Source organism: Strigops habroptila, chromosome 7 (assembly GCF_004027225.2).
Source record: "Strigops habroptila isolate Jane chromosome 7, bStrHab1.2.pri, whole genome shotgun sequence".
NCBI lineage: Eukaryota > Metazoa > Chordata > Aves > Psittaciformes > Psittacidae > Strigops > Strigops habroptila.
Window position 1 is genome coordinate 11263168 of NC_044283.2, and position 51772 is coordinate 11314939.

Here is a 51772-nt window from a genome sequence, read left to right on the forward strand (position 1 = left end):
CTGTTTCAGTTTATAGTGCACTCTCGTCTGAAGGAAAAAATCACAGATTTTTAAAGCTTTATCTCTAGAAACTTCACCCTTTCTAACGGTTATTTTCTGAAGAAAACAGAAAACTGCTTTCCACTGGAGAGGAAGGCAGGTGGGACGTCAGTATATATAGAGTCTGTGACTCTTAAGAAAAACTAGGTAACGGTCCCTGAAAGGTCTTGCCTGGACAGTATTGCAGTTGCTTTCCATTTTCACATGTTTTCCTCCATAATAAGGCTGAAAGGCACTGAGAAGATTTCTCCCTGGCTGCTTGCTGGCACTGTGCTGTAGAATGAATACAATCACTACAGCAGCAAGATTGGCCACAGCTCTCATGCTGATACTAATGTGATTCCTGGTATAATTTCCATACCCCCTCTAAGCTGATGCTATAAATAACAATCAGTGCAGCCTTACATGGCTAAGTCTTGATAAAGTTTCTGATGGTGCCAAAAGATCCTATTTCTCTGCATGCCAGATGCTTTTAATAAAGTGACTTCCATTTTATGGAACTGTGTTTGCATTACCCTCATCCCCCTGAGCTGCTTACAGTGGTGCTTACAGTTGGGTCAACTTTTTCCCCTGTCTTGCCCTTTTGCCTCTGTATAAGACATAGGATCATTATTTCCTGGAGCCACCCACAAAGAAGAAAGGATGAGTATCGACAACCTATTCCTGAGAGCGTTTCACATTGATTGAAGACTTTGTTCCATTCAGAGTTCACTTCCACTGCTTTTAGAGAAAGCTCTCTAAAAATGGCCAATAACCCAGGACTGTGCTAGTTCCCAAGCACCTGAGGAGCACCCCGTTGAAACCGTCTTTACATACGTTCATTAAGACCCATGGACCAAACCTAGGTCACTCTGCTGACTAAGCTAAGATCATGCTTGCTGCTATGCCCCTGTTCAGAGATGACAATTTTTAAGTCCTCTTTCTCACGGAAGAACAGTTTTTGCCATTTTCCCTGACAGTGACTTAGTTAAGCCAATTTATTAGGAGATGAGAGATGTTATTTTGAACTCCCTTAACCAGTTAATGGAATCAAAGCCTGATTCCACATTTCCTGGGCAAAGTGGCAGAGTCACAGGTAGGCTGTATTGAAGCAGTATATTCTCTCCTAAACATGTTTTTATTGTTTGGTTGGTTTTGTGTTTGCTTTTAAAGAAAGAGGAAACCAGAAAATGCCATAGCATAGCACTCCTTCAAGAACACCTAAATGAGCAAGCTATGGAGCAAAGACTCCGACATTCTGCATAGATTTTGGCTTAACTACAATACTCATTACAACTGCTTTGGCAGGATAGATGCAGAGACGCAGCTGCAGGTATGCACATCTTTGTAGTTTGGATGTTTCCCAGCTTCGATGGCACTTAAGGAGATACATTTCCACCCTGCAATACTGGACTCAGTACCTAAACTCAGTTAAGACTTGAGATAGATAGCTTCTCAGTACCTAGTGCTCTTAATCTAATCTAATCAGGTCTTTGCTTTTCCCCTTGAGACAGGAACCACACAGCACTCACAGGACACTGAGTAAGAAATTGCATCTTTTTCCCATTCTTGCTTCCAGTGCAATTAGCTAACGTATTTATTGTAATTCATGAAAGGGATCTGTTGAGAGCTTAAAGGTCAACTGGTCTGAATGGAACTAAATCCATCTCCTATGTGCAAAGGAAGAAATAAAAGACATGGAAAAAAACAATCAACCAAAAAAAGAACCCAGTTCTTTCCATAATATTCGTGTTCCAGTAAAGAACGAAAGTGAAGCAATTGCTGTCCCTCCTTGCTCTTAACGAGTACGCACTTTGCTGACTGCAGCACATCTGCTCTATGGAGTAGACTGATGGATACTGCCCGTAGCCCACGCTGGGGTAAGGTCTTCAACAGAAGATCAAGGAAGCTGAGATGGAGATAAAGGTTTACTTTCAAACCGTAAGACTGATCTCAGAACTGCTCAGTCCATGACTGCTTATGTTCACTGACTTCTATCTCTGTGGCTCCACTGTTGCACTCTGGTCTATGTTACAAAAACTCACAGATGAAGTCTTTTACTATTGATGAGGGAGAAGTAGGAAAAAAGTGTATTCCCACACTCTTGCTTGTGCATTAAGCCATATGCCAGGCACGTAAAAAATCTCAGTCTAAATTCTCGAAGCTTTTGGGAAATCTATCAAACCACAAACCCAGGCTAAGTCAGAGTGAGTGTGTGAGTCAATGCACTTATTTAGAGTTCAGTAGTAGCTGAGCTCTGACTCCAGGCTGTGCACGCACAGGGTGAAGTCAGTTGTTGCTCTGAAGAGGTTCCAGTCCGCAGTAGGGAAGGAGGCCCAACTCACTGCAGTACATGCTGCAGTTAGATGTCTAGTTTTCAAAAGGGGGATTTGAATTCATTTATGCCCCAGAAAGGAAAATCCTAATAATAGTCTTATCAGAACTATGTCTACTTTATTTAGAAGTGGAAAGTGGGGTGGTAAAGGTTATTTTCTGAGATCTGATAACTCTTTACTAAAGGATAGAATTTTATTACATGCTATTGAGGATTGGATTAAGGCTATTCTATGTGAGTCTTCTTAATCTTCCATTATTGGTCATATTACCTTCTGCATCACCATAAATGGATTTAGAAAAGTAACTGCAAAAAGAGCTGATCTAATTGCAGAAGTACAGCCTCAAGATTCAAGGCAACAATAAGATGCTATGGGTTATATTTTCAGTTTTCAGCTAAAGATGTAAGAAGCCTCATTTTAAAAAACATTCTTATAAAAGGGCACAACTAATTGGGAGATTATCCCAGGGGAACAAAACATCTGTTGTAAAGAAACAGTTTCCACAATTTGTAGAGTTAAAAAGATATATCTATTTCTTATTCAAATCCTATTTGAACAACGAGATACTGTTGCAAGATATGTCACAAGAATAATTTCATTGGGTACCAAAAATGTGTCTCCAGGCTACCACAGACCACGGGCAATCTCAGAAGTTCAATTTTTCGATCAGTGTACCCAGCTCCACAACAAATATAATGAAACTGTCTTTAGTATTGATTCAAACAACAAAAATTTATCCTGCTTCAGCATTAGTACTGAAAATACAGTTTTGTTAGTTCTGTATCTACACATCTGGGTCAGACAGACAAATTCTCACAGTATTAGAGATTAGGACCAGATATTGCTATTGTATCTTATTCTAATTATACTTTGGATCTGGTATTTTGAATAGAAAGGTAATGATTTTAGTTATTGAGATACCCCTTCATTAGCTTAGGAAAACAGTAAGAAGATGACATATAGGCTATTTCTGTGGAACATGTGTTCTGTTCAGGTCATTTTTCAGGCAATCACAGTTACTTGTGCCTTTATTATTTCTCACTTTAACAGCAGCAATGGCTATCCAGTCTAAAATTCTTGATAATTTGGGAAATTTTAGTGCAAAATACTGTAGCCCATCTCTTCAGTGACAACTTCGACACAACTCTGGCTCATCCTATACTTTAATGAATCTCAAGTTCACAATCTCTTTTCTCCAAATGGTAAATATCAGAGCTAAGTGTATTTAAAATTCAGGATACACCTAAGCTGTTCTGGAATTCATCCTGATCAGGGTAAAACTCCTCTAATTTGAGGACAACATTTTCTTAGAGGTTAAACTTACTCTGTTTTATTCCGCTAAAAACTACAGACCATTACATAACTATATTACTTTTACCAACTGTATGCACTCCCTGAGAAGAGTATCAGAGAGCAACACCTTGTGACTGCCTACTCATGTTTTTATTTATTACCACATTAAGGCCTGGACAGGACGGGACAAGACAAGACATAAAAAAGACTAGAATAGGATAATATAGGACAAGACAGGACTAGGCTGCCCTCCATTTGGTTTGATGTATTTGCAATTTGATTCTTGCCATGTTTCAAAAGGATCTGAACACTTTTAGCTTTGTTTCTTCAAAAGGAGTCGACATAGTAATTTATTCAGATCCTAAAACTAGCTATAGATTTTCCAGCTGGTCACTTGGCTTAAACCTAGGTCCCTCCTTCACATAAAATTATGGCTGTTTCATGACAAATGCAAAAGGACTTTGTTGTTCTTAGTCCAGTTCCTAGGAGTTTGTAATTGTAATCACAAAGACTAGTACCTTGTCTGTATTTGCAACAAAGATGGAAGTCATTGACCACTGTCTGGATTTACTCTTTGCCTTTTTCATATTGCTTCTCAGTGTCACCACTGAAGATAGAATTCATCATTATTTATCAGATAATGTGGGGGTTTTTCCACAAAAAGTTTATTTTGTGGAAATTACTGTTTTCCATGCAATAATGAAGATTTCTTATTTAGCTTCACTTCATGCTAAGTTAATGAATAGATCTGGCCTCACTACATCCCCCCCTCTGATTTACAGTATTGTATATTGGTAACAACAGTGTAGGAACTCTTGTTAAAATGTTAGAATGTCTCAGATTTCTCTGTTCATAAATCCTCCTTTTCTTTGCCTGTCATTTCCCCAAGCTTATCAAATGCTACTATCTGGAAAAGACAGTTTGGCAAAAACCAATGGATAGGAATGGAAAGACAGGGATCACGAAGCTAGAAGCTATTTAATTTGGCAACCTAAACTAAGTGGTGAAACCCATAACGTACAGCTCTAGTATGATCCTTAATGGGTCTTTTGAATGCTTTAGTAGCAGAAAGGCTGTATGCTTTCTTGCATCTTGATGAATCCAAGAAAATGCAATAAATCTTGTCTTCCATTTTCCTCCTCAAAATTGGCTTGCTCAGAAATCTTGCCAGTATTAAAATAGCTGCGTGATGAGTTTATTCTGTATAATGTGGATAAATTACTTGCCTTATATTAAAGTCACCTGCTGCTATGTTATTCCATGCATAAAAATAGAGAATACCAGCCAGTGTATGCATATTCTGCTTTCTAACAGATTTACGAGGAGGCTGATAGGTGACCCGTATTTAGCCACTTCTAGCGCACCTTAAAACCCTCAGCTGGTTTTCATTGCTCAAACACCACAACAGCTCCCAGATGTTTCAGACTTTCCAGAATCAAACATATTGTTAAGGTGCAAAGATGTTTATGGGGATTTTTCTTGTTCCTGGTTGTTCAAATGCTGAGTTACTTTGCAGCTGGCTGATAAAGAAGGCTGTTTTCCAAAAAACCTCACCTCTTCAGACAAATATCTGCTGTAGTTGTGCAGATAAGATCTGTCAACACAGGCACGTTTTTTGCTCGGTAACACATTACTTCACAGCAGAGTCAGTCAGGCCAGCTAGCTACTGACCACGGGCTGACTGCTCCCTGGTTTAACACAATTTGGGAGATACACCACCTTTCAAACACTGGATACAGCTTATAGATGTGAGTAACACCACAGACTTCAAGAACCTGGCCTTAATTCTTGCTACCTCTTTATTCTTTTGTTGTCTTGGATGACAAAGTAATGACAAATTAATGACAAATGACAAAACTAATCAAATTAACGAACCTATATGTCTAAGCATTAATGCAAGTATCTTTCCTAAATTGCTTCAAGCTTTTCATACCATATAATTAGCAGAGCAGCAGGTTACATTTGACTAAGTATTTCCCATTGGAAGCAAACTTTATTTGGGATTTTTTTCCCCCTAAAACCTATATAAATAGGGAGCATCCTGGCCCTTTAACATCTCCCATTTTTAACTCAAGCACTGGACATTTCATCTCAGAAAGTTACAAGAAAGTGGAAGATCTTCTGGCAAGGCTGAATTTATCTTGTTTGACATATTAGCTTTGATTTTTTCCTGTGATACAAAGTATGGCATTAGATTACAAAGGTTAAAAAAGAAATGTTCTAAGGGATACTTTAATTTCACTTTTACTATTTTGTTTTTAAATTCTAAGAACCTTAATATCCTATGAGCATTTTCTATTTGAGACTTGACTTTATTTGAGACAAAGAAAACATATATAAAAGAAGAAAAAACACCAAAGAAAATCACAACAAAATTGATTCTTTCTGATAAAGGGGGAACATCATAGAGTATGAATTTGAGCCAGGAAAGCAAAACATCTTGGAAAATGGATGATGACCTATCAAGATTGAAAAAAAAAAAATATAAAAATTGAAATTTAAACTTTCAGCTGAAAACCATTCTAAATTAAACATTAGCATGCTTAGAGACATCACCCTGAGTAATTGGGCACATTGTCTTTACCCTGCTGAGACACTGAATTCAGATATCTATAAAAGCGCATATTCATAGTCATGAACTAAGGTTTCAGTGGAGAGAGTGAATATCAGAGGAGAGGCAATGTCCATTTAGACATCTATCTTCTTGCAGACCACACAGGCTCATAGAGTCTCATGGTATTTTGATCACATAGAGACAGCATTTGCAATTTGATAGTATAATCTTATTTGTCCGAGATTTCAGAGTGCTTCATGTTAGGCATTGCTGCCAGTTACATCTAATGCACACAGGAAATGAAGCAGAGGAGGAGGTGAACAACTAGTCCAGCATCAATCACAGTCTGGAACAGATTTGAACTGCAAACCCCCTACTTTTCAAATAAGTTGCAGAAAACATTTTATCTGCATGAAAGTCAGATCTTATTTACCACCTCCTCCCCCGCCCTCTTACTGCCACGCGACTCTCATTCCTGTGGTCTGCACAAAATGCAATCAAATTCATCCTTTTTTTCCAGACATTTATCATTTCTAATTTCAGTTCATTTTATCAGCTGCAAAGTTATTAGTCTGACTTAAAAATCCCACCAAAATCTACCCTTCAATGCTTATTTATATGTTCATCAATTAGAAGCCCTTAAAAATGTCAGAGATATTCCAGTCTCACTTGGAGCTATTCATGGAGCATCACCACAGTTCTAAAGTTTGCAGAAAGTTAACATGAACTGTTAGACAGTTTAGACAGTTTTTAGAACAGCTACAACATCTGAACCTGATGATAACTAAAAGAATAAAGAGAACAAAAAGGAAGAAGACGAGCATAAAAAGCCTAGCTCTGGACACAGCTAACTTCATCCTGAGCTACTCTTAAACTGGAAAGTATTTCATTATTATCATATGAATTGACTGCCACATTTAGTATTATCTCACTTGATAATACCTCTGTACTAATCACAGAAAAAAATATCTATTAGACGATGTTTTCTGCACTAGTGCCAATACTTCCACCAGTGTTTTTAACTGATTATGGGTAAGGACAGCTCTTTTAAAGTTCCCAGGGTCATATTTTTTAATGCCTGCTAGCCACAGAATTAATATTTCATCCTTGCATTTGCTGGTGAATACTTCTACAATTTTTATATTCTTATTTATATTTATTTCCCTTTCTTATATGTTATATTTTTATACCCTGCATATGTGAATGCAAAATGAATACATGTGAATGCATTGTGTGTGTTTTATAGCACGTATAACCTGGAGTTAATTAGGTGTGTGTGCTATGTCTTCTCCACTCATAAGATCAGGGCTACCATGGATCAAGGCTGCTACCAATGGCAGATGAAATATGTGTTGGACTGTCAAGTTGTGATAACTCGCTTGCAGAGATTTGGAGGGATGTTTCAATATCCACATCATGAGAATTCCGGCATGGACCAGACTTCCATGTTCACCAATGTATTAATCATTTGCTTAACTTCAAGCATATGTTTTCCTTCACAGATTTTAAGATCAGGCTCTAGGTTTCCACGGTGCACTTGTGCTGGACCCATAGACAGTTATTTGTTAAGCAGACCCAGCTCCAGTGACTGGAACTCTGAACAGTAGATGAGTATTCATTTAATAGATAATTAATCTACCTGTTTTCTCTTTCAGGTTTTTGGTTGCATTACACTGTCAGTCATTCTCCTGTTTTGAATGAGCCAACGTGGTGTTTACCAAGGCTCTTGAGTCTTAGCATGGAAAATGAGCAGAATTATTTTGATTCATTGTTGTAACAGATTGTAAACCTCTCCTCTGTTTTTAGAAACATTTACCATAGCAGCTGAAAAATGATTTTTCAAAATACTATTGCTATTGCCATGGGATTAGATCTTGGGTTTAACCCAAAACACCCTCTATGCTGCTAAACCCCCATTTCTAATCCTCCTAATCTCTGTCCATACGCATACCAAAAAAGAATGTTAAATAGCACGCTGATTGGCTTTTTCTTTACTTTTTTTAGGGGGGAATTTCAATCTAAACCAAGCCTACCCTGTGTACTACATTACAATCAATATGACTTTCTATTTGTTGATGTTGGCACAAATAGATGTGGAGAACTATCAGAATGAGCTGAAGTATTTTTGGTACTAACAGCAGAAAGACTTCCGCTACACATTGTTAAGTGTAAGCTTTAATTTCATGTAGCTCTTCCCTATTTTCTATAAACTTAAAAGCTGGACATGAAGCAGATTCTGAAAATGGTGAGATTTTAATTTAAGATGCTTACTACAGAGTGAAACCACATTTTTTCCCATGGTAGTAATATATAGCTGCCATTAAAAATATGACAAATTGGGCACAATGTAAAAATATGCTTGTGATGGTTGTCTTTAGCTTGCCAGATGTTGGTAAGATTTCTTTACCTACTACTCATACAGAATGTGGAATTTGGATATATCATCTACTTAATAACAAATATCTGTGTTTTGTAATGTGTGAAATAAAAATGCCACCTCTCACCCTGCCTTCCACACAGGTTCTCCATGTGCTCTGTGATGTAAATTAGTTTGTTTCTGGCTGAGCTGCTGCTGTGTTTTTAAGGAGAGAAATGACTATCAAAATGTGTGACTGTGACTGGAAGTGTCGAGATGAACTTGTGGGAAACCTTTGCTCCAAGACAGATGTTTACTTTCTGACTCTTTCTCCCCTAAATCAGGACACAAACAGTGCTGTGGTGTCAGACACTGCCACACGCATATAAATTTTGTCTTATGGTCAGTCTGTAGGAAATATAGTACCCATGAGCCACACACAGCGAGTCATGTAATCTATAAGGTATTCATGGCATACCACCTACATCTTCTGGACCTCAAATGTCCTGGCAATGGGACTGTATAAAGGCACAGACAACTAAATAAACCTCTGCATGATCCAACGTCTCCTAATCCCAGGAAGAGCTAGCTGATGCTTCAGGCCTCGGTTGCTTTTCTCTTTTTCCTTCTCCCTCCGTGCTAAGAAAGCAGGATGGTGCATAGCTAAATTTTCACTCTTTGATTTCTCATTTCTTTTTTATTTTCTGTGGGGACAAAAAAAAAAAAGGAGCACAGAGGCTTGATTTCATAGAGGGTGCATCTCTGACCATAAACCCATGCTGCGCATGCAAAATGAAAATGTGTTAAGAGCTCTTTTCATTCAAAATCTAAGATCTTTTTTAACTGCACATCTCCTTGCTACCTCACTGACCTTCTGAAGCTCAAGCGTCTCTTTGCATTTACCCCCCAAACTTCATTGACCTAAACAGGATGGCAGCTGTAGCAAATTTTCACTTTAGACCAGGAATATAGGTGGCATTAAACAGGACTCAGATTTTTATGAAGGAAAAAAAGCTCTATATTTTATGCTGATTTATCATCTCCAGAAGTATGTTCTCAAACCTGGTGAGATGGAGGTGGATAAGGAAGGTCTTTGCTATCAGCAAGTGGGGCGAGATAACTTCTCCCCAGCTGCCATAAGTAGTAGCAATTGCTGCAAACTCTCACAGCTTTCACAGTTACATATAAAGGCAAATGCATGCCTGACCTGCACCAGCCAGCAGTTACAGAAATCCACCCAAAGTTCATGGCAGAGCTTTGCTAGCTGATGGGCTAACTTTCAGTTATCTTTTACAGAGCTCCTATGCCTTAGTCTTTCATTTCAGAACTTGACTTTGTGCCACTAGCGTTGACAGCATTTAGCAATTGACTCTGTTGGGTTGAATTTCTTTAGTACTATGCAAAATAAACGTTGTGTTATGAAAATGCTGCCCATTTAAAAAATAATCTCCCACAAGGCTCACATTTCCCTTGAGAAAATACTAATTTTATTTAATTACCTACCATGTTTGGGGGTAAAACAGTTTGCAAAGTATGTTTTGCAAATATTGTTCCAAGTTAAGGCAAATTGGTAATGCCTACCAGTGCAAAACGTGTAAAGATTGCTGGTTTTCTTTTCAACAGAAGTATCACATTGCTTCAGCAGTATAACTGAGCTGTAGAAAAGCTTGCTTTATTCTGAAAGGGGGTGGTGATTTACAGAAGTTTGCCAGGCTGCTTTCAGAGGCTTCTCTTTTTCAATTTGCCACAATTTACTCATGTGTCTTTCTGCAGCTGCTGCTACAGATGTGAAGCAAAAAAACCCCCAACAAAAACCCAAAGCAGCTCCTTCAACTTTCATAACATATTCGATTTCTGTTTGTGGGTGTTTAGCCTCATACCAATAGTAATAAAGATATCGATCAGCAAGAAATCAGATAACTTTTCCTTTAAAAATCTCAGAAGCAGTCAGAAAATTGACTGCAACAAGCCCAGCAAAAACACAGACCATATGTACAGACCTTTGGGGAAAAAAAATGTGAAACGATGGTATGTATTTATCATTGCACTTCTCATCACTTCTCAGATTCTGCCCACTGATTTCTCCTCTTCATATAACATCTGACATCCCAAACCACTGAGAAGCTGTAAAGGGCTTATCGAAACTCCCTTAACCTGCCACAAAATTTTCTCTGCTTTCTCCTAAATGGAGGATTTCATTGTGAGATTTATGAGCCAGAATAGCAATATTTAATCCCAGATGAGTAACATATTTCAGACGTTGAAGTCTTTCTGTAGAGGCAGAACTGGCAGCTTTATGCCCCTAATGTAAGCAATAGCTAGTTTTCCAGTGAGATCTACAGCTTGGAGGAGGTGACCTGCATGACTTGCAGTGGGGAACAGAGAACTGGTGTCTCATCACAAAGACTACCAACATGAAGAACTTTTCAAACTCAGACACTTTTATGTACATAAAAAAGGTACTTGAGAGCATTTCTAGTGGTTTAGGTGTATTTTCCTATGTTGTTTGCATATGGATTTCTAACGGGAAAGGAACAGCTTTAGAGGTGAAATGGCTAAAAAGGCAAGTGCAATTAATGCATTTCAAACTCTGATCAGATGACTTTGGTATGTGGCTGTGGTAGGCATGTCATGGTGTTGTGAGCTTAACACCTGAGTGAGGCAAAATCTACCATTTTGCTACCTTCGATTGGAAAACTTAACCCATGTTCTTGTAGCTAAACCTAGAAATACCATGAAATGCCATGTATTAATACATTCAGAAAGTTCATTTCCTCCATTGCCCCAAAACTTGATGGATTACTTCTGCTGGACATGAGAAAAAGTTGAGGGTTTTTTTTACTCATTCAAAATCAGGATTGAAATTTAGCTAGTAATCAAAGGCAAAACTTTCATGATTCTGAAACCAGCTTGAGATCGTAGGGTTGGAAATCATCTCACCTAACTTGGGCTTTGTGCAGCACAGACATGTACATCAGTTCTGGTCATCTAAGGCCCTCTCTACAGGAAGGAGGCTTTATAGTACGTATTTTTAGGGTACAGCTCTTGGACTTCTTTTGAACCTCTACTTTCTGAGAAGAGGAAAGCTACTGTTTCTTTCCTTTGATGCTAAGGGAGATCTAGCCAGGTAGCTCAGATGAAACCAGCAGTATATGTGACACCAACCCTGAGGTGGACTTCCTCCCACAGAAGGGGGACAGACCAGTTGGCACTACTGCTGTAAGGCTGCACATCTTCTTGACCAACCAAGATGTTAGAAAGTCATCTTCAAAAGCATTAGCACTATATTCTGGAGCTTCACTGTCTCTTTTGGCATTTAGGATCTTACTGAGAAGATAGTTGAAGGCTTCTTTTTTCTTGTTGTGTGTTGGGCGAGTTGTTAGGGTTTGGGTTTGTTTTATTTCCCAAGCAGCGAATCATCATGCCCAGCTATTTATAGTTACAGAGGTAGAAGATCATTTCTTAGTGGAACACAACTTCAGATGGAGGCAATCGAGAAGTCATTGAACTTAGCAGCTGCGCAGCTGCGTCACCAAACCCCTCATGCTGCCCAATTATTTTGCTTGGCGACTGCTTCCTCTAAGAACTTGTTTTTTCCTGACTATGCCTCAGTTGGCTGTTTGGAAAGGCTTGGCCAGTGTTTGTTGAAGAAAGAAAAAGCACGCACTTGCTTCTGTTATTCTCCAGAGATCTTTACGGGGAAAATGCTGTTTAACATTGACATTCTCAGAGTCTCTGGGGGAGCCTTTAGACAGAAAAGGAGGGGAAGAGGAAGGGCAGATGGGGGGGGACCTGCTCTGTCTGACCTTTCTCCCCGGAGGACAAAAATCAAAAGAGAAAAAATAAATATATTTTTCCTCTTTTTTTTTGTTTGTTACTGTTGCAGCCTGAAGTTTCACTCCTGTGTCCATGATCTCTGCTCCCCAAGCATTAGTTCACTGCTAGTGAATATACTGTTGTGCATATTTTATTAGGAATATGCAATATTACATTGCCTCTTGTGTTTGCTAGAAGATAGAGAATTGGACCAGCCAGCAAGATCTTCTGAGCAACTCTGCCTTAACTGGTGGTTCTTCTTTCTGCCTCAGTTTACAGCCCATGGCATCACCAGGAAAGTTCTTCTACAGCAAAGCCCCACACAGGCACTGGGAAGGTCTGGATAAAAGACCAAATCTACTATGTGCAGAACACCAAAGTTGCAAAAATAATCTGCTACTGTGGGAAGAGGGATCAGAATAAACACAGACCTGGATACGTTCCCCAGGCACGTCCAGTTAAATGAAGACTACAGAAACCCAAGTAAATAAGGGGAATAAAATAAAATAAACATGCTACACCCCCTTTCCCTTCCCTTTTTAAGTCTTCCTCCTACTTCAAAGCAACCCTCAGACTTTAATGCTGTATGTGGGTACAGAAAGCATACCCATACTATCCATACTGACCTCCTCTGGGGGAAGTGCTTAACCTTGCATGTCTTTGAAGAGCAGTGTCTGGATGGTGGTGCCTAAACAGAGGCAGCATCACCTTCTTTATCCTGCAGTGTCTTGTGGTTAAGTAAACTTTTCATCAACCCACTGCCCTCGTATTATGCAGCACTCCAGACTTCAGAGCTTGGGAAGAAAAAAAAGAAAAACCCCCTTTCTTCCAGATTTCTGCTAAACCAACAAAGCCTCAAGCAAGAAACAAGCAGTCAAAACAAAATCAAAAGAGCGTGAGACCGCTGTCTGGGGTATATGGTGGTATGGAATAGCTGGTGCAAAACCAGTGAAGAGCAAACAGAGCAGCTGCTGCAGAGGGCAAAATGCACAAGTGCCAAACAAGCCCTGTAGAAGGAGCCACGTGGAAGAACTTTGCAGAGAATAGCTGGTGCAGCAGCAGTCATGAGAGATGTACAGAAAGGAGGGACTACTGGTTGGTATTTGTTGTGCAGAGTAGCTCACGCAGAACACAGAACAGCAATCGGAGAACAGGTTATGCAGAAGAGCTGCTGTGCGCTGATTTTCTGTGTGATCACTGAAGCTTCTCAGTAATGCAGATTTCTGCTGCCTTTTCAAACCTTTTCAGGCCAAAATTCCTGAAGCTGCAGCACGCATGACTGCTGGACCATGAGAGTGCTCTGTGTTGCTTTTACAGACAGGCGAGCCCCAAGACTCAGGCACTTCTCTAGTCATGTCCAAACCTTAACAGAGCTAAAGGAACCTCTATAAAGGAATTCCCTTGTTTTAACTTGCTTGCAAATAAAAAGTGTCTCTTTTTCCAGTAACACCAGATTTTTTTAACTGATATCAGAGGTACAAGTGTGATGGAGCAGTTGTGTAGCGGGGGAGCAGATAGCCACAAATAATTAGCCATAGGAGCAGCTACGTGGTGCATGGGGAAGATGACAAGGTGTGTGCCACACTGACTACAGTCTAAAGGCTTTCTCTCCATTACTGGTTCCTCTTGCGGAGAGCCATTTGTGTTTTAGGATGTTACCCATCCCAAGCTGCTGGGAGAGTACAGACATAAATATAGGATGCCATCCCTGCAGAAAGGGGTCTTCGAGTACCTGGCAGCTGGTACAAGTACAGCAGTCTGGCCCAGTGTCATGCTCATCTAACTACATAAAAGAAACTAATAGGCACACCTTCTTTTCTTCTAAAACAATATTTCCTAAGAATATAATTGTTTTCTGGTTATTCTGTGCTGTTTCCCTGTCTTGTTTTCTGCTTCACTTGTACCTTGTCTTCCTAACAGCCACCATCTCTGTTTATGAATGGTATTTTATTATTCATAGTGTTATCTCATTCCCATTTTCTACTAAATGTTGAGCCTGAAAAGCTGTCTTTAACTTGCTCAGCCCCACGGCAGGCACCAACAAGCAGGACAGGTGAGAAAAAGCTTCCCTGCAGGGGTTAGTTTGCTTGGCTGAGCTGTGCAGCACCCACTGCAGACCTTGCTGGGCTGCAGCACAGAAGCACCTTGGAATGCTCGTGTCTTTCATATTGTCATTGGCAATCTCTCTTTCCTGTTATTTTACTGATTAGGCCTTGCAGAATAATGAGGTGGCTTTAGAAATATTCATAGTAATACAAGAGTGGTCAGACTAATGAATAGCACAGAATGGTTTGTGTTGGAAGGAACCTAAATGATCATCTAGTTCCAACCCCCCTGCCATGGGTAGGGACACCTTCCACTAGACCAGGTTGCTCATAGCTCCATCCAACCCTGAACACTTCTAGGGCTGGGGCACCCACAACTTCTCTGGACAACCTGTTCCAGTGCCTCACCACCCACACAGTAAAGAATTTCTTCCTTACATCGAATTTAAATCTACCTTCTTCCAGTTTAAAGCCATTACCCCTTGTCCTATCACTACAAGCTCTTGTAAAAAGCCCTTCTCCAGCTTTCTTCTAGGCCCCCTTTAGAAACTAAAAGGCTACTCTGAGGTCTCCCCAGGGCCTTCTCTTCTCCAGGCTGAAGAACCCAAACTCTCCCAGCCTGTCTTCATACGAGAGGTGCTGCAGACCTCTGAGCATCTTCATGGTCTCCTCTGGACTCACTCTAATAGACACTCATTGCAGTCTGAATATCAAAAGCTTTCATTTTGTTGACCCAACCTTGTCTTGGAAAAGCTGTAGCTACCAGTTCAGTTTCTTTGAGAGATCAAAATCACACTTCTGTTCCTTCTTTTTTGCCTCCCCTGGGAGAGACACAGCCAGTAACCACTTATAATAGATAGGTCGACTGAATGTTTTGTTTTAAAGAGACACCTACTGACATTTTATTTTCTCTTTGCCAAGGAACAGAGATAGCAAGGTTGTGTTATAGACTGAATATTAACTGCTGGCATCAGTAGATGTTGACTCTATCTTAAGACAGAGCAATTAACCTCTGCAGCTCTGGCTGATGTCAGGGAGATGAGTAGCAATAATAAAGTCTACTGGTATTTCAGCAGCTAAGGGTCACAGAAGAGCTGAATTGACACAGACGCTCCTGTGGCCAAAGGAAATGACAATGCTCTCTTTCTAAAAGAACCTCATTTGACCTTTATTCCCTCAGAGTGAAATCTGCTCCAATGCAATGGCGCTTGCAGACTGTTACATGTGCGAGCTCCGCAGATTTTCAGAGAAAGCTGAGGAAAAACAGAACTGTTGGTAGAATGCAACAGTTCTTGATGAATAAGGAAACAGCCTTTCTCCCTTCCACACAGCATCACGATTAAGAGGCCAAGGCACTTGGCCTGTGCCAAGAGTTGTTTCAGTTTTATTGTTATTGTTTCAGTTTTAATACTGCTACATCTCTTACAGTATTCAGTATTGTTGTAGTAAGAGTTATTATGCATTTTATCTCAAAATCACTACTGTGTTATCTGGAAGCCAAAAAGCTTTTCTTACAATGAGAGAAGCTGATCACTCTGGGGGTCTTCTTACCAATCTGTTGGTCAAAAATCTGAAAAATTAGCAGAAAACTCATGGAAATATTTTGATTAATATTAGTCAATGGATGCAAACTCCTCACAAACTGTACGGTGTTAGTCCTAACTTGGTAGACACATACGGGTAGGCTTGACTTTAGCCATGACAGTATCCTGCATGCCACAGCTATCCTAAGTTCAGAACATGCTTATGCTTTTTGCAAGCCTGAGTGCTAAGGTATCTTAACAGAAAGGAGATGTAATACTCAATAGGTACAACTATCTTCTGTTGAGGGGTGAAAACAGCTCTTCTTTTACTGACAGCATGGGCGTCATGCCATTATTACAAGCAGTAATGTGATGGAAAGAAACAGTATTCACTTTTAGGAGGAATATACCTCATCCACCTTAAAACTGAATAGTTGCAGTCACAGCCAGCCAGCAAGTAATGAACAGATTGCTTTTTTCCACATCTGGCATGGTACAAACCCAAAGATGCAAGGCTGGTCACAAACAAGACAGCTGGTACAGCCAAAAAGCCTAAGTATGATGACAACCTAAAGGGAAAGTCCTAGCTGCCCCAAAGGTACACTCCGATGCAAAAAAGAGTTAACCAAAGACACAAGAACCAAGCCTAGAAAGCACATTTTGCTGTAGAATATTGTCCAGATGGAGATACTCTTTTGTCTTTTTGGGAATGGTAGCAATATTCACTAAAGAAGACAGCTGTGTTGTTTAGGGTACCTGGAAGATCTGGATTTAGCTCGTAGCAATTTAGGTTCCTGGTTTATTACATAGAAGTCTCACAGGCTCTAGCTGTAATCTAGGCTTAACAGTGCTTCCTTTCTGCTTCTTGTCACGTACAGGCAGAATTGAGGACAACAGGATTTCAACTAGATACTCTCTAAATGACATCAAAAGCAATTCATGAATATGAAAAAAAAAAGCCCAGTGTAAATAAATTACTTGTGTGAAAGCATTTCTAAACATAGCCTAAATAAAGGCAGAATAATTATGCCATAGGGCTGCAAAGAGTTCATAACATCAGGGTCCAATTTTCCATACGAAAATTTTCTCCTGGGAGAGTCTATTCCAGTCTGACGGAAGACGGAGGGAAGACATACTTGCTTAAAAAGAGGTTTACACCAACACATCATTAGTGTAAACTTTATTCTCCTTACAGTAGAAACATACAAAGTACAAGCCAAAAGTAGTATAACAATTTTACAGCAAAGCTTACCAGTAAAATGCAAAACTAACTTGTATCAAACTCTTAAAAAAAACTGTGCACTTTCTCAAACTTAACTTTGTTCAGCACATCGATTTGATTTATATATAATAAGGCATTAATTCTATAAGAATCATTTACTATATTCCAAAATCGCATGACCTAGGTGTAACACTCTATAGCCTGATACCATTTTTGCTCCTTTCCGATATTTACAGATTTAATCTACCTGCGTTAACATGTAGCATAGAAGCACTAACAACAAATACAAGCTTTGCCAATACTAGGTTCACATTGAAAAAGTGATGTAAAGAAAAAAGCTCAACTGTGCATTGCAATAGCTTGGTTTTGCTGCAGCCATGACTGGAGTTTAAGAATAGTTTCCCCTTTTGGCATTCTTCCTCACTTCCAGTAGTATTTTGGTCTTTCAAAAAAGATGGAGAACTGTTCTGAACCTGCAGAAAGTGGAAGTGGACCCCATTCCTATCAGCTCCCCAAAATTTATTTTCGTTCTTCTCCCCAGAACACAGTTCTTAAATTTCATTGGAGTTAAATCTATAAACGGCACAACTGAATTCATTCTAGCTACTATGTACAGAAATGGCTCAGGCAATTAAGTTAGTCCACCTTGTCATTAGTCAACAGGAAGTATAATTACTGTAGCTGTAAAGGAGGTATCTAGTGTTCCAGAATAAGTGAGTTTAATTACGGTGAGAGCTTCCTCAATTCTATTTACATAACAACTTCAGGCTCAATGTTAAATAGCAAGTCATCATTCCCTCTTCGAACTTCAAGTAGTAGAGGTGATTCATTCATCACAGCCTCTTGCAGGTCACTGGAAGTCATCAAAGGACGCCCATTGACTTTAACAATAATATCTCCATCTTGGATCCCTCCCCTGCAAAGGCAAGAAGAAAAAGGCAGTAAATATGCAGAGAAAAAGTACAAAGACTATTCACCACCTCTTTGGCTGATGTGATAAATTTTTACTTATTTTAGTTTCCAAATTCCACTCTTCTGACTGCTAAAGAATAATTGGTAGTACTTGCTAAAAGCAACATCTGGCTCATGTTAGCTCATTGAGGATCTTCTAAAACAGGAAGAACTGTTCAGCTTTCTCTTTGTCTTCCACAAAATTACAGCAAAGGAGAAATAGAAAAGACTTTCAGTCATTATTCCTAAAATAAATTTTTAGAAGTGTCTTATCTCACTTTTGTAGATGTGAGTAGAATCCTAGCATAAGTATTTTAACTTTTTTGGTTTTTTAATCTAGAGGCATGATTTTTCATTGTTTAAATACAAATCAAGACTGGTATGAGAAAGTACCTGAATATAAATACAAATATTACCTACTAGTATCTATTTGGAGATTTATTTATGGTGAAGAAAACAATGTGCTCTACATACCTATGAGAAGGTGAGTTTGGAACAACTTCGTGTACATAAATTCCACTTCTGACATCAGGAAAATCAGCATTATTGTGTTTCAGTTCTTCCACCAAGCTAAGAGAAAAACAGATTTATATAGCATTTGATTTCATTAAAAAAACAGTAGCATTCAAAAATTCTTATTTATTTATTTACATTTTTTTGTGACCAAAATTAAATGGCTTAACAGTTAATTGTTTGCCCCTTGTTCTTGTGATGAGAATGTAGGGGATCTGAATTTGGATTAAAACAAGTAGCATGGATTTTGAGAGTCAAAACTATCAAAACCTGTGCAAAGCATGCTGTATTTAATGGTCTCGGGTATCTGCAAGAATCTGACTTTTACTATTTGCAGCAGTAGCACAGGGCCACTGTAGAAGAGCACAGAACAGAAGCACTCTCTGTCCTAGGTGTTGCACAGGGGGAAAAGACACTCCTGCTCCAAAGAATTAGTGCTGGTGATGGGGAAGAAATTTGCTAACTATTATGCTTCTCTTATTTTGCAAGTCATTTTTAATTTGTCTTTGTCTAGAACAATATAGTTTTTAATAACTTCAGTCATCAGATAGATCAGAACTGTGAGAGTTTTCCAAGGAAACTTCAGCTTCCTCAAGTTTTCTCAAGAAACTGTTTCCGCATCCCTTCCTGAAGAAAGAAGACAGGAACCAGCTGCAAAATAGAGACTCTAAAAACATCCCCTCTTTACTGAGGAGATGACATCATTTTAGGTCTGTGTACAGTGTGGGTTAAAACCCATTTCTAGAAAGAAAGGGTTTTAAATTAATGATGGATTACTCTGCTGTCCACCATGAAAATGTGGCATCCCTCAGATGGAAAGCAAGCCCAAATGACTGCACACAGATTCACTTCACTTGATTTTGTACTCAGGAAGCTAACAATTAAATGACTAAAGTAAACACATCAAGAAAAGTAGTTGTTTCCTGAAAACAGGCCTGGAGATATCTTGCACTGCTTCATTAGATGCAGCAAAAGCAGTCAATTCTCACATCGTATTCACTTCACAATTATGCACAGAAACATTCTGAGTTTTTCTCCATCAGTGGTGGCTCGGTGATGCTAATGTCATTACCCTGATCCGTTCCAGCTGAGGATCTGACCCTTTGGGGAGGATTGCAAGAGTGCAACTCAATAAACAAAAATGGCTTTACTACAAGCCCAGCTGGAAACTGTATTGTTTAATTTTGCAGCCTACTGCCACATTGGAAACATGCCTACTGCTGGGAAGGAACATAGACATAAGAGCCCTCATTTATTATCCCAGAGTATATCTGGGTAACAGCAAGAAACAAAGCAATGCATGAGAGAAAAGAACAGTAAAGAACTAGAGGAAGGTGTCCACATTCTGGCTTGGTTAACATGGAGGCATGAAGCTTCAGTTCTACACTTTAGCAACTACTCTTTTTCCAGTTAATGGTTAGGCACTAAATCTCACATTATACAGCCTCCACTGGCTAAAACTGATAAAACTACCACCAAATCCTCAGGCAGTTAACCTATCATTGGCACTCACGGCACCTGAAAGCAGCAGCTTGTTTAAATGTCACCTAAAACCTAATATGACTCCAGGCATGCTTGTCAAGAACCAAAATCTTCCTTCCTAATTTCCCTAAGCTATCAACAGAGCATCCACCATTATCAGCATTTAGAGAATTTCCAGGACCCAGAACATGTATTTCACCACTCATTAAAATGTTTGCAGACTTCATAGAAGCTAATGCACACTTCTGGATCCTCTGGAGATTTGTAATGAAAACCGAATGAAGTTCTGAACAACTACTGACCACATCTTGTATGCATGATCTTACAAATTACCTTTCTGTAATACTTACGCAGGTGTTATTGTCAGCATTCTGATGCCAATGAAACGTTTCTTCCCATCTGAAAGTAACAGAGGATATTTATGAAACTTAGGCAAACACTGACAAAAATAACTACTTTGATGACCCAAAATACCTGTCAATTAAAACAAGATGTATCAGCTCTTAACAAAATTAAACAGAAACCATACACATCTACATTGAGGTAGATCTTTATTTTGGTTAGCCTTGGTGTATACAATGACAATTCCTCTCCCTGCAAGTGAGGGTAAGAGAGAAGCTCATTTACACTCTATAAGAGTTGTCCTTCAGGAAATTCAGGCAAATTTCTGTAATCTAGTATCACATGACTTCAGTAAATGAAAAAATTCGTGATGAATTACCATTTCATCTGAAGTTGGTCAAGACAATTTAATTATATGTTGTTCTTATTAAAATGTAGAAATGGGATTTAAAGAAATTAAAATTTCCACCAGGATAACCAAAAGACTCATACTGATTCTAATGCAAATGTCTTGTTATTTCTACCCCAAAGAATGAAAAAGCAAGCTTAGAAAACAAAAAACAAACCCACCCCAAATAAACCCAAACATAGACCTTTCTTCTCCTATGAAGAAAGGCTGAGGAGTTGGGGTTGTTCAGCCCAGAGAAAAGAAGGCTCCAGGGAAACCTTATTGCAGACTTTCAATTCTTAAAAGGGGCCTACAATAAAGATGGGGACAAGCTTTTAGTAGGTCCTATTGCAATAGGAGGAGGGGTAATGGTATTAAACTAAAAGAGGGTAGATTCAGACTAGATTTAAGGAACAAATTTTTTACAATGAAGGTGGTGAAACACTGGCATAGGTTGCCCAGGGAGGTGGTAGATGTCCCATCCCCAGACACATTCAAGGTCAGATTGGAAGTCTAGTGGAAGATGTCCCTGCTCATTGCAGGGGGGTTGGACTAGATGGCGGTTAAAAGATCCCTTCCAACCCAAATTACTCTATGATTAGCCAGACCTGTAGAATTTTAAATGGTGAAAAGTCACTCCTTTAGGGACAGCACATTTCTGTAGTGGCTTTTAGTAGTCATGATATTGCACAGCTGTCTTATGAAAAACGCAGTTTAAGGACTTCCTGAAGTGAGTGCTTCAGTAGTTAGCTATATCCGGTATGAAACAGTATTTCCCCTTACTTGTTCCAGTGTAACTACTCCACAATTTCTTTGAGCTTCTCCATGTTCTCATGTGAGGCAAAAGTTTGAAAAGAAGATGTACACAGTCTCCTCTAACTCTTGTTTTTTTCCCAAGAAAAATAGTCCCAAGTAAAGGAATTAGTCCTGAATCTTACACATGTCCACTATTCCCATTAGCATCAGTGAAAATGTTGACGACTAAACACTGGATTTACTACACTGTGAACAATCTGACATCTGTAACTGTCAGCCTTGCTTTTGCCTGAAACGTTCTGCCTCTCCTCTATTTCAATGTGAAACTAATGAGATCAGAATCAGCTATAGTAAGAGTGTCATGAAGTTGTCCATTTGCTCAAAACTGAAGTCTCAAAAGCTTTGGGCATGGCTGTGAACTAGCGCACTCATAGTGCCTCTCTACATGGCATAAATCTAAGCTTTCACTTTTTAAAAATACCCAAACATGAAAATTCTCCCACCTGAAAATACCCCCCTGCAACGTAGACAGTTAAAATTATGAAGTTGTCTTCATGAGACGCAGAGATGACAGACTCTGGTGACAGTTTGCTGTTTGCATTAAACAGTTTGCTGCCGGTCATCGCCTGTGCGATGCAGAAATATGCAGAAGCACAAAGCATGCCCTGGGCGCTGAGTTAGGAATCTTTACATGAAAGAAAAATGAAAATGAAAGAAGGGACAAAAGAAATTCATCTGGAAGAAAGAAAACAGCAAGGAGGAGACTAGGCAAGAATGAAAAACCACGGAAATGCCACTGGTTAAGAGGGAATTATTTCCCCAGTGGCTAATGATATATATATAAATAAGGATTTCTGGGGAAAAAATCCAGTAACCACAAACTTATTCACAACTAAAAGTCTCATTCTACCTTCATCTTTGGGCAGGTTGGGGCATTATTTCACTCCTGTTCACACATTAAAATTCAAAATGGCCTTCAGCCCTCTCTCCACAGTAAGTTTGCCACACTGCAAATAGCGGTTCATACTGTAATAGTGGCAGGCTATTTTATAAAGTCAAACTAATACTTATGAGCTATGGATTATTTTAGCAGCAGGATCTAGATTCCCCTCCTTCCCACCCTCTAGCCATTTCATATGTCAGAATACAGGCAAAAAACCTTTCAGGCCCTTTGTTTAGCAAAAGTCCATTTTATCCAATTTAACATAAGTCAAACATCTCGCACAAACCCCAAACTTTTCATCAACAGTGATTAAAGGGAAATATAGTTGGCCAATTTATTAGAACTATCAGCAGAACTCTTGCTGATAGTTCTAATGAACCAGTTGTAGTGTTTTATCATCCCCAAAGGATAGGCCTTTTGACGTTGGGGTTAAGTCACATTGGCAGAACAGCATGTGGCACCTGGAACTACCACTGTCACGTTACATCTGCTCTGTGCATAAAAGAAGTCTCAAAACCTGTCATTCTGGCAATTTGTGCAAACACAAGGCGGAAGAAAAAATTATTAGGAGAACTGGAATAAAGTGAGGTTATAAATCTAAGCAGCATGTCACCAGGGTGAAGTCCCAGTAGTAAAGAAGGTTAATATGTTGGAACAATCGGGTTGAACAAATGTGAAACCATTTTGGCTTAAAGCTGGAGCACAGCACAGCAGAGAGATACTCAAATCACATTTTTGAAAACACCATGCCAAATTAAACACTGATTCCAGTGGTACAAAGACAAGCAAACCAGCCTCAACCATTAGTTTAAACTTGAATCTGTTTTGTGTTAATAGAAAGTCATAAGCAGCTGACCCCGAGTCTCTAGAAGCAGTTCACTATTTATAGAGATTTCTGTTCCACAAGGAAAGCATTTGCTTTAGTGTTAAACTTTTCTGTTTTTTACTGAAACTTGTAACAGTAGAAATACTAACCAGAGAGAGAAACACAGACTGAAGGCACAAGTGTTTATGACTTATAAAACGTGGCAAAAAGAATTGTTAAGTCCAAATTAAGGGGTCAGGTACTCAGACTCTTATGGGCATGAGTAGCTGGCACAGGCGTATCCCCCTCGCAGTTGACTGCAGTGGGCTATGGTATCACCAAGATCTCCAAGGGAAGAAGCAAATCCTGCACTTTTTATTCAAGCAGCAGGCAAAACTCCTACTTCTCTGCTTGCTCCTTTTGCACTTAGATCATCTTGCAAATTATATAAGCAGTCCTAAAAACATTTAAGATATTCCACTGCCAACAGAAACCATGAAAACAGCTCAAGTCTACAATGCTGTACTATATGCAGTGTATCTTCCATATAAACTGCATAGCTGAATTTAATCAGTACTCTGAATCTATACCCAGAAGCCTCCTAAGCAGCCCTCATGACTACTGATATTAATTATCAGTAATAATCATACAAATACATAGGTAAGCATATAGTTTCAACACAATTAATAAAGCATTCTGGGGATGTAAATGAGGATTCATATAACTGACTTGCTGGAAATGGCCAATGCAGAACTCCCTCATTTCTCCCTGCCCATCTGAAACCAGGTTTATTCACTTTTCTGTTAACATTATATGAGAGGTCGGGCTGACCCCTTAGGTTGGACCTTCCCTTTAATATTTTGTCAAATTGCTAACTTACTGTCTTCCATTCTAGAGGATCCATATTTGAACACTTTCTAGTGTCACTGTTCTGCTCAAGTCTAAACTAGGAACAGATGGCAGAGCCAAGACTGAAATTGAGCAATTCCTATGGGATACTAACAAAGACACAGAACTAAAAAAAAATCAGTCAATGCTTAAGTATATACATGACTTCCAAAGGTAATGACAGAACACACAGATTGTTAAAACTGAGATATAGATGGAAACACTTGATGCACCAGTTTAGGAATTCCTAACTCTAAAAGGAGGTTAACATCATTACTGAGAAATACAAAATTAGCAAAAGCTTTCAGGACATTCAACAGAAAAATATCTCTATGCAGAGTGTGGTAAATCTTTGGTCAAAACTGTATTAGGTATGATTATGTATTACCCAGGCATTAGGTAATGTAGAATATTTAGTTAATAATATATGGGCAAATTCTTCATTCAAATGCCATCGTCTGCTTTTTTCCTCCTCTCAGCTCCTGTCCTGCAGTGGATCATACATTTGCAGTTATATATAATGGATGGGACTTCTATATAAAACTGACAGTTATCTGATCAACTGAGCCTTAAAAGACCAAAGTCGAGCTTATTAAGCAATGTTCACAGTATCTCCTATATGCCAGAGTGTAAGTGGAAAGAGCCATTTCCTAAGGGAATTTTATCATCTTCAGGCAATATGACACTTAGAGCAAAATGGTAATACATTTAAACTTATTTCCATGACCTAATTGTACCATAAGGGTGGATCCCACTGAAACTACTGAAACATAACTGGAGCAAAAGAAAACACGATAAAAACATCCCAAGAATTCTGCTTACATAAATTCCTTATGTCAAGAAATAATGTCTACACACCAAACCTGACAACTATTACTACAGGCCTAAAGAATGCAAACTAAGTCTCAAATATGGTGAAAATATCTCCTAGAAACTCCTTGTCTATGCATCAAGGGCTTTAAACTGCTGTTCTTCTGCTCACAGCAAAAGTACAGGAGGTACTTCAGGCAATCAAAAGCAAAATAAAATTTAAAAATACAAAAATGGTTTTTTTAGGGTTCCATAGGTAAAGTTATCTCTAGGCCCTCTAGCTGGGCTTAGTGGGTTCATCATTCCCTGAAGGCAAAGGTGCCAAAGGAGCAAGGTGGCTGGTTTCAGTGGTGGCATCTCCAGCCTTCACTGAGTGTCCAACCCCCATTACCAGGAACCCACTGGCAGATGGTGGGCTTTCTGCACAAGGCTTGCATTCGTGCCTCTACAGGCATACATCCCAGGAGAGCCATTGCTCCTCCCTGTTTTGGGATGAGCACTTTGGTTATGAAGGGTAACAGTGAAACAGAACTGCTTCTCTCAAAAGCCAAGAGTAACATGGGTGAATAAATGGTTTTTTTGACTTGTTGGCTGAAACGATATTATGTCAGCTGCTTTGAAATGTACTTTTCAGCACATAATTAACAACTTTTTTCATCAACATCACCTCCAGCCCCAATCAACAAGTGAAAACTATCTAATTTGGGGAATTCAGCAGAACACAGATGAGGGGACCCCTCAGAATCGTGAGGGTCTCAAATATACAAGCAGATGTGTAACTTTAAAACCTAAGACTAAGGGAAGTCTCTGAAATAACAGTATTTGAGAGAATACTGAGAGGACAATGGTGTTGGCATCAGCAACTGGATGAACTCAGGAGAAGACAAGATTAATACCAGAAAGATTCAAGAGAAGCAGCAGCCAACAGTCATGATAAAGACAAGGAGGGTGTGGACGGATAAATTGGCAAGCAAAAGAGAAAGGAAGGTTTGATCTGGTTGAAGCATTACTAGATCAGCTTTGGCTGCGCAGCATGTAGAAGGACACCTAGTACAGTGTGACGGATGCAAGGCAAGCATATAAAAAAAGTCCAGAGTACTGCAGTTGTCAGTATATTTAGATTTACATGCTCTTTGGTACAGAGGCCTTTCTTTTTTTCTGCCTCTCCCCCCTCCTCCCAACGTATTTCTTCAGGAATTAGTACACCGCTCTTCTTCCACCAGGGTCTGAGAGTCTATCACGATATCCAGTTATACAGCACTGACATAGATGACCATAGCAAAATAAAGATCATCCACTGATGATGTGCAGCACACACTACATTCCATCTGTGGACAACTGTTTTAAAAATTTCTTACCTTATTCTCCAGAGTACACCTTAATCTCCTTTTTGCTTGGACAATATGTGAAAGAGGAGGATAAGACTCCTTGAACAGGGCACCATGTGTTCTCACGATCATTTGAGACTGTAATGGCTCATCTGTGTCCTCACTATCCTCAGAAGTCCTTTTTCCCAGATTTATACAGATACTGTCTACTTTCTGGGGGCTTGAGTAATAAAATGTCTGTCCCACTTCTGTGAAGTTGTTTTCTATTTCCAAGTCTATGGTGTTCTATACTGTAAAATACTGCTGCTCCTTTCAGCAACAGGATCCCAGACTCATGTCTTTTGGCACTTTAATGAGAGATCAGGACAATAATTGCAAGATGTCACTGTTTCTTGCAGACCTTACCTTTACTTTGTTTGTCATGTGACTCTGTGAGAAACTGAGTGATACGGTCTGAAGGAATAGCAAAAGAAATCCCAGCTGTGACCTTCAAGGTGTTAATCCCAATCACTTCACCATCCTGTTGAGAGACAGCACCCTTTTAATTCGGTCCCAAGTGACAGGGTTCATCTCACTGTCTAGCATTTCATGTTAAAAGCTGGTGTAAGAAATTTTAGAGTGTTGTAATCACTCAAGAAATAAACATTAGTTGTAAGGGAGGATCTGGGCTCTGATTCACAATCCCTTTCATATTTAACTGTGCTAGCCAGAGAGATTACAGTACAGTTTGTTCATCCAAGGTCCATCCCACCACTCGGCAAGAGATTCCCTGTGCTAAGCAGGCAGTGGAGTCACTGTAATCACTACAGCCATAATTCTCCAACCTGCAAAATCAGTGCTGGTTTAAAACGATCTATTTTAAAATCAGTTGTTCAGATTAACAAGGTCCCATCTTTGCTGCGCATCCCAGGTTTCATAGGAAGAACAAGTATGACTGTTCTTACCAGATCCCATTTTTCTTACTGCTGTGTAAAATTTCCTCTGCTCTATGGGGAAATGTTTTCCAATGGTGTATTAACCTAATTTGCATAGCTTGTATTGGCTTCAGGGTATCTGCCTACCATTAGGTTGAATGAAAGCTGGTATGACCTATGAATCTTTTCAATATTCTTCCACTTACTTCAAACTAGCTCTTGAAACAGAAGAATCAAGTCACCTGGACTTACCAGGTTAACCAGAGGTCCTCCAGAGTTGCCGTACTGTAAAAGTGACATAAGGGAACAATAAATTGGTGCTTCACTGTAGGAAATGCAATTTTCATTTTACACTAATTTTTTTTTATAAGTAAATGAAAAAGAGCAGGTTATTTCCTAGGCAGCACTGAAGGACCCAATATTAACCACAGATGATTACCCTACCCATTCACACCTCTTATGATTGGATTTTTTTTCCTTTTCAGAAACAGGCCTTAAGTTAGGAGCAGCAACTTACCACTCCAAATAATTAGACTCTAAGTTTAAGAAGAAACCTTAATAGTTAAAACAAGTATTTATATTCTTCTAAAGACCATCAGAACAATACACAGTTAAGTAGTTTTATTCATCACTTTGGTTTGTAACATGGTCAGTCTCTTCTCCACTGGAAAAGAACACAGTGCTTTACATATTTAATCACAGCATACTGCTATGAGGTAGATACTACGTAAGGATAGATTTAGTAACCACAGGCATGCAGCCCTCCTTAGGGAGGGCATTTAGCAGCTCTGAGCAGCCCAAAGTTGCCTAATACCTCATGGCCTTCAATGGACACATCCAAGAGGACTACAGGAAATGAGCTGGAGAAGTTTCTTGTCTCAAGTTTGTTTTTGAGTTTTCAAGTAGGTCTACCGAACAGCCAAGAGCAGCAACTTACCACTCAAAAGAAACAAAAGCTAGTGATGCATGACAGCAACATGAGCCATATAAACTGTTTATACTTAGATAGCACTGGGCAAACCTTATAAATTCTCTGAATAAAGCAGACATTAAAGTTTTTAAAACAGCTCCGAAGTTTGAGTTTAAACAGAGATCGGTTTCTTACATTGTATCTTTTCAGTGATCAGAGGCTACACACTTGATTTTTATGCCTGACTGACGCAAAGGAACCAAGCTAGTGATTTTTCAGCCTTCCTTAGCATATCCTCTTTCCTTCACTTGCCCTCTGCTTGCAGGATGTAATAATGAAAGAACTTGGTCACATGTAATATAGCTCCATTTAGGAGCTATGGCCCTGTTTTCTCCTGCCCCATGTTGCTGCTGTCCCAGCAATTCTCAGAAGGCAGCTGCATGCACATTCCTGCAGGAAAGTCTTGGCCGAGCCACAGGAATGCTCTGAATAGACCAGCTCTCAAACTCCTCCCGTTCTCAGGAGAAAACTAGTGCATTAGCTAAGCACAAAGCATCTCTATGCCAGGGACTATCTTCATATCTTGTGGTCTCAGATGGCAAAGCAATTCAAATATATTGTCATTTGCCTTACCTCCTTCTGCTGCCGCTATTCACACAGACTCTGCTATCCTTGTCTACACTTGCTCATTAGCTTTTGAGGGCAGTGAATGCCTAAGTATATACAAGAAAAGAGTCTGATCTTGAGGAATGTGTATAGGCGTGAAGTCAAGAATCCCATGTTCTAATTCTGTCTCCGCCACCAATTCAGTGTGTGATCCCAAGTAACTCATTTTGCAAAAGTTTTCCTATTCTCCTTATACAACTGGAGAGAGTAATTTCAGTTAAATATCTTAAGAGGTTCAGCTCCTGGATCATATAGAAGCTTTTTGGAAAAGCTCACTTTCATGTCATATCTTAGCACCCTCTTTTTCTCCACACAACTTCTCTTGACAAGTCTGTGACAATAAACATTCGTGAAGCACTTCACATGTGTAAAACACTAAGTGTTATGACTTGTTACACCAAATTCGACATCGAGGTCCAGCAAATAAATCCTGAAAATATTTTCTTTTCAATGTGTAACAGATTTAAGCCATAAAATTTCAGGTCATTTTCTACCTCAGATATGTGTGCAGTGCTCTTTTTAGAATCAGTACAAGTTATATGCACACCCAAGGACTTTACTTAAGCTCTCTGGATCCCTCCAAGCTGCTCTGAAGGGACAATATTGTTATGTATTTCTATACAACATGCAATGCTAGTCCAAACTGTATCTCAAATTCTGTGTTATTTTACATCTAGGTTCTTACTTCGAGGATGTGATGTGCAAAGGGAAAACAAGAACAACAGAAACACAGCCTTCTCCTGAAGTTCTTACCTGGGTCTCATGTTATTAAATTGAAGCAGATACTATCAGACTACTCTATCTGATTCTAATGCATGAAGATGAAAGAAACTTTGGCTCTGTTCTACAGCTTGCTTGGCCAGATCAAGCAGAGAGAAAAATGTGTTGATTTACAGCTGATCTATAAACCATGTGTTACTGCATGAGATCTAGAGAATGAGAAGGGTCTGTTATATGTAACATCTTCACAGACAAACTCAAAGAGGGTAGTTTTATTTATCCGATATTTCACAACACTAATGCCTGACTGCAACTTATAGTCTTTTAGAAAAAGAGGAGCCTATTACTGATTTTAAACAAAGCTGCTTTTATTTAGTAGATTCATCCTTCAGAGCACACACTTCCCTGCTGAAGGTGGGGGTCTGAAGGTCCCAGGACTGTGAAACGCGGTTCCTTAAATACCTAGTACTTACATTGATAATAGCATCTGTTTGAATATAATCCATATCCGAGTCCCGCAGGCCAAGTTCTTTGCCATCTCGCTGAGCAGTGCTGACAATACCTGTTGTCACAGTGTTCTGTAAGGCAAACGGACTTCCAATCGCCACCACAAATTCTCCTGGCCTCAGATCAGCAGAGTGTCCCAGTAACAATACTGGTAGTTTTTTCTTAAATAAAAACAGAAAGAAAGAAATAAGCATCAGTTTATACCCGAAAATAATCTGATTGGAAATATCAAAAACTAGCAAGAAGTTAGGAATATCCATTACATTGATGAAAGACCCACTCACTATCATATAGCCAAAACTTACACCACGTAAAATTAGTACACTGTCTTCAGAAACAAACTGCTAGCAAGAGTACCTTGCAATTTCAGTCAGAAATAAAAAGCCAGCAAGATTCTGAAACAGATTTCCCTGTTCTCCAGCAGATTGTTCCCTCCTCCTCCTAGAAACATATAAACTAGCTGGACATACTCTCTACACTACATACCACCTTGAAGTTCATGTACTGGCACAAAGCTAGAAGGATTAGTCAAAATAGCCTGGGTTGTCAGGTAAAGAATCTGGGCACATATTAACTGAGCTGCACTTTTTTACCTCCATTTTTAGCAGTTCCTAGCACAGAAGACAATGTCATTTCATTCTAAGATATGAAAAATTTCCAGGCCTGTATTTCAGTACATTGTTTTCCCCAGACACATTTCCAAGGAATCCCTAAACACATATTCCGGCCAATCACTCTGTACTAAATGAAACTGAAATAGGGTTCCCAAATTAATTCGTTCATCTGTTTATGCCACTCACCTTAGGGTGAATCTTTATTGTTGCAATGTCAGATTTCTTGTCAATATCTCTGATGGTTGCTTCATAGGTATCTCCATTCTGTAGCTGCACTTTCAATTGTTGTCTCCCTGATACAGCATTGGTGCTTGACACCACGTGCGCATTGGTCACAATTAAACCAGAATCGGACATAATAAACCCAGATCCACTGGAAAGTGGGACATTTCGCCCAAAGAGAGGGTGCCTGTACAAAAAGCAAGTAATTACAACTCATAAGGGAAGCATAACTTAACAGCAGACAACATTAGAAACCATTTAACACCTTTCATCCTGAGAAATAACAACTCATTTGATGACCAATGTCGCAACCCTTACAAAAATTAAGTTTAAAAAAAATGAGAGGGTTCTTTGCTGAAAACTGTGACTGCTTTTAGTCAGCCAGGGAGAGAGAGAGATAGATAGATAGATAGATATAGATAGATAGATAGATAGATAGGAAACAGGTTTTCAGACAACTCGCAAAGTCTTTTTCCTTTGTTTTCCAATTCTACCTTCATGCATTTCCTTGCAAAGAGGCTAGGTGACAAAAAGGGAAGGTGGAGGAGCCCATATGATCCCATTGGCTGCTGCTTCTATATGGGAAGAAAATAATGACAGGAAATAGTAGGGCTGACAAATGGACTGATATTCTAATGGGAAAAAGGGAAGAAGAAGGAACCTTGCAGCTGGACAAAGGAGTAAAGGAAGAGGTGATGTCTCATGGAATGATGAGGCCCTAGTGTACACTGGCAGGAAAAAGCATATCTGGAAACTGGAAGGACTGGGAATGTGAATGAAAAGAAATGAAAAACACTAACAATGGGTAAAACTTGGTGGGAAACAACATTTGCTGCAATACAGACAGTTGAAAGACTTTATAAACTGTTTAAAGTATGATGACTTTTCTCTGTGAACAACTGCTGTAATGACCTTAGATTTGTTAGAGGAACAGAAAGTGCCTGGGCAGTAGAAGAGAAAAGGTCCACAAATTCTTCTTTCCTCTGAGATATGGTCCTTATTAGGAATTTGTTTGAAAGTTCTGGGCTATACAACAGCAAAGAATTGGAGCCAATCCCAGGCAGAAAGCAGTACCACAATTAGCACCCAGCTGGCTGCTGAACAAACATTACTTACAGGGAAAGAATAAACAATCTTAACTACATATGCAAAGATCTTAAACATCTTCAACTGTAGCACTCTCTCAAAAAACCAATCACTATGTGCATAAAGATATGTCTCAGAAAACCTGATTATTTCCATTTTGCATGTGAAAAAAAGCCTATAAAAATTCTCCAAGTTCTTAAGCCTATGCAAAATTAGAGTACTTTAAAGCAGAAAGGTATTCAGGTAATGGCGTACAAATAATATTTGCAGTAATTTGTTCTGACAGCAGGTTAGTTTGAGAACTCAGTGTTAAATCTGCCTCCCAGGTTGTTTTGAATACTCCATGTTAAACTTGCTGACTCAGCTCCAGCTTCAGTGCACTTTCTATTGGTATGCTTTGGTCAGCAAATTTACTACATTTTTTTTCCTATTAGAAATCATTTCTGTGTTTAGACAGGTTACATCAGGTCAACATGCTACCTCTTAATGTTCTCCCTGTCAAAATAAAATCACCTCTCATTGAAAATAGAATAAGCATCAAGGACCTATGTCTTCCCACCCTACTTTCAGGACTTGATTTCTTTAAACTGAGATAATAAACATAATCCAAGAAGCAACACATTTTAGTGAAGGCTGAAGAGACCTTCAAAGATGAGATGGACTTATTTTAGAGCACAGAATATGTACTGGAAATACTGTAAGCCAAATAAAATAGATCTATTAAACAGGAACAAAACACACAAATTCATGGTTCTCTGGATAAATGAGTCTGCTGTGATGTTTCAGAGTATTGTGTGAACTTCAAAAATTCAAAATGAAAGTTACTGCACTGGAAAGTCTTCTGCCAGGCAATGCAAGTAAAATATAAAGAATTGAAAGGGTTACCTGAGGAAAAGTTCAATGTGCACAACTGCAGGTGCAATCTTTTCCACCACATCTGCTATGAAGTTGAATTTGTATCTTGGGCTGCTGGACTGTAGGTGACCTATACTAGCAGAAAGAATTGGATATGTTAATAAGACAATACCCTTTTTTACCAAGTAGGTGAAATAAATATGCTTTGTATTGGTCTGTTTCTCCTACTGGGACAGTTTCCAAACAGGTATTGCAAAAGAAATCAAAGTAACTAAGATTGCTCAAAATTTATCCAGCATTTTGCTTAATCCTGATAAAATTAAGTATTGGCATCACTTGGCTGTGAGTTCTTTGACCTCCTTGGAAGTCTAAAAGTCTTGTCTGGAGTATTTTTCTCAGGACAACTACTAATTATTATCTAACCCACATAGGGTCATAGGATAACTGAGGTTGGAAGGGACCTCAGGAGGTCTCTAATCCAACCTCCTGCTCAAAGCTGGGTCTGCTACAAAGGCAGAGCAGGATACTCAAAGGATCTGTCTAGTTGGGACTTGCAAAACTCCAAGGATGGAGACTCCAGAAACACTCTGGGCAACCTGTCCCACTGTTTCACTGTCCTCCATGAAGCAAAAGTTTTTCTTCTATCTAGCTTGAACCCCTCTTGTTGAGACTCGCGTTTCAACTAATGCCCATGGTGTCTTCTCCTCCACTATGCATCACTGTAAGGAGCCTGGCTCCATCCTCCTGATAACTTCCTCACAAGTACAGGAAGGCTGCTGTTAGGCCCTCCTGAAGCTTGCTTTGCTCCAGTTCCCTCAGCTTTTTCTCATTCGAGATAAGTCCATCCCCCCCTCACCCCCCCACCCCGACCATCCTTGTGACCTTCTCAACTCACTCCAGTTTTTCAGTGCCTTTGTTATACTGAGGGTTCCAAAACTGGATGTAGTATTCTAGATGTGGTCTAACAAGTGCCAAGTAATATAGCTGCAGCATTTGGAACTGCATTTAGAACCCAAGTTCAGATTTTTTTTTTGAAGTATGCACATTAGAAATCTGCTGTAAATGAAAACCTAAAAAGTTTTTTAAAATTCCCATTTAAGCTGCCACAGGCAGGAAGGCATAGCAATAAATTACTAAATACTAAGTGTTCTGATGAAAGCCAGTGCAGATACACAGCATTTATGAATACTGACTATAATTCTGTGGAATGAAGATCTTACATCTGTGGGGAAAAAAAGCCCACAGCATCTTGGCTTCTAATGTCACAACATCCTGGATTCTAACATCACAATATCACAAAGTAGTAGTACTGCTTGTGCTAGAATGTCGTACTTTCTGCAATCCCTAGTACACGAGGACGTATTACCACATATGTTAAACATATGCTACGGGACATATCACCACACTCAAATAGCAATCTTTCACGTTCACAGCCTGATGTTTTAAAATTAACTATGGGATCTAGGGAAGGGAGTAAACAAGTTGGAATCAGATCTAGAAATAACATTTTTGGCTTTTTTCAACTCTGGTGCAACATCACACTTTAGCACAGGATATACAATTCTTTTCTCTGCCATTTTTGTCAGGAGGGAGAAGCTCTAAGTTCTAATTTCTAAATAATATCAACTCTTCAGAAGTGACACTTTATGCTATCATGAGTTGCCCTAAGTTCAACTCATGCTAAAGGATGAATTTACTTCACAGTAGGTCTTGCACACCAAGTCAACACCTGCTCTTAAGGGTTCCAGATTTGCCTATTACTAGAACACATAACATAGTAATGAGTCAGCAGTTGCTCTTTACCCAAGTCTTTAAAAGGAAAGTAGGTAGGAGACATCTTACAAAAGGGAAAGATACACAGAGGAAGAGAGAGAAGTTTGAGAGTCATCATGAATTTTGGTATTCTGGGTAGTTCTTAAATCAAAGATAATTTTCTCCAATCCTTATCTACACGTGTTCTACTGACTATTAAACTGTGTAACTAGTAAATTACCTGGGACAAATAGAAAGATTACAGCATAATGATGTCTAACCTATTTACAAAAAAGCTGTAGGTCTCTGACCTAGTCTTTGAATGAATTTGTAAGATAGTGGTTGACAGAGAACTAGTTGTTATAGTCTCTGTAGTCTCACAGAAAGCTTTCACAATAGTGTTAGAGGAACTGCAAAGTCAGAAAGTGAAAGGCCTTACATTACCACAGTATCCAAGATACCTGAAGCAAAGACAGGAATGGACCCAACACTGGTACCAAGGAAGAAAGTAGTGAAGAAACCAGATCAAGATAATTAGGCATTTCTCCATAGAAGTCTGTGAGTTCTTTTTCCTATTGCTGGACATGGGATTTACTTCATGGGATTTACATGCTTACATTAGCAAGCTAAATTTATATGCTATGGTATAAACAGAAGGAACAACTTGGTGGGAACAGATTTGGTCTATTATTTTTATGAACATTCTCACACACTCTAAAAGAATCTAACCAATTGAATATGCTTATTTCAGTACTTAGTTTAAAAGAGACACCACAAACAGGCATCACAGAGGACAGTCAAAGGTAAGCACAGTATACTGCTATTTATTTTGCTTACTGGGCCACTGAAGATTTATTTCACCTTCAGTTCACAAGCAGTATATCCTTTGAAGTCTACTAACATGACTTTGAATACTTGCACACACAGCAGTGTTCACTGATGGGATGTAACAATATCATCACATTTATCTTAACAGAAATGACTACGGATCTATGGGTAGATCCTCAGCTGATGAACTAGCATTAGAACTGGGTGGGGGGAAAGCATGGTGAATGCAGGCTTTTGGTTGGTGTAAATCAGTACAGCCCTATGTGAGTCAGGGCAACTAAATCCCTTTGCATCTGCTGAGTGCTGAACTGTTCTGTCCATGCCACAGCATTGCACATGGCCAACAGCAGAGGAGGATGCCTGCCAAAGAACTCACCACTCCTGACTAGCCACCATGGAAACATCATGGGTGGCAGTGGCTTTCCAGGTAAGATTTGGAGTAGGCAGAGAGAAAAAGGTCTGGAAGAAGTAGTGGATGCATGTAAACATGGAAAGAGCTGAAGAAAATAAAATGCAGCAATACAGAAAGGAGACTGTATAACCAAAGCAAAGCTTGTCTTCCTTCTATACCATAGCGAAGGCATTTCTTAGCGTGAGCCGAAGTCCAGACCCTCCTTGTATGGGTCAGAAGACAAGAATAATCAAACCTGAAGGTGAATCCAAATCTGCACTATATATTAAAGGGAAATCTCAAACAAAGGAGGATCAAGAATAACAGACATGCAGACTTTGTAAAAAAGGTGTAGCTGAAGATCTACCGGCCTGATGAGAGATGAGCTGGTTTTATTATTGTCTGGTGGAGACTAAACACTGGTGAACACTGACTTACAAAGTTGAGATGCCTTCATAGAAACTGACCTCTCTTGAATCATTTTCTGCACACTGGGAGTGATGAGAACCTTTAAACATATTATATGACGTGCCAGGAACTCAAACTATGGACTTGATGTAATGGCAAACTAACATTTACTCTCTCACACAGAATCAGAATGGTCAGGGTTGGAAAGGACCTTCAGATCACCAGTTCCAACCCCTGCCATGGGCAGGGACACCTCACACTAGACATGTCGCCCAAGGCTCTGTCCAATCTGGCCTTGAACACTGCCAGGGATGGAGCATTTACCACTTCTCTGGGCAACCTGTTCCAGTGCCTCATCACCCTCACAATAAAGAACTTCTTCCTTATATCCAGCCTGAACTTCCCCTGGTTTAGTTTGAGCCCATTACCCCTTGTCCTATCACTACAGTCCCTGATGAAGAGTCCCTTTCCAGCAACCTTCTAGGCCCCCTTCAGATACTGGAAGGCTGCTATGAGATCTCCATGCAGCTTCTCTTCTCCAGGCTGAACAGCCCTATTTAAGGGAACTGAAATGTTGGTTATTATTAATAACATTTTAGTGCATATTTATTAATTTTTTTGTTTTCACCAGAAGTTCCCAATATACTGCAGCCTGAGAAACTGAAGAAGGAAGGGACATCCAACATTGGTAAGTTGTACAAGATGACCCTGAAAGCAAGTGTTGTAACTGTAGTAGGATAATCAGGGCTTTTTGTCAGACCTTCAATCTCTAATTTGCATTAGTTGATACACACTAGCTGCTGCTACTATTGTTACCAAAACATAAAATTGAACATATGTCTTTCCCCCCCCACCCAATACTCTTGCTGTCTTGCAGTTTCACGCAGCTCTCAGACCTCTGCTGGACTGTGAATGTAAAAGCTCTGTGTTTACAGCAGCTTTGTGTATTTTGACCTACTGACCGTCTGAGATTTGCCACATATTTTTTCAAACGTCTCTCAATAACATGCATTATTTTCCATGTTATTACTGCATGTTCAAAATCATCTCACACTAATCAAAGCTAATTTATCTTGGAAAAACGCCATAATTTAATCCAATTATCTATCTGTTGTATAAACAAAGTATCAAAGGTGTTGCGACCAGATTGTACTTGAAATAAAAACAAATTTATACTGTATGAGTCTTTAGCTGTCTACACAACTTCTTAATCAAAAGAACTAGATTTTCCCAATCTGCTCCATAGCCACAAATCAACCAGATTTTCAGCAGATCTGAACTCCTACCCTATCATTTCAATTAAGTGATTAGATCTTCAGAAGCTCTCCAGCTCCTCTCACAGAACACTCAAAATCCAAATTTGGATGTAAGTGCATAAACTGGAGTTAAAGATGTTCAGCCTATTTTATAAAATATGATCTTACATTTCCAGTTCTATGGGCTCCAACTACATTGGACTTAGATAGCTGAAGCTAAGTGCCTGTCAGGTAGGAGTATCCTTACTATTAGCTTAAGACTTTTCCTGAATAGTAGTGTTATCTACAGGCTATGAGCTCATTTAACAGCATTTTATTTACTTTCTTGCAGAGACTCACCCCAATCTCATCAACACTACTGTAAATCAGGAACAACTCCAACAGACTTGTAGAGTTAACCTAGTATGAAGAGAACTGCAAAAAAAATCAGTAGAAACAATCGTCATAATCCCACTGAAGACAATAAAGCTAGACCAATTTGTATTTGCAAAAGACTGAATGTTTCTGAATATTTGCCAACTTACTCCCTGGAGAATTAAATCAAATCACATTCAGTGCTTTCTTAAAGACAATACATTGTATTAAAATCCACAATTTTATATTCATTAAGAATTTGTGAGCCTGGAAACTCATTCTTTTAAGGCTGATCCCTCGTCCCCTTTTAAACCCAGCTTCAGAAAAGATCTGTGTGTTCAGCAAAATTATTATGTCTAAGGGAGGACTGCAACCTGGCAGATCTGATCACCAGGCATAAACACTGTCCCTACTGTGCTTTCACGGAAAGGAATGAAAGACAAATAAAAGATTATAATATCTCTCTGTAAAAAACAGAAACATCTGCTGGAAACATAGGTTCATGGGCAGCTTTTCTGATGAATTCAGCATTAAGATCAAGTTGCATAGCTGTGCACTGACCATAAAGCCTTGGTGAGTTTAGTGCCACATTATGGTTCAGGCAACTTGTTTATACAATGGATGTCTACCCTGCACAGATGAAAACAATTTGGTGAATCAACACCAAAGTGGCTTTCTTGTGCAGTGCAGCAATCACAACGGCCAGAGACAGTTTAACACAAGCCTTCCAGACACCTCACCGCCTCGCTGACTTCAGATGCTTGTTATTCCTCCTTCCCAAGTGACTCTCACAATGAGATGCAACAAGAACATCTTTCCTGTTAGCAATCCTGTACAAAACAGTGAAGTGCTATACTCTGAATTGTATACCAAACACTGTACAACATTCATCCTCACCTGCAGGAACTCAAAACAAACTCACACATGAGGAAAACAATCAGTAAAGGAATGTGACTGGAGTTTGTGTATTTAGTCAATACCTTGCAGTGCATTTCCCTAAATACAGCTGGAGGCAGCTGTAAAGCTTTGAGGGACAATAATACCAGTATAAGACTTCAGTATCTCCTACCGGGCCAATTTCTCAGAAATGCAAGTAATGATATCCTGAGTTGTTCCTCTGTATCTAAAAGGTTAGATACAGGAACACTCCAAACACCCCACACAGAAATGTGTGCAATGGTTAATGCATGAGCAGAGTCATATTTCAAATATTTATTTTAGAGAACTGAACTTTTAGGCTCATCTCTTGCAAGTGTCTGACTGCCATGGGTGAGGCTTTACATCATGACCACTTTCTGAAAGTGTCTTCAGTTAAACAGTGCAGAGGACACACATTCTCAGGCAGAACCCTGCAAAGGATTAAAGCAAATGTACTTGTTTTCTGGAATTTCTTTCCTCAAAGGTTTTCTAATCAATCTTTTAGTTTTCCTTGTTGCCCTGACAAATAGCACCCTTACTTTTAAAAAAAGAAAGGTTTTTTGCTTTTAAATCCTAGGTGAGAAAACACAAATCTTTTAACATCTGAACTGTCTTCACAGAAACCTTTAGCAAAGTAACACTGCAGTAAATTATTAACTGTACTAAGAAAAGTTGTACTGAGAGATCATATACAGCCCTTTGTGCAAGAAAAGGTCTGACATAAGTTGGCCACAGATCACAGGGGACAGTGTGAATCTGTTGAGTGAGGACACTTTAATAGATCTGTGTGTGGCATTGTTATATTTGCTATAGTGAGAAGCAGAGCTCTGTAAGAACTGGTCTTTGATGACAGAGGTTGTCTTGCATGAATGTTTATGCTGTTACTAGCCTGTAATAGCTTGTCTTTCTCACAGTAGGTGACAGAAGGCAGGAAAAAGACAGTTGCTCCAGAAAATCACCATATATTAAAGTATTTAGTGTTGCAGAGGAAAAAATATTTGTAGCATACAGTTTGAATGTGCCTAAGAGTACTGCAGGCTGTTCTATTAGTATCTCAGAAAGTCCACGGGTCTGCTCAGATGCGTAAGGCTAACTGTATGAGCAACAGCTTTCAGGGCATAGAGCTATTGAAGAACATCAATGTCAGTTCCTCTATCTCCATGCAGTACACACCCCCTTTTGTACAGTGTACCTAGAGTGTGCAACTTTGGCTGGTGTTCTTCAAGCTAATCCAGGACTTCAACAAGGAAAAAAACATTTTAAATTCTATCAGTTTTGGAATTATCACTCAGTCATCCTGGGCACCTCTTTCCTCCCTTCCTGCATCCTTTTTCATGCGTCTTCATCCACCAGTCTTCTGTCACTAGGGAAACATAGCTAAATTTTCTCAGCCTGTTTTATCACAGCCAGAATCTAACTTAGCATCAAACCAACCAACTGGAAATGGGCAAGAGCAGACATTTCAAAAGCTGCTCCTCAAGTGTCATTGTATGTTCTAAAAATGGCCTAAGTCACACTATGTAAGGCTACAGTTATCTGAGATTGTTTAATATAAGTATGGTTAAGTAAAACTGGATTTACTTTGTAACTAGCTTAGCCCTTCAAACTCTTGAGTCATCTGAGGCCAGATTTCTTTCAAGAACAGGGAAGAGAGAAACTTGACAGTAATTTTAAACTGTCGACTTTCTTCCAAACGTCTCATTACAGCCATTGCATGTTATTGTTTAAAAAAAAAATAAAAATACCATAAGTGAGTTCTATTCCTGGCTCAACCACCAACTCGGTCTGACCTTGGGCAAGACACTTGGTTTCTTTGAGCTTCAGTTTGTGCAGCTGTAGAATTGAATAAAAAAATTAAACTTAACAGAGAACCAGAAGCTGAGGGTTTCTGGGATGAAAAATAAAGCCAAAATAAAGTGAACATTAAAATAGTTGCTTGAAAAAAAAAGTTACCCCTACATCAGAGCTCCAAATTCCTAAGCCTATTAACAGTAGATTCAGGAGGATTCCTTAAATAAAATGTCATATATACCAAACCCCAAGCACTCAGTAAGCCCTTAGATGCAGGCTAGCTCACTCCTTTTGGTTAAACATTCTGATTATTTCATGTGGATCATGAAATATCAACCAAGTATTACAAGTGTTAAAGCTAATGGCTGCTGATGTGAAAAGGAACAGGCAAACAGCAATTTATAGCTACAAAATACTGGAGAGACTGATCATTGCAGGTCCACGCCAGCATCTGGAGCAATCCTTGGCTCTGACAAGATACTCAAAAAGGAACTCTAGGAATACCATCTGACCTCCTCCCTCTCTGCACCACAGTTTACCTTCTCTCAAGACCATGACATACGAAAGGTACCCTAATTCACAGAAGGGCTTCAACTCTGACCCTCCCAATAATTTTGGCAAGTTTGCTATCTATGAATGAACAGGATGGTTATAGGTTCACCTGACATAATGGAAACACAAATGCATAATTTAAAACTCCATTAGGCATATGACTTTTCTTTCCAATAACACTATGAGAAAGATAGCAGAAGGAAACCCTTAAAATGCCAGTAAGTATGTGAAAAGATATTATCAGCATAAACACTTCCATAAAGTGAGCTATTTTAATACTAAAAAAAAAAGTAAAAAAAAATTATCAAGTGATCACTAAACTTTCCGAATTTAAACCATCAAGCCTGAAGTTGTCATAGCGATCACAATATCTGAGCAAAGGTCTTAGTACGTTACTGCAAAGACGGTTTGATCTGCAGTGTATCAGTATTTTAAACTCTAAAGGAGGTTCGCAGGCTTTTATTCCCACTTTATTCTCTACAAGACAACAAAACTTCTTACGAAAAGAAAACAAAACAGGCAAAAGACTATGTTTTAGGTGTTTTAGATACTACTTGGTGCTTTTTCTGCCCTGTTTGGCTATAAGAGGCATTTTCTGCCTAGAGATACCCAGCAGGTGAATACAACTAACGTCCCATACACCACCAGAGAAGGCACCAAAGCACAAGTGTTCTCAAGGCCCTGCTCTGCTTTGTGTGGGCCATGGTGTGATGGGTCTGCAGCGCAGCCTGCACGGGGGATGCCACAAAATGCCTCAGCAGTGAGTGCCAACATCATGAAATGAACATGGTGCTGGCACGTACCACTGTACTGCTGCCCTGCCAGCACATCCTGCCTTGAGAAGTGGTGATGGCCAAGGATGTAACCGCTCCCTGGCAGTCTAATGCCCTCCACTAAGCTCTCATCCATGCTGTCAAGCGCATTCACCTCCTGCTCCTGGGAGCGCTGCAGCAGTGACATGCACAATGCCAAGGTGTCCACAGCCATGCTGCTGAGAGGAAACTTTCCCAAACCTCTAGCCCACACTGAGGATGAAGGAGGAAGATATTTGCCATTCAGAAAGGACCCACGTACCGCTTCCCCACACCACAGCAATGCTGACAGCCAGGCAGGGTGCCTTGACCTTAGAGCCACCCAGTCTTCCCAAGTCATTGAAAACTGGGATTTACCCAGCTGTCCACCCTCTGCCCTCCGCCCCAAGGGCAGGCCCCACCATGCTCCTACCCGATTCACAGGCTCCCTTCTGGACCTGGACGACAGCGGGCAGGCCGTGCTGCAGCGCCTTGCGGCTCACCGCCTTCAGCTGGCAGATGTTGTCGTAGGTCCGGCCGTCGCTACCGCACACCTGGGCGCTGAGCTTGCACTGGCAGACGCCCTTGGCGAAGCGCTTGCCCATGGGGTAGCGGCAGTCGAGGCTGTCCCCGCAGGGCGGGTCCTCCTTGCGGCCGCACGAGTCCCCTTCGCCCGCGGCGCAGATGAGGCAGCAGCTGCAGCGGTCGGGGACGTATCCGCTAGGGCAGCTGGGGCTGGGGCACTTGGAGACATCGCAGCGGGTCGGGCACTTTGCTCGGGCGGCCGAGAGCTCCGCGGCGCCCAGGCTGCCGCTGAGGGAGAGCAGGAGCAACGGGCTCAGCAGCGACACCCGCATCCTCGGCGGGCTGCCGGCGGGGAGAGCGGCGGCGAAGGGGTGCGAGCCCGCCCGGCCCGAGGGGAGGAGGCGGGGAAGGTGCAATCGCGGTGCAGCGAGGGAAGGGAAAGCCGGGCTTTATGCACACGCGGGCGGGAAAGTGTCTTCTGCCCCGAGCAGAGCTTCTGCAGGCGGAGCGGGAAAGAGCAGGAGATGGAAGGAAGGAGACTGCAGTATAAAGCCGCAGAGTCAAGGCCAGCTCAGTCCGAGGTGCTGCTCCCCGGGACTAGCTCACAGGGCTGAGGCGCCGAGCCATGCCTGAGCTGCCGCGCAAGGTGAGCGCCGTCCCCAGGCGGCCAAGGGAAGCTGTGAGGACGGCGGCGAGCGGAGCGGCGGGGTTATATATGGGACGTGCTCGGGGCCACCGCCGCCGCCTCCAGCAGCAGCCGCAGGAGCTCCGCGGCGGCAACGACGGCCAGGCCCCACCCCGGCCGGGGAGGGACGGCTCCCCGCGGGCGGGCCGCCGGGCCGGGGACGGCCTGGCTCAGGGGAGCCCTCCGTCGGGACGGGCGGTCAGAGCGGGGAGGGCAGGATCACTACGGCGGTCAGAGCGGGGCGGGCGCGCTCCCCTCAGCGGGGGAGCAGCGGGGCAGATAGTGGCTGTGTGCTGGTAAATCAACCGCCCCGAGGGAAGAAGGGCCCCGGTTAAGCCCTGCTGCGATGGTACACCCGCACCACCGGGTTTTTAGACGTGCGCTAAAAAAGACAAATATATACGTGTAAGGGAATATATATGGCGAGGGCAGTTGTGACCTGTGTGAGTGTGGGGGGCAGAAAGCCGGCAGCCATTTTGTCTTATGCTTGTCTTGAATGTTGGCGGCGTTAATAAAGACATTTGTCACCACTGCCACCAAAGGGTAACGGAGGTCGAGCACCTGTGGTAATATCAAACACAACAGCATCTGGCCATGAATCCCTTTTTGCAGGGATTCATGAAGCAGAGACACATGAAGCTGAGCTCCCTGTAGCCACTTTTTGTGCATGGCATCACGGGAAGTCATACAAGACACTTTCTAACTGTCAAAGAGCGTCCACTGGGCTCCCTGCCATCATTTACTTCAACAAAAGATTTGGTAGGTTCTGTATAATAGTAACTGAAAACATTGTCAAAGCCTTTATTCTTTAGGTTTTGGGTTTTTTTAAAATCTGTTACTTATCACAAAGTATTCAGGAACGCTGTCAGGTGGAACAGATTATCTGTCAAGCACTGTTAACTAGTAACCCATGCAGTCTTCGTAACATGAAGAGTAAACCTTGTCTGTGCATGCCATCTTTAGCAACAAAACGCATTTGCTCTGAGGTACCAATCAGTCATAACTTTCAAATTAGTTAATCTAGCCAAAGGTTGAGCTGTCTTGGAGAAAAGTTGACTTCAGGAGAAAGACGTTTGACACAGCTCATTTGGAGACTATACCAGACTTGGCAAGTCTTATTTGCTGTGTATGACACTTCCAACCTTGACGTCTGCCTGCAGTTCCCCCTTCCCTCTTCTTCATGCAAGGGATAAAACTAATGCAGTCATACAAAGTGCTACCTCAAGCTTTCTCCTGATGGGATCCCATGAACCAGGCTTAAGTAGGCACAAACCAGCTGCATCTGGCTGTGGGGTTATAAGAAGGGAGAAATTATAAATGCTGTCTTCTAATTAAGGATCTCTTGGATGCAGGAGGCATCATGCAGAATCCCCTGTTTCAGTTAGTGTTTTGTTGTTCCCTCTGTTATAGGGGCAGAGTTGGTACAAGACTGGATTCTCCAAACAGCTGCAGTTTAATTTATAGCAAAAAACCCAAGAGTATGTGATAGCTAAAGATACTACGTGTTTTATGATGAAAAAATTGTAAGATTTTGCTATAGAACACATCTTGGCACTTTTTGAAAAGGTAAGATTTACTAAATAGCTTTATTTATAGAGCAATATCTAAAAGATGAAAAATGTCAGTGTTTTGATATAAACTTGCTCTTTAAGGAAACAGGAGACTAATAAAAGGTCTGAAACATGGATCAGAAAGAAATGAGCTCTCTGTGTTGGTAACATGAATATTTTCATTATTTATGAAGACAGTTACAGGGAAGAGGTTGGGGGAAATGTTTCAAGTTACAAATAGCGGTCTGTGAGTTACTCCCGTTAAGACTGCAGCATCTTTCATAGTTATATTGGTATCCATATTAGCTCTTTCTATAGTCACATTTGGAGACATCAAACGGGTTATGGGAAAACAGGATGGACAGGTAAATACAGCAACCTTGACTGCAGAGTTTGTGGTCTAGGATGAGTTTAAGGAGTTTCACAGAATCCTTCATAATTGGCTTATCAGTCTGCATCTTATTAATTTAGGATAAAAAACAATCTGAAAGGTATTTTCTGCTGACTGTTGTCTTGTAGCCAAAATAAAACACATGACATAATTTCTTTCAGATAAGCTTATGTGTGGTATTGCCACTGCTAGGAAAGAGTCTTAATTATATTCTGATGGGTACTGATTAGTCTCCTGTTTATTACAAGAGTTAAACCAAGAACTGTAAGGGATACTTCAGACTTTGCAATCTTTTTTTTATTATTATTTCAGAACTCACTATTCAAAAAAGAGTGATGCAGAGAGTAACGCTAGGAAAAATATCAGTCACACCAAATGTCAGGTGTTCTTGGGAATAGGGAGTAAGAGGTTTCATGGCTCAGTGCTACTTGTTGAACACCTTTCACTACAATTTGAATGAATTCAAAATTCAAATGTGGCACTAAAAGCTATTTAAATGATAACTCATTCAGTAATAGTTCTCCATCACTTGGAAAAATGACCGTTCATGGGTTCTGAATCACCTCCGTCTGGTGGAAATGATGCTTACTGCATAGCTGGAAGGGAGGTGCCTCAAGACAAATCCAAAGCAAAGGAAATATTACTGGTGACTCAGTGGGTATCTGTCTTCTCTCTTGAGAAACAAATTGTGGTTTTACACAAGTCCCAAAGGACAGTGAACCATGTAGTTGCTGTGCCTTTAGGAGAATATCAGGGCTTAACTCCAAAACTCATCTACTGCATTCTAAGCCCTCTTCTCCCCTTTCTCACAATAGAAAAAAAGTACATGTTGGCTTTTTATGAGGTTGATTGTCCTGTTGTACCTGCTTGTTCACATCTCCTGGTGTACATGCAGGGCAGCTTTATGGCCCCTGATTATTCCTACTTCTGCCTGGCTGCATATGTGCCGTTTGAGCTGTGGACGCTGGTCTCTGCTGTGCTGTGTAGTCCACATACATAGCCACCACAGAGGAGTAGGGTGGCACATGACACTACATAGTGAAATGGTGGCTTAGTGCTACACTGGGGATTTATATGATGCTGGTAAAATAAATGTCATGTAAATATTATCTAAATCTAAATTTATGACCCTGAAATCATTAAAATGCATACTTAATCACTTGAGTATAAGAATATTTTCCATTCTGACTTGTCTCAATCCAAACTGGGTAATTATGCTGTAGTGATTTAAATCTCTGTGGGTCTCTCAATTTGAATCACAAAGTATTCTAATTCACACACTGGCCTAAGTCCTATTATTCTAATTCATCTCTGTGTATTCATAAGTCTTATAAGTTCTTTGGAGTGAATTTCTATGTAATTCAAATTTCTTGTTATTGTTTCTTTAATATGGTTAAAGTTCAGAAACTTTTACTTCTGGTATAACCTCACAACACAAATTGTGTAAGTTAAAGACCACTCTGACCTTGCCATTGAGGTCTCTAAATTAGGAGCACGTGTTTAATATTCATCCTCAGTTCCTCGTAGGAGTATTTTGAAAAGAAATCCAAAGCACACTTTAAACTGGAGTAATAAATACTGTTTATTTATCAGATTGTCTGCATCTCATTTCCTGAACTAAACAGCTAAAGTCTGTTTGCACTCCTGACACTGCAAGTCTCACAAGCTGATCCAAGAGAACATCTGTCAGTTTGTTTTCAAGACTGAACACAGCAGAAGAAAAGAAGAGGTGGGGGAGAAATAACAATTTCACAAACACGTCAGTTCAAACAAAGTGAGAACTTCCTCAGCTGCCTTCAAAAGCCAGGCAAGCTGTGCCTTAGGAATATGCTTTTAAGGACGGTTTCTTTCACTTTCCCCTGTCCCTAACAGTAGTTGAAAAGCAGGGGTCATTTTTCTTCTCTGTGTTCTGCTCAAACTGATGCCAAGAAATATTTTTTGGACGCATTAAGGAGTCCAAAATATGTATTCAGGAAATTCTCTCAAAGTATACTGAAAGCAAATGAAGAAAAAAATCAAGAGCTTGTTCTCTAACATGATACACAGCTACTCTGAACTCATTGCATTTGGTGCAAGAGAAAAAAGGTGGACTTTTGGCACAGAGACGGGATGATTTGAAGGAAATGCCACAGCCTGCTCTGTTCTTCACTCTGCTTTTAGCCAAAAGAACAGTTTGTGTTGGTGTGCTTACGGGGAGGAAATTCAGACCGTTAATATCAGAACTGGTCTAGAAATCATATGCTTTAAGTTCTGTCACAGTCTTAACAGTCCTTTTTCTAGCTGCAGAAGGGGGAATTCTATCTCGAACTTTAATGTTAAATATAAGGTCTGCAGCGAAAAGATAAGTATAGATTTGAGCAGGTGTTTGGGAGCAACAGATTCCCTCCTTCTCCCTCCCCCCTTTTTATTAGAAAATCCTGATTCAGAAAAATGAAAGGTATCCAGAGGAACAAAGCATGACAACTTGTGTGTTTGAAAGAGCTGTTAGATGTGTGAGAGTGTGTAAAAGGAGAAAAGGGCGGACCCAATCAAAATGTGTGTTTGAAGAGGGAAGAATGGAGAATGAAAGAGGGAAAGACCCCTTTGTTTATCCCCTCCACGAGATACAAGAACCAGAGCTTTGTTTTGTTTTTCTGAGCTGTAGAAGACTCAGATTCAATTCTCTGATCTTTCTAGTCAAGAGCAGGGACTTGACTTTGGTATTTTGGTGTTGTAGGTAGACATTCTGTCTACTCTGGAAGATTCAGTTTTCTTATAAAGAGTGTTGGAAGCCTTAGTTTTATGAGAAGCAAAAAGGCAACTACCAAACCCATCATATACAGATTTTTTGCTTTGCAGCCCACTCATCTACAGGGGCTTCTGGAACGTCCCATTAATAGGACACAGACATTCTGTGAAGGGCCAAGAGCTGCCAGACCTGAAGCTGCAGCATGCAAGCTCAGCTGCCTGCTGAGATGGATTAGGTGGACTAGGCAGACCTAAGGCTAAGTCACTGCTGAGCAGGATACCAAAGTTTGTAGTTCTCTAAAAATACTGCTGTACTGTTCCTTACCTCCTGTTAGCTCTCCAGAGAGATACACCATCACCAACTATCAGTTCAGTATGTGTGGGGCTATCTGAAAGAAAGAGAAATTTCCTTCAATTCAGACCACGCTTTTGTGGGTTCTTCAGACATGTTGCCAGACCCACACTGTGTCTGCCTAAGCTCATAGATTTCTGTGTGTGATTCAAATTTGTGGAACAAACAGTCATATGGAAATGACAGTGAGTCATAGAAACTCCTTATCCCTCTAATACATGGCTATAGTGAATACGAGGAAAACATACAAACGTAAATGTGATTTTGCTTCTCTCTGCTCTGTGCTCTGCTTTGATGTTGAACAGCTGTCTGGAATCTCAAATAACTTCATCCCAGCTGATGTGTCCCTGTGACTGTACATACCCTGCAAGATCCTGCCACATGCAGAAGGGATACAGAGTGTTAAAGAAAGAGGAATGAATAGAAAGGAATGTGTTAAAGGGAGAGTCACTTTTAGGTGTTTTCTATTTGGCTGAGCCCAATACATTCCACCTTAGGATGCTTTTAATGAACTGTCAGGAGCAACCCAGAAGTGCAGTTCACAGTAGAGTGAAAATAAAGTTGGCTTACAAGCCTCCAGAAGACCATAAAGTAATATTTAACAGACATTATGACTAAGAATGTACCATGTCTCACAAACCTTAATTTATCATCTACCGTCGACTAATAGGGATTGTAGACTGAGTAAAAGCTGTGGCTGTCATATAAGCATATACTGACATTACTAATATTTTTTATACTGTTTTTGATAATACTTTTCTAAGCAAACGGTGAAGTGTTTCACTCAGACACTCAAGTCTGAGTGAAACTTCATGATGTATAACTTCTTGGAATTCTGCTGTCCAAAAAGTTGTCAATCCTTCATAGTCTAACTGAAATTATGTCAGGCATTTCCATAGGAACATATCTGGAGTTCAGCACTGTTCTTATAACTGCAGCTGGCTGCAAGAGAAAAGAATAGAAAAAAAATTGAAATTTAAAATTGTCTTTTTAAATGGAGAACTATTTCCTGTTCATAAGATGCAATTCAATAAGGACAAGTGCAAAGTACTACACTTCGGCACAAGTAGCGGACAGTCCAGTAATGAAAGAGAGACTGACTGATTCAATTCGGTTCCACATGCAAGTTTTCAAGCTTTTATGAGACCAGCAGCCTATGCATTGAGGGTGAAAAAAACCACCAAACCCACCCAAACCTCTCCTGCTTGTTGAAATACATAGAACCATTGTATGTTCAAAAAAAAAAAAAAAAATTCAGAAAACCCACCCCCCATATTTCCTCTTTCCTCACTGCTGGTAAGGTCTTAGTTGGAATTCTGCGCCTAGATTTGCATTTGCTGCTTCAAAATAGATGTGAATCAGTTGGAGAGAATCCACAAGAGTGTAAAAGCATTAGGTGTTTAGAAATTTGCCTTAAAGCAAAGCTTTAAAGATCTGAAATTGTTTAGTCTAAAACAAAAGAAGACAGCAAAAGGACATGATAAGAGCATTCAAGTATGTGAAAGGTTGCTGAAAGAAGAGGGTAACAAGCTGTTCTCTTTGTTGCCTGGGATAGATCAAGAAGAAAAAGACTCAAAATGATGCCAGAGAACTTAAGGACTGATACTACAAAGATCTTTTTAAATACAAAGGGACTGATATTTTTAAATATACAGATAGCAAAGCACTGGAACTGAGTTTTGTTGAGAGGATGTGGAATCTTTGTTTTTTTAAGGCCTTCTTTATAAGGAGGCTTACATAGTTACTGTTCAGAAATTACTTTAGAAAGAACGGGTCCTGCCTTGGGTAGGTAGGATCTTGAACTCTCTTCCTACTTTTTTTTCTGACTTCGTGACCATAATGCAGACAGTCTGACTGATTAAAGGGTATATAATTGATACCAGAAGTCCTAACATGAATTTAGGAAGCTCACTCAGAATTTCAAGAGAAAAGAAAGAAAGGGATGGATTAGAATTAAAGATGAAGAAGGATTTTGCTAAGACTGTTGAAGACTAGTAGTTTCAGTATTGTGATAAAACCACAAGGCAAAACCCAAATAGAAATACAGTGAGATTGAAAGTGAGAATGGTTGTACAGCTAGAGTTTGAGGTTGAGGGATGATCAGAGGATAAAGTGCAGAGGGTGGGGAGATCAAAGAGAAATATATAACAGATGGAGGGTGGGGGAAAAGAAACATTTCCTCCAGATGGCATGTATTATCTCCTGGAAAGATTGGCAAGATTAAAGAATCTTGCCAAGAGGAGAATGTCCTAGAGTGGAGGTATACCAAGTGTATTTTATTAAATTCTATTCAGCAAGTAAGAAAAGACTTTGTGTAAATTACTCTTTTACATGTTGAAATTTCATGTATCAATCCAACTTGCTCCCTTTGTGCTGTCATTACTGGTATCACTAGGTATTCGGTATATAACTACAGATATTCTCTAAAACATCACAAGGTCAACCTCCTTCTGTCTTCTGTCTCTTCCCTATCTTTTTCTTGTTGATACCATCCTCATTTCTGTGACTGGTTTTTTCCTTGCTGGCAGAGTAACAAGGTTCAGAGGCCTGCAGATTTTATGAATCTTTTTATGGTGGCTTGGCATTGTAGAAGGGTGGTGTGGATGTCACTGGATATCAGCCAATCTTTCTGTGAGAGAGTCTGCATAGTGGGTGCCAAGAGGGATGAGGATTGCAAGGCTGAAGCAGAATTGTAGAATTACATACAGAAACAAACATAGAATGAATTCTACAAATCAGAGTAAAAAGTTTAAATCCATGAAGAAAGCTTTATTCTACTTAATCCATGCAAGGACAACTTGTTCATTTGCAGTTGGAAAAGGCTAGGGGATTGAGCATAAAAATGGTGCCTGCCTCGGGTATGCAATACTTTCCTCATCAAACTTATCTAATTAAATATTCAGTCCAAAGGAAGACTGCTGAAGAAGGGTGGGTTTAGGAGTCTTGCCAATCTCAAGTTTTCAAGCTCCTGAGCCTTTTTTAAATTATTAATTTTAAAATTAATACTCTATATTTTTTTTTTCTTTCCATTGTCTTCTTTTTATAAGCCTAGGAGTGCTGTTTTTGAGATTCCTTCCATGAAATGAGAGCTAGAAAATTGTTTTAGTATGGAATGGAGACTCTCAAGTTACTGCAGTAGTTAATGTTTTAAGAAAAATTTCATCCTGACTAGAAGAAAGTGCAGCAGGAGGGCCAGGAGACCTCCATGGATGGACAAGGAGCTGCTGAGGAAACTTAGAGGGAAAAAAGAAGCTTATAGAAGGTGGAAGCGAGGACAGGCGGCCTGGGAAGAATATAGGAGCATTGCCCAGGAAGCTAGGGACCAGGTTAGGAAAGCTAAGGCCCAGCTAGAATTAAGTTTGGCAGGGGATGTGAAAGATAACAGGAAAGGATTCTATAGATACGTAGCAAATAAAAGACAGACTAGGGACAACGTGGGCCCTCTCCAGAAGCTATCAGGAGAACTGGCTACCATGGTTTTGGAGAAGGCTGAGGTTTTTAATGACTTCTTTGCCTCAGTCTTCACCAGCAAATGCTCTGACCACACCATGAAAGTCTTGGAAAGCAAATGCAGGGACTGTGAGAATGAAGACCTTAGGCCCACTGTAGGAGAGGATCAGGTTCGAGACCATCTTAAG

General features: G+C 40.1%; 1 protein-coding gene and 1 long non-coding RNA gene across 2 annotated transcripts; one reads left to right on the forward strand and one right to left on the reverse strand.

The window, feature by feature from the left end:
- Positions 1-17106: 17106 nt before the first annotated feature.
- HTRA3 (HtrA serine peptidase 3) lies at positions 17107-43101 on the reverse strand. The gene is made up of 9 exons (XM_030492949.1): positions 42338-43101; positions 32894-32993; positions 30887-31109; positions 30053-30247; positions 27536-27568; positions 26775-26889; positions 20460-20508; positions 18589-18684; positions 17107-18079 (listed from the first exon to the last, which is right to left on the reverse strand). Exons 1-9 carry the CDS (start codon positions 42759-42761, stop codon positions 17914-17916), a joined length of 1401 nt encoding a protein of 466 aa, XP_030348809.1. The 5' UTR covers positions 42762-43101; the 3' UTR covers positions 17107-17913.
- On the forward strand, positions 21274-28082 carry LOC115610875. The gene is made up of 3 exons (XR_003992366.1): positions 21274-21350; positions 21382-21385; positions 28070-28082. It is a non-coding gene; the product is annotated as an uncharacterized LOC115610875 (long non-coding RNA).
- Positions 43102-51772: the final 8671 nt, after the last annotated feature.

Coding starts and splice junctions, on each gene's coding strand:
- HTRA3 (XM_030492949.1), bottom strand. CDS start 42,761: ATGCGGGTGTCGCTGCTGAGCCCGTTGCTCCTGCTCTCCCTCAGCGGC. Junction 31,110..32,893: donor CACATTGAACTTTTCCTCAG/GTAACCCTTTCA, acceptor CTTTTTGTACAG/GCACCCTCTCTTTGGGCGAA. Junction 30,248..30,886: donor CAATAAAGATTCACCCTAAG/GTGAGTGGCATA, acceptor TTTTTATTTAAG/AAAAAACTACCAGTATTGTT.